The sequence below is a fragment of the Cottoperca gobio genome, chromosome 11, assembly GCF_900634415.1.
Source record: "Cottoperca gobio chromosome 11, fCotGob3.1, whole genome shotgun sequence".
Taxonomy (NCBI): Eukaryota; Metazoa; Chordata; class Actinopteri; order Perciformes; family Bovichtidae; genus Cottoperca; species Cottoperca gobio.
The window spans coordinates 9,368,371-9,429,469 of NC_041365.1; the positions used below are offsets into that span (position 1 = coordinate 9,368,371).

Sequence of the window (61,099 nt, forward strand, 5' to 3'; positions counted from 1 at the left end):
TATAAAGACTGTATATATCTCTATGTTCTGTAAATATGCTTGAGCCTTCATAAGTAGGACTCTGGATGAACACTGTATGGAACGCACCTTTAAAATCTCTTCAGAATTAAACCAACAATGACTCCTTTCATTATTTAACACTTCAAAACATGTGAGAACAATAAGGGACTTACGGCACACCAAAGAACTCTAGATGTATTATTAATACTTCCACGTATCTATTTAAACATTTTCTGCCGGTGGAAGGGTGAGCAGATTTTCTTGTGTCTGCTTCGTCAGACTCTCCTGCCAACGAGAAGAACAAATCAGAGTTATGGTATAAGAAACTCAGATCATGTCATGACAAGCTCCACACACATTATTTCTGTAGTGAAACTCAATTATAATCACATAACACACAGCTTGGCTTCTTAAAAGTTGCAGTAAATATACAGTTATACACTTCAACACTAAACCATACACTTGTACAACTTCAAAATTAGATGACAATAGGGAGGCAAACATTACATAACATTTAGTTTTGTTTCACTTTATTTTTAGATAATAATTTTCAGCATATCTAAATGCAGTGTTTTTGGCACTTAGGTAATATCTTCAAAATATCTGGTCTGATTTCATTATTAGCGCTCTACACAATTTATTTGAATGGAAAGAGGATTTAGGTGTAAATGTATTATGAGAAGATGCAGAATTTATTACCAGGGAATGTTGAGAATTGGCTATTTCCCCGTCATTACAGATTTATAATTCCATTGATTTTATCCAAAGATCTGAACAACGTCTGTCAATTTCATTTATAGTATTATTGCATGTTAGCTGATGCAAGAATTATTCATTTAAATGAGCTCCTATGAAATATTGGTCACAGAAAACAATCTCCAGGCACTCTGAGGCAGAGCAAAGACAAAAGTTAATTTAGTCAGGAATAATGGTTCAAAACTCTTTCAACATCGCAAGGTCTTCAATGGAAATAAATTAAACAAATAGTCTGCTGTGATGTGTTCAGTACTGCAGGGGTTAAGTAATACATTCTTTCATATCTATGGAGAGTTTGAGTGTAACAGGTCATCTTCCATAGGACTGCTGATGAAGTAACCAGCTGGTCTGTAGTTTCAGGGCGACTTCAACATTTTCTTTTGTTTTTCGGGGCAAAAGCATCTTTAAAGCTTTAAAGCAGCCGACTGGTTTCCCATGATGCCGTGTGGTGGTCAGACCGCTGAGAGAGGAGAGGAACATCAGAAAACTTTGATCCTGCTGAATCAGATTTCTCTCTCTCACTCAGAGTCACAGCCCCTCTCTCTTTCCATACAAGGAAACCAGAGAAGGAACCTGAAACTGCTGTGTGTGTGTGTGTGTGTGTGTGTGTGTGTGTGTGTGTGTGTGTGTGTGTGTGTGTGTGTGTGTGTGTGTGTGTGTGTCCTACCAAGCCTCATCATGTGACCGCAGGACCAGCTGATGTTAAGTGCGTGTGTGTGTGTGTGATGTACTTATGCAGAGGTATGAAGTTACAGGGCCAGAACATTAGGTTACATTACGTTAAGTGAACTGTAATGACCTGTCGCTGTAATGACTCTGGAGGATTTAAAGGGAAATACAACTTAATTTAATGACTCTTATTCCTGCAATGACGCTTTGTTTCACATCAGTGAAACTGAACAGCTCTTCTCTAATATGTTATAAATAAAAACATTTGGAGAATGAAGCCTTTCCACTTCTTAGTTTAGTTGACTACAGCTGAAGTCCATGTTGGGTAATATTGTGAATGTTGGTTGAATATTTCACTTTTTGAGGTTTTATGGAGTAGAAGACATTATCTATGTCAACGTTTTCAATTCCGTCTTGAGATAAAATATTATTATTATTTGCTATTTGGATTTTATTCTGAAAGATTAAAAAACAGCACACACAGATTTGCACAGGTCACCTTTCTTATATTTAACTGTGTAGGAGCAACAGCTACATGATCGCAAACTGTAAAATTATAAAATGATTACAAAGTATATATTTGATTTGTTACCACGTCTGTTTTATTTTCATTTACTGTTACATATTACCCAGGTGAGACACTGCTGTGGTGAGACACTGTCCTCTGGTGGAACAAATCAGACGAGCTCTGTAGATCTGATTCAAGCTGTTTTTACTTCTTTCTGTTATACACAATTATTTGTTGTAATTTTTAGCTGTTTACATCATTACATTTTTTGAGAGTTACACTGAATACAACAGAAGCAAAATATTGTGTCTCGGTGAATCCCAGCTGTTAAATCTGCAGAAAAACCTCTACTTGTGCTACAGCAGCAAATACAATTTCTTTATTTACACAGGTTTTAAAAAGAAAGATAACTTGTTAAATACATTTAACAAATCATCAAGTTGTTAAAAATTTGAAAAGTAGAAAAGTAGATGACAGTGAAGAAATTAAGAAAGTCTAAAGTTATCCTTTTAATACCCACGTACAGTGAATACTAAAGTGTGTATAGTAATTCCTTTGACTCAGTTCAATATGTTCCTAAATTAAAATAAACATGAAAATAGTAAAAGAGCACAGATCTTTTTAACAACACAAAATGTCTACGTTAAGGCCCTGTCGGTTGTTTCTTAAGGCCCTGTCACACATATCCGTATGACAGAAACGTATGCCGGCGCATACGAAAATTTGTCAGAGTCCAAATACGTCCAACTTTTCATCGAACCTATTGATAGCGCATCACTTCCTAATACAAAATGTATCAGACGAATGCCCAACGAATGCATAACGTATACAAAAATATGGCGTATACAAAATATCGGCAACATGCTGGTGTACATTGATATAAGGTAAGGTATAAGTAGTATTCGTTAAGAGCTCACTGTGTTACGCTGGGTTGCGTTGTTGAACGCTGATGTTTTGAGCATGTTCAAAATTACCGGACGTACCCGACGTGTGTTTCATAAGTTATGCAGACGTTACGTTACGTTAGACATACGTGAATACTTACCTACATAAATATAGTACGTAAATACCTACGTGACTACGTTAGAGGTACGTTAGATAAAGGCTATGTCGGCTGACGGTGAATCCTACAGCCAATTTATTGATAACGAGATAACCCTATTCCTACCCTATGTTAAGATGATGCCTGACGACGGAGTAACTTATTAAACATGTTTCTACAGTACAGCTAGCGTTCAGCATGTTAGCCGTTCTCCAGCATCAGCATGACGTAAACCAGATGGCACTTTTCCAGCTCCGTTGGCCAGGCGCTCTGATACGTTTTAAATAGGTAAGTGATACGCTATCAATGTTTGACATGCGTATAATAATTTGTTATGTATTCGTTATGTATACGTCAGCTACAACACCACTGTGGAAAAGTTGGACGTATTTGGACACATATTTAGCTACTTTTCATATACGGCGGCATGTTTCTGCCATACGGAACTGTGTATGTCTGGCGTGTTCGGCGTAACATCTGCGTCCTTCAAACGATCACAACATACCCGTAATTTATATCAACCTATTGCCGATATTTCGTATGCGCCGGCATAAGTTTCTGTCATACGGATATGTGTGACAGGGCCTTTAAGCACACATGCTGTATATTCCTGCAAATCTCACCTGAGTCTCTCCCAGATGTTTTATGAGACACACCAGTGATCACGTTCTGATGTCAGAAGAAAATAATACATTTGTTGAAACTCAATTAGTTGGTTTGTGTTTCTACTTCCCTCTTAAGTCAGTGTTTTAAACATGTACGTTTTCTGTGTGACGCTGACGACACCCCTCCATTTACACACTTGTAAAATGATAAACAAAGAGAGCTTCACTGTGTACTCGAGAGACTAACTGTTCAAAGTGTTTATACTTCTGCAGAGAGCTTTGCTTCTAACTAATGTGTTGACTCAAAGCTCCTTTTGTTTTGCTCTCTACCTCTTTCATTGCGTCATTCTGCATTTCAGTCGTTGACGTCATTTTTTCTGAATGAAAAAACGTTACATTTATGTTTAAGTTTCCTTTGCTTTGGCTCTAAACAGCAACGCTAGTCAAACTAAGGGTCAGATATGGTAAGACAGTACAGTACATAATGGGGTCTTTCTATTTAGAAGCTCATAATTTGGCCACATTACTTGTTTAACACCAAATGTTGCGATTTGTTGCGTTAGCCTTTATTGGACAATTAAGGGTGAAGATGAGAACAGAGATGAAATGTAGGTAGAGAGAGGGGAGTATAACTTGAAACAAAGGTCCCAGCTTTAATTCAAGTGAATGATCCACTTTATGTTTATTACTGAGTTTGTCTTGTACTGAACGGCATTATATTTAGTCCAGTCTTTGTAAAAGTAGAATTTACACATGAGCTGCTGTATTGGATTACATTAGATTTTAAAGGTGTGCCTAATAAAGTGGCCAAACATCAACTATATACTCTATAGTTTCATAATAATCCACTGTGTTTTAATCCTGTCTCAGGGACATTTGCTTCTGTTTTCAGCATCACAGTTTCATGCAGCGTGTGGTCATTGGTTTCACAGCTAAAGCATCCCATGTGTGGTCCAGTATTTGTTCTCACTAGTCTCAGGACAACATCCAAGTAAGGTCAGGAGGACGAAAAGACGAGTACATGCAGAGATAAAGGGATGGATGGAGGGGGGAAGCCACTGAAGTGTTGCAACACTTAGACATAGTTTGTTTTGTTCATCCTAAATAGAAATTTGCAACAATCTTTTTCATTTCTGTTTTTTTCGACATCTTTCTTTGATAATTAATTTTGTTCTTTTTTAGCCTCTGAATCTTTCTCTTTTTATCTATCACTGTTGTCAAGTCTTCCTATCAAGGTGTCTCTCTGGACTGTTCCACTCACAGGGGTCAACACCTGCCTTCAAGTGGACTGTTCCATGTTGGCAGCAGAGAGGGGCGAGCTGGTGAAGGTGAGTGTGACCACGCTGTGAGCTAATGCCAGTGCCGTACCCGGACATTTATTCACTGAATTCCCCTCCCCTTCTCCCCCACTTGTGTGCCCCGCCTCCCCGCCCCCCTCCCTCGCTCCCCTCCTCCTCGTCCCCCACACTCTTTTGAAGCTGTCCGTCACAAAGCAGTAAACAACTGGATCCAGGCAGCTGTTCAGGCTGCTCAGGGTAACTGTGATGTGATAGGCAAGTACATGCCCCGCCCCCTGCCCTAGACCCTCCCCTCCAACTTTGACCCGGAAGTAAACCAGCACCTGCCGGACGTGGAATGGCGTGAAGCAAATAGTGAAGACCACCAGGACGGTGGCCAGCAGCCTGACAGCACGTGCCCTCCTCGCCCTGCTCTGCTGGGGCATCAGGCCGTGGCTGGAGGACAGAAAACAGGCAACACGCAGAGTAAAGCCCACCACGGCCAGCAGGGGGAGCAGGAACTCCAGGATGGTGAGGTAGAAGAGGGCAGGGAGGAGCACACAGGAGGAGCTGAACTCCAACGCTGTGGTCTGTGGAGAACAGGAGAGAGAAGAGTGCTTTACAGTAGAAACAAATATTAAACATACACAAAATATAAAACAATATAGTTATATAAATAATTACAACAAAAACCATTAAGAAAAGGCCTTAAAATAAGTGAGCCATAGCATGTACATAGTAAGGATTTTTTCCTCTTGATCGTTTAATCTGAAGGCTGTGTAAAAGTCTTAAGAGGTAAAAGTATCCAGTATTTCACAAGAACATTTTTTTTTTCAACAGGCATATTTTTTCTTTCTTGTTCCTCAAATCCTATTATGACCCCCCTTTAGATTTATCTTGGGACCCTTTTTGGGGTGCCAACCCACAGGTTGGGACCCACTGCTCTCACCAATTCAAAGCTTCACAAACACATGGTGACCCATTTAGTGGGGAATGTTTGGGCCTGAAGTGGGCTTCCGAGGCTGCACCTCCTCCCAGTCAATGTACCACTGTTTCCAACAAGCTCTGCAAATGTTTTACGTCATAAATACGTCTTAGTGACAAGTTTATACTGTTAAAGCCATGGATGGACATGGCAGGGTCTGCCTATCGTATCAAATTTCCTTGAAAAACCCTCAGCTCAAGTGATGCAGTGTACATTTCCAGTGACACAAACACCGTTTCGAATGTTAGACTGAATAAATGTGAAGTTGGCATGAGCACTTATCAGTTTAGATAACAACGTAAGTGCCAAGAACAGAAGCTCAAACGTTTCTAACAGAAAATGTATAGAAGTTATATCTCATTCTGCACTCTGTGATTGACAAGTGATCACTGGATTTGAGAGATTTCCAAAAAAACGACCGTTTATACAAGTTATTTGTGTAATTTGCAAAAGAAGACGAGAAGGGTGATGGGGGAGGAGATCAGATAAGGGCATGTCTTCATCAACACAAACATGGGAGAAAGATTAAAGGGCAGCATAAGAGACTTAAACAGAAATCTTATCTTCCTTTTATCAAATTTTGTCTGGAAGAGAAAGGGGGAGATGAAAGAAGTCCACCCATTCTTTTAGCTTTATCCCTCTATTTAAGGAGACTGGATGTTACATATATTCTGTTTAATCCACGGTTTAAAGATCTATGTATGTATCTGTATGTATAGTGTTTGTAGTGCATGTGTTTTCACCTGGAAAGAATAGGTGACCACAACTGCAACGAACCAAACTGTGCCGCTGACACACCTGGCTGTTCCTGGAGTCCTGCATCGATGGAGAGTGCTGGATGCATGGACGACAGCGAGGTACCGATCTATACAGATACTGAGACGAAGGGGAGACTCAGACAAAAGGTTTTTGCTAACAGCGTCTTTTCATTTTAAATGTTGTATGAAGGAGTGACCCACCCACCTGGTCAGAAACAGAATACTACAGTACATGTTGACAAAGTAGCTGAAAGTGTGAACGTAAGAGCAGGCCACACAGCTCCCTCCACTGTGGTACAGAGCGATGCGAGCAGGTAACGACAGCGCTACCAGCAGGTCAGCTACAGCGAGGTTTATAGTGTAAACCACAGAGGCTGAGGAGTGGGTGGAGGCCCCACAGAAGACATAGAGAGCCAGACTGTTGAGGACCAAACCGACCACGAGCATCAGACCGTTAAACACCTGCAGCAGGGAGGAATGGAGGGTCAGTTCTCTAGAAAGCAACTGTGGATGTTTCATTTGGTTGAACGGCCGTACAGAGTCAGAACAGGCACGGTAGCTGTGATATATAAAACATTTTATTATTTGAGGAATTCCTTCATTTACGTATTTCTTTTTACAAAAATCTAGTTTGAAAAGTACATTTAAGTTTAAATTTAAGTTTATTTGCACACATTTAAAATACACAAACATATCCAAAATAACAAATAATATACAGTGCAAGAAGGGGCCCCTGGGCTTATTTGAAACTTTCACCTGAAATGTCACAATCTTATAGAAAAAAGTGGATTTGTCATGATCCCTTCACAGTATCTGGTCTTACCATGAGAGAGACCCACACAGCGTAAAAGTCTTGGTAGAGCTGCACATCCAGGTGGGCTAACCTGTGTAGGTATGGTGCCCCCCACCGCTGGTCCCAGGCACTGCAGTTTGTTGGGTCAGGGGTCAAGAGGGGCAGGAGGGGCTCAGTGGTGGAGGTGGAGCTGAGGTTAGTGAGAAGACTCTCCATTGGTTTAAAAGGATAAATGAATGGCAGGATGGTGTCTGAGTGGCAGGTGAAGTGAAGAAGGAGCAAGACAAAAGAACACATTGGTCTTGTGCATAACAACGCAACATTACACCTGCTATGTGTAGAATTGGAAACACAAGGCTGCATGAGGTGGCTTTTATATATGCATCATATTATATATATCTGTTAAGTAAAATACAGTGATAGTAATGATATTAGTAGCAGTAAGAGCTTTTAAGTTATTTTCAAAACGGGTAGTAAGTAACATAGTTTTTAGGTATACCTGAGTTTTGCTATCTAGTTTTAGTAAACAGGCTAAAAATGTAACATTTCTATGTCCATGTACAGTATATATTAAGCATAAAAAGTCATTCTTGACCTTTGAAATAGTAGTTAGACAAAACAATCCAAACTCAATGTGTTTGTTTTAACCATATCACACAGACTATAAGCTAAGTCTAACCTAGGTGTCTGTGAAGGTGCCAGGAGAAAACCTAATATGCTTTGGGTCTACTGAGCTCATGTTAACAGATGTGTCTCTGTACTATGCAAACTCAAACCATTGATAAAGACTGTGTGGTACAGATGTAAGCTCAAGAAAAAAAGTTTGTTTTGTCAAACCATGCATGTACTGTTCATATAATTACAAAGAAGCATATGTGCAAAACACTTTCTGATTTATTCTGAGAGGAACCTGCTATTTCTTTTACACTAAGAAACAATGAAGTTAGGGTTCTTTAAGAATACTATTACATCATCTGCATACAAAGCAATTGTGTGTTGTGTTTACTGAGTTGATCTACTTTGATGTCATTATTATCTTTTCTGGATTGGCAGATATACAAGTCGTTATGAAAGGATTTTTGCAAATGATGGGTCTTTGTTATAGTGAGAATAAACTTGATCATTCTCCCAGACTCATTTGTATATAATGTAAACAGTAAAAGCATGTTAAGTTGTTTCCAACTTGCTGTTGCTGTCTACTTTTAAACCATCTCCCAGCAGGAATTTAAACTAATGACAGGAACTCCCATAATGTTTGTAGGAGACAGACGCCTCAACCTTATACCCTGGAGTCAGTCGTAGATACTGTATTATAAATAAACTTAAACAGCTCAAGTTTAAAGTTTAAAGCAGTTTGCTCCAATGGTCTTAAAACAACTCAACATATTCCAGCTAAGTGAGCAGACACACGTACTAAAAACTAAAAGAAAGAGTAATGACTCCTACGGATGAAAAGTGGTCAACATCAGCAGAAGTTAATCCAGAGAGAGAGACTTCAGAAATCCTCATTTTATAAACAACGTCCTCTCGCACTGCAGCGATCCGAATCCATCTTCTTATGCGCTCTAAAAGGATGTGACACTTTCAACAAAGTTAAGTACGTGACCTTGCGTGTTACTTTTAACACAGTGTACAGTATTAATATGAACCATGTCAGTGTATGCTGCTATTTAACACACTGCTGACACATGCTGTGTTGAACACGAGGTTTACATCTGTATTGAAGAAGTCCTATTCATTTGATGAATGTGACACATCCTGTTTAAGGAGGGAAGTCTTTAAAATCCTCAACGAACAGATGCTGTTCACTTTATTGAGGTTTAAGGTAGATTTAACTATACATTGAGCTAAAAATAGACCAATAGTTTTAAAGAAACTCTGGTTTGGCTGCGAGAAAGTGAGAAGAGATAAAATGGTGGAAAATACGACTTGAATCTGAATTTGGAAGCTACTAATAAGGACATTCACGTTGAAATGTGTCTCTAAATTTGTTCTGTAACTTTCAAGATGTAATGCCCAAATAAGTTGTACAGTAATTTGACAAAACCTTCACAAGTCAAGAACTTTTTCTCTGGGATTTCATACTTATTACATGGTCTTCATCAGCAGGAGTTTGCTCAGTTGTCATCTGTTGACATGTCATATAAGAATCTTCTTGGCTTTCTATTCTTGTTATAGCTGCAAAACATTTCTAGCTGAAGTGTGTTCAGCTCTTACGTAAAGTATATGTAAGACAGAAATGGAGAGACACACGCAGTACACAGTACATCTACAATAAGTTTCATAGTTTCTTCTTCACATCAAACACAACTTTTCGGTCTCAGTCAAGTTGTGTTGGCATGTTTTGGATATTTAATTACAGGGAATCATTATTAGCAGCTAACCCTTCATGTCAATGATGATAAAATATGGTTGACTACCATAGTGAAATGAGTACTACTTAATCTCAAATATAAGAAATATTAATTTAAATGAAGAAAACCCTAACCCTAACCCTAACCCTAACCTGAGTGACTTGATAACTTCTTTTTACACCAAAAACAAGGAAAATCATCAAATGGATTTCCCTGTTTAAAGTGTTATATGACAGACCCACAAAATGTCTTTCCTTTCCTTATAAATACCAAAGATGGATGAGCATCTGTTAACACGTCCTGCCGAGGAAGGTCTTTACTCTCTTCATCATCATATAGACAGTCGAGTAAAATATGGCAGAGGGCCTGGATTAAATGATGTAGCTGCATTCCGCTATCTGGTTCCTGATTCGGCCATGTACAATAAAAGATTTGTGCAGATTCTTGTTACATAGCAGCCAACACATATTAAGTGCTAAGATTAGATAACATCAAGTCAAAACTCCAAATCTTTTTTAAATCTAAACCTTAAATCAGTAAATCCCCGCAGTTTTAGACAGAACCTATTATAAGCTTCTGTTTTCACATAATGTCCCATCAAAAATGAAAGAGCTGCACGTAACCTATAGGTGACAGAAGCACTGCTGTGAGAAAAGGGTGTTGTTTCCTTGAAATATTATACAGATTTTGTTTTTTAGAGAGGGACTCTTGGGTTCAAGGCATCCAGTCCCTTATAGAAAATTAGTTCAAATGCAGCATTTAAATTAAAACAAAGTTTAAATGATCACTAAACAGGTAAGAAAATATGTTTCCGAAACATACCTTGTGAAGACAAAAAAAGAGTGAAAAAATCCTTGTCCAGTAGATCCACCCACAACTTCTTAACGTTTTGATGTAACACTTCTACTTTATTCACAAGCCCTATGTAGCCAGTTCGTAGACAGAAGAGAGTGAATTGGGATGTGAACTTCTCTGGGTAGGACGATTCCTCAGGCAGCTGGACCTCCTCCTCGTCTCTTTCTCATGTCGTCCCCTTGTCCCACAGCGGTGCAATGCAGTAATAAACACAAGTTAGGGAAGAGTCTTCCCCTTCTCTAAATGAACTCTATCCTCATCTTCTTCCACCTCTCCATCTTTCTTTCTATCTCTTTCCACTCCCTTTTATCTACTCTCCCTCTGTATCCCTGTTTTATCCCAGTACCTTTTTCTTCCTCGGTCTCTTTTTGAGTATTTAAAATAGAGATATAAAACAAGATTTGGACCCAAGAGGATGATTCACAGACAAGGAAGCTTTATCAAAATCAAAGTTTATTTGTTTTTTGAGACAGGGATGGGTTGGCAAGAGGTAAAGAAGTCAAAACAAGCAACAAAGTAAATAGGCAAAAAGTCAAGTCAACGAGTAGGTGCAGGCGGGTATACAGTATATACATGTATAGAATGTGCAGTCGCTTCAGAAAGTATTTATTGTGTTTGGTGTCATTTTACATGGATAAAATTGATATTTCTTCAAATCAATCTATACTCCGTTACCCATAATGCCAAAGTGAAAATATGATTTTCAAATGTATTCAAAAATAAATTCACATTAGTGTTCATACCCTTTGCTGTGGCGCTTCAAATTGTGGTTAGGTGCATCCTGTCTGTTCAAAGTATCCTTGAAATGGGTCTAGAACATGATTGGAGTCCACCTGTGGCTAATTGAATTGATTGGACATACAGTAGTTTAGAAAGACATGCACCTGTATATAATTTCCCACAATTCACACTGCATATCAGGACAACAACTATACCATCAAGTCCTAGGAACTCTATGTAGACCACTGTGATACAATTGTGGCGAGGCTTAGATCAAGGCAAGGGTCCCATTTCTAAAGCTTTCAGTGTTCCCATGATAACAGTGGTTTCAATAATTGTGAAACGGAAGGAGTTTGGAACAATCAGAACTTTTCTTAGAGTATGTTGAGAGGATCTGCCAGGAAGAATGGAATAAACATCCCAAATCCACATGTGCAAAGCAGAGACTTACCCAAGAAGATTCAAGGATGTAATTGCTGCTAAAGGGTCTTCTACAAAGTACTGAATTAAGGGTCTGATGCTGATACTGATGCAAATGAGAGATTTTAGTTTTGGCTTTTCAATAAGTTTGCAAAAAATTCAAAAAGCATGTTTTCACTTTCTCATTATGGTTTGAGTGTACTAAGACTGTACAGTGTACATTAATGGACACAATGGCAATTGTATGCATTTCAAATGTTAACTGCTGGTGGGATTGGGGAAAATAGGATGTGCAATGACAGTAGATCAGATGACTAGTAGACAAAAAAGATAGAAAGATCGGAATGGACTATTTAATTCATGTAGGTTTTCAGAAAAGTTTATTTAAAGCTTTCGGGGTGGTCCCACACTGAAGAAACAGACAAAGAAATCTAAACTGTTTCTCTAGATGGTTTTAGAAAGCTGCCTGCCTATGAACCAGTTTAATTACATTTAATCACACACTTCTAAGGAATAGAGAACATGTAGAGAGAGGAGGTCTTTTAACAAAAGAAGTGAAGAGTGAAGCAACACCTCATAAACCGCAGCGGTATAAACAGATGGATCGGCACCACTCCAGAGTGTGTGTTTATGTGTGTTTTTTATCTATATCCAGGTGCATGTATGTGCTGCTGTGTACAGTACATGTCAAAATATCAAACAAACTGCTGTAGCACAGACCCAAGGGCGGTTTATAAGGCAATATAAAACCTGGGCACAGACATGCAAAAAGCTCTAGCAACACTACTACTGGAGAAGGACACATAGAGTTTTGCTTCTTTTTGTTGTTGTTTAGGGTCTCTATGTAGTCATTTTGTTTCTCTTTGTAGTTTTTTTTGTTGTTTTTTTGTCTGTGGTTGTTTTTTCCTCTTTCTGTAGTCGTTTGGATTCCGCTTGTGGTCATTTTGTGTCTCTTTGTAGTTGCTTTGTGTCTCTTTTTGGTTGCTTTGTGTCTCTTTGTGTGTCTCTGTGTCTCTTTATAGCAGTTTTGCTTCTTTATTTTGTCTGTTTGTAGTATTATTTGTATCTCTTTGTAGTTGTTTTATGTAGTTGAAGGCTCCTGACACTTTGGGCCCTTGGGTCTGTGCCCGGTCGGCCCATTAAATAATCCATCCATAAACAGACCTGGCCTGATTACTACTGAGTAAATTAATCTTCCCTTCATATGAAACTAATAAGGGACTTTTGATTTATGTTACCCATTGCTGGTGATGTCATTTTGCAAAGGTCCTGGTTAATGTTTGATTGAATGTTTCTTGGCTTGTTCAAATATTTGAAATCATTGTCAGATGCATCCCGGCCCGGCTTGTTTAAAGTGCTGTAGACAGAGGAAGGATGTCCCACTTGACACTTTAGTGGGATTTAGTGGGTGAAAGGAGTGCTGAAATATAGTTGTGTGTAAGAAGTCTATATCTAGAGACTGTTGCTATTATTGTATTTTTTAATTAAAGTGGCACTCCAAAAACGTCTTTGAGTTTTTAGAAAAGCGCTATACAAATCTAATGTATTATTATTATTATTATTATTATTATTATTATTATTATTATTATTATTATTATTATTATTATTATTATTATTATTATTATTATTATTATCATTATTATTACCGGTATTATTATTATTACCCAAACAATGCAAATATTCAAATGGTGATTTTTTTTTTTTATAATGCATCTTCATTTAGGAAAAATAAAGCTTATATATCTTCAAGACTTGAAAAATGAAAAGTAAATATTGGGATAAAAAAACTCAAAATAAATGTACTATATATATTATTTATTATTATTATTATTATTTATTTATTATTATTTCAAAAGGACACCTGAAAAAACTTCAAGGATATTTAGAAAATTAGATGAACATTAAAGTGCTTTTTTGACATTTTGAGTATTTTGTGTATTGTCATATCATTATACCCTAATATAAAAAACAAATGCGGAAATAGCTTATTAATAGTAATTATTGTGATTCATTTTCCATACCACCAAGCGCAAAATGAATATTTACATCGTGGGCTCATGTTAAAGATGTGAGTTTGAATCAACAATAACTTAATATAAATATAGGTTAAATATATTGAATATAGCAGACCATTAATTAATATTTACATGAGTTTCCTTAATGCTACTTTATACTTCTACTCCACTACATTTCAGAGGGAAATAATATCAATTTTTCTCCACTACAATTATCTGAGAGCTTCACAAATAAAGATTTTTGCACAAAACCATATGCAGAGTTTCACTATAAGAGCAACTTTTTTGATAATCTTAAAGTCATTCATCAGATTAATCCTTAATGAAAATAATTAGTTCAAACATGCAGTACAATAATAAAATAGTAAAATATTAGTTCCACCTCAACCAACTACAACAGTAAAATCCTGTTTTTACATTAATGTATCCAATGTAGCAATAACTTGTAATAACAAATGTAGTTTAAATATGTTGAATATATAGATATTAAACTGTCAATTCAATTAAGTCCAAAGGGGCTTTATTAGCATGAAAGAGTTTTGCCAAAGCATCAAAATACAGAGTAGATAATGTTGATATACAACATAAATTTCACATAACATTAGGATTGTTATAGGCTATATATAAATGTATATTAATATTATATATATATATGTGGTTGAATAAAGCAGACCAACAGAATGCATTGGTCAGACCTTTTGTTGCCACGGCGACCGAGTTGCGTCACCATTTAAGAACCGACGTGAACAACGCCAAGACCTTATGTTCCCTAGCAACACCAACATTATGAAGAGGTAAACTCTTCTTTATTTTTACACGTCCCAAGGAGAGACGTGTGGACACATCACAATCCACGACGAGTCTGATTTTACAAAACGTTTTAATTTTGGCAGCGGAACGGGTTATTTTGTACCGCACGGAACCAGTTGCGTTGGGGACGGAAACCAAATCTGTAAACAAACGTAAACTTGTTAGCTAGCAACAGTTTTAATTAGTGTACGTAAACACATGTGCAAAACAACTGTGTACTAAGCTCAAAGAAGATGTTTAAAAACACGTTTCAAAGTGGATTCCTGTCTATTTTATACAGCATCGGCAGTAAACCACTTCAGATATGGGATAAGAAGGTGAGTAGATATTTAGACTGAATGCTATAAACCGAGTCTAGCTACCTTAGCTAACGTTAGCCGTGCTAAAGCTAACTATCGTTAGCGTTATGTGTGTCTCAACCATTGATAATATTAAAACTCATCTCTGTTGCAGCATGAGTTTTGGATACAGTGTCAAACAACTGTTTGAGCTTGTGTTAGTTACCGTTACATTGTGTATTTGATTATTTGGGCTAATCTGCTGCAGCAAATAACTAACGTTAGGTTAAACTCCTTTATAAAGTTAGTTTACGTTATTTCTCCAGCTCTTAACAAAGCTGTCAAGTTTCTTCCCAGTTGATATTTCCGTTGTGGATATTTTGAAACTAAACACAGGTTACAGTAATGGTTCATTGTTTTGATCATTGTTCATTGGGTCTTGTGGGGCTGATAACGTATGGACATTTGTATTACATTGATGCTGTTAATTAAAACACATCTTTCAATTTAGAAACCCCCCATTTGTCACTGGTTGTTAAATGTAACTATTGCAGGATACAAGGTAGGCCGAAAGGCGCTGTTGCCAAGCAACAGTTAGGAATAATAACAGAGGAGGATATCATTTGTTTAAGACAAAGCTAATTTACAACACTTTGAAGATGTTAAAGGTCCTGACAATATTCACTGACTTCATTATCCTGACTGACTGCTCCAACTATATATACTATAGCTATAGCCCGACTAATCACAGGATTTAAGAGGCCAATACCAACGTTAATGTTTGAGAGATTAGTTAATATGACTACCTGATAGTAATTTGTAACATAATTTTGATAAAGATTTCTAAAATGTGTGTTTTAGAGTTCAAGATATATCCGTCGGAAAATAAACAAATTCTGAGGTTGACAAACTAACGTTTTGTAACTGTGACACTATTTCGAATGACCTCCTAAAAAGAAACTAAGGCAGTCAGACAAATGAAGGGGAATAAAAAGTACAATATTTGCCTCTGAAATTGAGTGAAGTATAAGTGTTAGGTAAAATAAAAGTATAGTATAAGTACCGGTAACTCAAATTTGTACTTAAGTAAATGTACTTAGTAACAATTATCTCAAACATATATTTGGCATGTCTCTACTGCTATTTCTTGTTATTTCTTGTCCGACACATCCACCAATAAACTAATATCTGTGAAGTCGAATGATGGTGACATCGCCCCTTATCCAATGAGATGCCGCTTGATTTCTCCACACACACCTAAAGAAAAGCAAAATTTATTTGTGTTCACAGGTGAGGAATGGTCACATCAAGAGAATCACAGACAATGACATCCACTCACTGGTGTTGGAGGTCGAGGGAACAAACGTCAGGTGAGTTTGTGCCTGTTTTAATGGATTCTTTAGTTCCGTTCAAATCATTGAAGCACTTGTCATCTTCATTAATCGCCCTTTTTCTTTCTTTCTTTTTCTACAGTACTACATATATAACATGTCCTGCAGACCCCAAGAAGACATTGGGCATCAAGCTTCCTTTTCTCGTTATGATCATCAAAAATCTCAAGAAGTATTTCACCTTTGAAGTCCAGGTAGGGTAGACATTCCTGCAGATACGGACCACTTCCATGTCTTTACAGTATCTTACAGTATATGGGTGTTAGGATTCATGGTCACTTATTTTCTCCCCATCTTTTACAACTTTCAGGTGTTAGATGATAAAAATGTTCGCCGGCGGTTTCGGGCCAGTAACTATCAAAGCACGACACGCGTGAAGCCGTTTATCTGCACTATGCCCATGAGGCTGGATGACGGCTGGAACCAGATTCAGTTCAACCTGTCGGACTTCACCAGGAGGGCTTATGGGACCAATTACATCGAGACGCTGCGTGTACAGGTTAGTGCACAGAAACGGACAAGCTTTATCCAGATGCTACTTGCACTAGTGTGACTGTCGAAGCTCTGCAGTGAATGTGTAAGACTTTCTTTTGCTCATGTCTAAACTATTTTCCTCTCAGATCCATGCTAACTGTCGAATAAGGAGAGTGTATTTCTCAGACAGACTGTACTCTGAGGACGAGCTCCCTGCAGAGTTTAAACTCTACCTGCCTGTCCAGAACCAGAAAGCCAAGGTGACACACACACACACACACACACACACACACACACTCACACACTCAAATAAGTGTTTTAAAATGTGGATAGATGTATTAGTTTTATCTGACACTCTTCCGTTTGTTTGTTTCTTGCAGCAGTAGAGATTCTCACCCTGCACTGTTCCCAGAGCTGATGTGGAGTTTCGCTGTAAGATTTTTCTGTTTGTAGACATGTGATGAACTTTAAAACTTTGCAATATTGTAATTTTGGAACTATGAATTGAGTGGCGTCTTGTGTTGCTCTCTGCACAATGCAGTTTTTTTTATTGACTCATCTGTCCTCAGTTTTCAATGCAGACTGTAGTGGTTTAAAGATGAAAGTATCTATAGTATATAAATTAATATAGGGACCCACATCGATTAATACTTTTTTTTCTTACAATAGACAATAGTTTAGAAAACAATACATTCTACAGCAGCTATGTGCTGGCAAATAACTAGGAAATACATAATACTCCACTGTTACCTGTTAATAAAATGAAGCCTTATTTTTATTTATTTTTTATAATACAAACAAAAACGGACGAGTCCACTCATCAAATATAAATAATCTTTATCAAATGACACACATAATTGCAAGTGAAAGGCTATGAAAATGATTTGCATTCCCAAAAACATATAATCTTTGTTTCACTTTGGATTTCTGTGTACAGTATGAACAGATCAGTAATACATTCATTTTACTACATGTTGCATTAAACAACTAAAGACAGTTAAACTTAAAGAAGCATCTTAATCATTTTCAACTCATATTCCAAGAGCGGACTCAGTGCAGTAATAATGTGAAACAGGAAGTGCTCGGTGAAAAACAATTAACATAAGAAATTGAGCTGCGAGATGCAAAACATTCTCAGAAGAATTGTGTTAGTCCCATCTCAAGCTGTGGTGATGTTACACTCAGGTCAGCATCCTGTCACTTTATAGTTCCCCCGTTTCAAGAGATCTCACAAAAACAAAACAAGGCAGAATTCAAAGTAAACAACTTGTAAACAAAACGTTTTTCACAGGAGAAAGAATTATCATTTTAACAAATAAGAAAAATATTAATTTGTCCTAAATTTCTATTCGCACTTTTGAATGTTGACAGTATTTTCCTACTGATGAGTAATTCCATTGTTTAGTGTTTTAGTATTTCCACCCAACTAAAGAGAGAATGCAATGAAACATGCATTTTGTATTTTGCCTCGACAGCAGCTCTTGGCATTGAGATTAAACAGTTGACAAAATAGTGCTCATAACATTGTTGCTACATGTGCTAGTTAACACATTTTAAACATAAGATTTTCCCTCTATATAAAGAATAAAGATTGAACAAATGTCATGCACTCACCGCTGTTCAGTTTAAAAAGTTCACACAGATTTTTAACTGGGTCACAATTGTTTGAAAAAGTGGGTCAGACTAATAGATATTAAAGATACTGTTTGTGCGCTGAAATACCAAAAACATGATTAGGTCAATCCATGAAAACGGCCCACCAAAGTAACATCTTGTTTTCTTCAAAACATAATACTACTTAAAGTGTCTTACTAGTGTTAGGTTGCATTTACAGTTATTTAAACTATGTGTGGTAAGTGTTCAGTTCCCAAATAGTTTACATTTTAATTTATATAAGTGCATCAAGTCTATTAGATACATAGAATAAGGTTAATGTTTATTTGGCCTCCGTCTTTTTGATGTTAAACAATTGGTATATTTCATTTTGAGTTTAAGCTTTCACAGCAGGCACTTAGAAATTTCAATAAGGAATGCCAACACACAGCAGTTTCGATAACTGGTATTATAAGTTAACAAGTGTTTTCCCTGAATTTTGATCAATAAGGAAAGAAAAGGGGACAAACAAAAAGGGAAAAACTTTGGCTTTGATTTATCATGATCGGTCAACTTTCACTGTGTATTTGGATTAAAACAAAGAAAATTAACAACATCTAACTATTATATGGCATTATCCACGTTGGCAACTTTTAGATCAGGTCGAACCAAGAAATACTCTTGTTGCATGAGAAAGCTCATTATTACCACTGTTTTACTTTGAAACAAACTAAGATTGAGCCACTTTTATACGACAACAAAATGTCAACAAGCAAATTACAAAACATAGAAATTATTTTAACAAAACATATTTTCCTTACACAATTGATATAACTTAAGGAATACATTTGTAGAAATCTATTGCTTTAGTCAACAGCATGCATCTCTTTAAAGTGCAAAACATTGATTGGTTGAAATCAGTAAATCAACTACTGCTTTAAATCATTGATTTAAAATAAAATGCAACAAATAATAATTTAGCACAACAAAAGTGTTGTACCAACACATACAATTATACAAAGTATAAATAAACCCTCCGACAAGTCAAAGGTAAAACAAAAGAGACACTAAAGCCAAGACATAACACACCTGTAGCATGTACTGTTACACTAAGAGCTTGCATTGATGTTGTTTGGAGTTGAGAGGCTGCCTGGACGTCCACGACCGTACAAACAAAGTCACAAAAACATCCTTTTACAGTTTCTCCTTCACTTTTTAGCTTAATCCTTCCGTTTCCTGCCTTTAATTATTCTTGTTAAACAAATCATTTTATTATAAATGTTGTAAAACTCAACAACTGCACTGCATCAAAAATAGAGGGATACAGAATTTAAAAAAGGAAAATAAAAACATTTATTTCCTAAATTGCAATAGTTTTAAGCCTTGGCTTGTAGCAACAAACCGTTTCTGGCTTCATCATTTCTCAGTTGTCTTTGGATACAAGAAAAAAAAATAAGCGACTTATATAGAAACAACATTTTCATATCCGCTCCGTGGAGGCAGGATCCTCTTCTGGCTTGTTCTCACTCTGCAGTGGTTCACATTTCTTGTGCACAAAAGTGTGCGCATTTTCCAAAACACGAGGAGTGCTCGCTTACAAGCAATGTTTCCACTTTAAATGCAGTGAAATGCTTTTAATGTTCAAGAAATTGCATCTAAAATTTGTTAGAGCTCATGAATCATCGACCGCCTTAGCACCACATATTTACTTTTGTTTAGATAAAAATCATACTTTTACCAAATTTAACAGTGAAGGATAAATTTCCAATAACAGAGATCCAAGTTTCACTTTAAAACGTCCAATGCTGGCAACAGACATCAAGAGCAAGTAGTGACTGCGAGTCCCGAGGTTTGCTAATACTGTACAGGAGGCTGACTACAAAGTGTCTGTCCTAATAAAGTGGAATACTGCTTTAAAGCAAACACTTCTCATGTTCTTAGAATAAGTTCCCGACATACTGTGGTTCATCTCTCTTTAGTGCAAAAATCAACAAGTCAAAAACTATTTTCCTGCTATCGCTGCTTCTCACCGACAGGTCTTTCTATTAAAGTCACCTTAACTTGCTCCACATTCACTCGTTGAGTTGTCCTGCAGGCTGGTGTGTGTGTATACAACTCGACTTGTACATGTTTATGCGTGTGACTGTGGGGACGTGTGTGTGTGTTTGGCGCTATGTGGTATTCCCATAATGAATGACATAGTAGTCATGAACGTACATCAACACAGCGACAGGCTGGCCAATGATGAGTGAGATCCAAACAGCGGCGTTGCCATAGTTTCCGTTCAGGAAACGACCCACAAACCAAGCCAGAGGAACCTGGAGAGATGAAGGTTCAGATGTCAAAGTGTGTTTGTCTGCAACACAGGAGAGAAAGTGATTTGTGAAAGAGATGTCTTACCTGAGTCATCATTCCCATAAAGGCCCACGGTCTGAACATCTTCAGAGGAACACTCACCAGGTACTGAAGAGAGAGAAATACAGTAACTCACACGCAGACCAAATGTGTAGGGAGGGAAAAGCTGCTCACTCAACTTACATACAATGTTTTAGCTTCAGAAATCAAATTTCAGCAGAAAACAGTGTTTCAAATCACATTACATTTTGAATTTGCATTGCATACTATAGTGTACAATAGTCCTTGTCATTACTTTCTGAACTGTCCATTTCATACACAGACTGTAAACAATTACAGTTGTTTTGAGGTTGAATAAGCAGATACAGTGCAGACTCACTTTTCACATAATGTTATAGCATTATACTAAAATCCCTTAAATACTTTTTACCCTAATCAATCTTCCCTCAATTGCCCCAAGAATTCAGAACATTTATTAAAAAGAAAACACTGAAATATCACAGTGAGTATAGATTGATAAGGTAAAATATGAATTTAAAGGATTTTAGCGTAAGGCTGCAACATAACACAATGTGAAAAAGAGGTCTGAATACTTTCTGAATGCACCGTTTGTAGTATTTAGTAGTGCTTCGTGTCCCACAGAAAGACTTGATCCTTTTAATTTACCTCGTGGAAGAAGGCAGACATCAGGAAGACGCCAGTTTGAGCCAGAAACTTGTTCACCCCCTTCCTCAACATCGGCTTATAGAAGTGTCTGTAACACACAAAGACAGACACTCGACAAATTACATTTATCTTAATCTCTTCAATCTGGCTGAAAATACCCTCAAATAGATGCCAGTCCACACCTTTTATTTTATACAATCAACAATAAGCCAAAACATCAAACAGGGTAATATTGTAAGTTTGCATGCTCACCTCAGACACCACTTGTGAACTGGTATATTCCAGTTGGCCCAGAAATATGTGACACTCTCAGAGTTCCTGCAATGAACAAAAATAGCACAGTGTGAGAAGTTGACATCAAGGCACTTGGGTGTTCTGAACAATGGCTTCATATTTTCAATAAATATGCATTTATTCCTGAGTGATGTGGACTCAGCCCACTTGTCAATTGCTGTGTTTGCCACAAGGACAAATCTACCAAATGACCATGCAGATTAAATATGACAACCTTAACATGGTCAACATGTTTAGGTGTGTGTGCATACTGTATGTATGTGCACATTTGCACTTGTAATTGTGTGTGATTGAATAATCCATCTACTTACCACCAGTCTTTGTAGAACTCTCTGTCTCCAAACTGCAACAACTCTGCCACAAAGTTCATGGAAGAGTGGAAAAACCAATAGAAGAATATTAACCATATCAGATGGTTAGGGACCTGGGAGAGGAAGAGGGGATGAGGAGAGGAAAGGAGAGGATCATGGGAGAAGTGTCTGGGTTGGTAAGGTCACACTATGGCTGCCATGTTGCTACCTACCCTCTAATACAGCCGTAATACACATGTGAGACAGATATCACAACCTCGTAGATCAATTTACAAGATTAAGTGGTAAAAGTGGTGTTTTTTATTTTTAATAAATATTTTAAGGTTATGATTAATTATAAGGTAATGACAGGGCATAGATGTGTGTCTAGTGTAACTACAGTATGTCATGATACTCACAGCTAACTTTAGGAGGCGCTCCACCATCCTGGAAAAGTCCATTTCCTGTGAAAGACACAATAAAAATGTTTCATTGTGATGCCCTTAGAAGAATCCTATTATAGTCTACGATCTCTTGATCTTCTGAGAGCCATTTATCGTCATATACAGTACAGTAGTGTGTGAGTGTGTGTGTATACACACCTGGAATGGTTTCATTGAGTTCTGTATGGTGGGAACCATCCACTGAAAGACACAAGTGAAAATTGCTTTGTATTGTTCAAGTGATGAAAACGGATCTAAACAGGTACATATTTTAGAGAATATTTTCTGAATGTTTGTCGTTGCGTGAAGTCGTGTTAATGTTCAACACACCTGCTGTATCAATCCCACCAACAGCTGCATGAAGAAAAGCTACAAGAAAGAGTCCAAATGAAAACATGTTACCCTGCATGTCTACGTCGTGCTTGTGATTCATCTTCCACCATCTCAGTTTACATTAGTGAGTGAGTGTGAGTGTGAGTGTGTGTGTGTGTGTGTGTGTGTGTTCCCTCTCACCATTTCAAAAAGTCTTCTCATCAGGAACCTTATGCGTATTCGAGGTGACCGTGGGAAGTTGAGCTGGTAGCAGAGAGTCGGTGCAAAGACAAAGTAGTACATGTCTAAAGACCAGAAAAGAAACAAAAACATTAATTAAGGATTATTTTGAAATATTTTATTTCACTTACATGATGTGCTGATTATCTCCATGGAGGCGTCATGGTTACCTCTGTGGGTGAGGTTGCCTGGGTAGGAGACATGAGTATTAACTGCTGAACCATTGGAGTGTGCCACAGACGGACCTGGAAAAACACAAAAATGGAGATTGTAATTACTTTCACTCACAAGCTCATGTCAGATTTCTGTGTGTGTTGTTGGTTTATCTCAAGTCCTACAGCGAGGAGATAAAGTCATCACGTTGCATTTAGGATTAAAATAGTTTAAAACACACAGCTATTCAAGACGCACAACTTTGATCAGTCTGTGTGCATGAGTCAGACAAAAGCTGCAGTCCATCTCGTCACCACTAGATGGTAGTATCAGCACAATAATACATTTTTAAAAACCAATATAATCCTGATAAGTGTGCACTGACGTGTGTGTGTGTGTGCTTATCTAATTTTTTAACCTTCATTCAGCCATTATTTAGCATCTCCACTGGAGCAACTTTGAGGTTCAGAGCCCTGCTCAGGAGCACTTCATACCTCTGCTCTGCGCCTCCTCACAATCCTGATAACATTTCTTTGACAGATTGGGTGTGTGTATATACTTACACGAGGATGATCGTGTTAGTCTCTTGGCTTTCGCTTGTCTGATTTGTCGACACCACCTGTTGGTGTCTTGGTAAGAGAACAGCTTGAGAAACAGCACCGTGTAGATTCCTAGGGAGAGCACACCACCCACTGACACACACCATGTATTTAAATGTTTCTGTTTCGGGCTGATCTGGAAATGAAAACTGACAAAATATCCTCGAGTTGGAGGCACGCACGCACGCACGCACGCACGCACGCACGCACGCACGCACGCACGCACGCACGCACGCACGCACGCACACACACACTATATAGGAACTAAATCAAAAACAGTTTATTGCTGTTTAGTTTTTTAATGTATGTATACTGTATATTAGTGATGATTTAAATGACATTTCTAATACAGCAGACCATTGTTATGTGCTAGCTTCAAAATACACACATTCATTGATTCAAAATACTTTATTTATGCATGATTAATATGCCATGTTAACGTGTATATATTTAGTATGTACCTGGGGTCATGGAGGTCAAAGTGAGTACAGTGGCTGAAGGGAAGATCAACATGGATGTCAGGTTAATAATGTGAAGAATCATTCCTGTCGTTTGGGAAATGGTACCCTAGGAATGATGAAAGGAAAACAGAAATGTGTCTCGTCATTATAAAACATTTGATCTGTGACTGAAACAGACAGACAGAAAACACACCTTTTTCACTGTGCAACACTATATCTAATGTGCTTTTTACAAATTAAATATTGAATTTGTCAGAAGTGTTTTAGATGATATGTAATCTAATCTGAACCAGGAGTGGTGTTCTTATCAGAGTTAAGAGCAGGTATAAAGAGGGGAGGTGCTGTGACGCTGGGAGGATGTGTAATGCACCTCTTTCAAGTAAACATCCTTGATGGGGGATCCCTGAATGATACATTAAAATAAACTCTACAGTTCATCAAACAGTGAAGAAATATTGTCCACAAAATCCCTGACCAAAGTTATGACGTAACCTTTTGGTCTTTAGGATGCAACAAAAGGTGGAGCCAATGATTTTAGCAATTTAATCAGCAAAGCTTACAAAAGCAAACTGAATTGAAGAATTAGGCAAAACGCCGTCCACAATAGTTGCAATTTGGATCACAACATGTACAATTTCTATACAAATCATTGTAAGTCCTCACCACAGCCAGACGCCTCTCTGTGTACAAGGCTGCTAAGATGAACACATTGGACCCTGAAACACAGAACAAACTCATCAGCTACAGCAACTTAGATGTGAACCATTAAAGGAGGTTGACTTTGTTTTACTACTCAGTGCAACACCATTTAACAGACAAAGAGATGGAGAAACTGATAACTGGTAGTGAATACTGATTTAGTTGAGCCACATGGTCTGCAGGCAAGTTTCAGGTACTACACTAGTCCAGTATATTCTCTACATAGCAGCATTTTATTCAGATTGATTGTTCTAATGTTACCCTGTAGGCCAGTGCCCATCCCTGTTGAGGACAACTATGTTCCTTAACCTTTGTATTGACTTGTTTTACTGCTTTGATAAAGCCAGTTGTTGTCTGAAAATAGATAATGTCAGGAGTCAACCTTCTTTAGGTGAATAATAAATAACAGCTCAGGACAGGACAATGCTTCTATACGCTATCGTTGAGCATCTAGTTCATACTAAATCTGAGATAACATGCTGTCTCAGATCAGCCATTTCAGAGGCCGTAAAACAGGTGTTGTTACAGTCAACAACACTTTGTGTTGCAGTGATAGAGACTAAGGTTTCCTGATTTAAGCACGGGACATACAGGTACCACACCTGTTTGCTAAGTTCAACTTGGACATCAATCCTGAGGTCACAGAAGGACAAATGGCTGAGAGTAATTTAACATCTGTTTAAACAACATTAAAGGCAGTAAAATAAATGCTCCATACCAATGATGAGGCAAGCTGCTGGCCAGCTATAGGGGTCCTTCAAAAAGAGAGACACTACTTGGATAGGATCCACCAAGATACCATACCTACATGAAAGAGAAGAGAAGTGAAATTATTGATCCCACCAGGCATCATTTAGAAAAGGTCTTGTTTAGATTAAAGATGTGAAATGGTCATGTTATGTTTAGTTTAAGGTTTAAGATTGGTGCAGCCAGGTAAAGATTTGGTGGGGTTAGGGTTGTGGCAAGAAACTTCACTTTGCTCATAACAACAGTGTGATCCTCGACAATGTGAGCGAGATGAGTGAAACCTATAGGATTGCCAGCTAGTAATGAAACTGTTTTATATATAATTTAATATACATTTATCATTGTTCAGACTATACCTGAACACAGCATCCTGGCACTTATGTCTCTAAACTTTAAAGACAAACAAACACAACTCCTAACTATACGTGCTGTAGCACTGAACACGCTTGTCGTTGTTGTTTTTTTAGAGGGATGCACTTTAAAAGTGATAAATGAATGTGATGTAATAAAATATGGAGTAGTGGTGAAGTGGAGATGGCAGGTTGTTAAATTGAGTGGGAGTGATCACCAGCACGTGTTTGTGTATGAACATTACAGCAATGTAAGTTTGTGTGTGTAGGTGCATACTCACTTAATAATGTTCTCTAAGAATAGGCGTGCATTACTCAGGCCCTGAAAGAGAGGAAGAGCTGCAACAGTTAGTCAACTAGTCCATTGTTCGATCCTCAACAACAATAATCATAATTCAACAATGTTAATCATCTATTATTCCTATTTTAGCCTTTCAAACACTGAGTTTTCCTGCTTTTCCCCGTTTTATAAATCACATTAAACTTAATATCTTTGAGTTTCGGACTGACAATTCAAGAACATCACCTTGGACTTTGAGAAAATGGCATGGACACGTTTCACTATTCTGCTGAAATGTTATAGACAAAACGATTAATCTGGAAAATAATCGTCAGATTAATCGATAATAAAAATAGATAATTGCACCCCTAAAGAGAGGACAACACAGGAGATAATGAGCATAGTTCATTGTTTTGCATCTGGCGATTCATTGATTGAATCCTTTGTTTAGACAAAAAAGGTTCTAGCCCTCTGATACAAATCCGTGTCATCATTTTCTTAGCCCACAGCTCTGCTCATGATATGTCGGCATATTTCAACAAGATGTTTACTTTTAAAAACAACTCTGACAAGTAAGTAGTTAAGAGACACTGCCCACAGAACACACCTGTCCTGTGTGAAAGCTGTTTTTATGCACAGCAACTTACAAAAAGAAATCGACACCAGCAATATAAAGTTCCACGGCCAGATCTATATGATCTGATTCCTATCCAAGTCTAGCAACATGTTACTGCTGCTATCACACCTTGATAACGGTCACACCTTGCTGCTTGACTTACTGTCAAGTAAAATAGGTTTATTATTATATTAGGTATTAAAGTTCAAGGATCGAGTCCTGGCTTTATCTCAGCCATCTGTTATCTGAGCTTCCAGAAATAAAACGAACCCTACACTAAACACAGAGAGACAGTGGGGGTATGACACACAATAATGTCATAGTGATTATGTGGCACATTACACCTCAGCCTGCCAAGATTCTGCAGCAATGGGGTTTGGATTGACCTATGTCTTTTGACCAAACAAGCAACCTTTGCCTTAGTAACCTTCAGCATAGACAAGAGAGGACCATCATGTAACACACAATTATTGGGACAGTGGCCTGTCCAGAGCATTTATAGAGCATTGCAAAATCACATTTAGCAAAAGTTCAACTGTACACACGTGTCTTCTTGTCCCTGTCCAGAGAGAGGTCAGTGTGCAAAGTCAGATACAGAGCAATACCCTGAGAGATGGCAGCATCTTTAGCATCTTGCTCAAAGACACTCCAGTAGTAGCCTATATCAACTGATCCCAGGCTGCCTGGTTAAAGAACCGTTTATGTCCAGCTGTAATTGCCGTTTGGAAGTTTGTCTGCAATCTATTATCTGCCTTATAGTCAGTCATATCCATTGCTTTGCTCCAACTCAGGAATGTTATCTTGCAGTATGAATAATTAAAAAATTATAATCTTTCTTTTTGATTGTTGAATCACATATTTAAGCATCCAAAGATAAGGAGATTTCTACTCTGAGTCGAACACATTTTTCTTATCTAATTCTCTTTATAATCATTTACAATTTCCTCAGTAATAAAACACTAATGATATCTTTGTAAGTAATACAACATTCACAATCTATAGACGTCACTTATATTACCTTTAAATAAACTGTAATATATTTACTTAATTATGATACTGTATGAACCAGACGATTAAGTTTTGGTAACGAACGTGTCTAATTAAACTCTATCTCAGTGTCTTGTGGATAGGAGAGACACAGTTTAAAAATAGAAAGAGCTGCGAGCTGAACTTTAGGACCCTGACACAGAAAAAGCTAACCTGAGAGAACTGGTGGCAACAAAAATTTAATCAGAAAACATTTTCCATTGGCTGAGGTCTTGTGTCAAAGGTCAGCCAAACAAACTAGCCATTCATCGTCTGATGATCGGCCTATTTGAAAAGCCTTGGTATGCTCGGAAACTAACTGAGTAATAACAAATCTGCAGCTGGCTGTTAAGTTTTAATTTTCTATGCACTTTCTTTGGGATCATTTAAGCTGTTCATATGGTCCGTTAGGCTGCACATAAGTGGAAACAATAAAGTATTGATTGTTTGCACCACATACTGGGATGATTTCTGATCGTCAAGTACCAACATTGTGGGTTATGTCAAATATCTTCACTGTCTGAATTCCTTTTCTTATATTATCTATGCCCACTGAACAAGGTGCATCTTAAAACACTTGTTTGTTGGTTCACTAAAACAGATGTTTTGAGCGCCATTCTGCATGTGTCTAGTAACTTTAAAAACGGGCAGGTTTATACCTGTAGACCAAGAACAACTAGATTCAAGAGTGCTTCCATGAACACCCTAATTAAGTCAAACCCCCTTCATGGATTCCCCAGCAATAGAAAACCTCTGTGATGCACGCAGCTTACACTTTTATTCCTCCTCCAAACAACTGGAAATAAATTCGACAAGAACGGTCTGACATGTGCACTTACTTCACAAGCACTTCAAGAGAATTAAAAGAAAAGCGTAGCTGTTCTAAAGGCAACTGGTGGATTATTATTATTTTGCCGATATTTGAGGTTTTGCATGAATTGAATTAGCAATATTTCTTAACACTTGGCTTCAACATTCGGAGGGCAACAATTAAGGAAGTATATCAAGTTACAACACATCTCTAGTTCTCGCTTATCTCTGGAAACATGTGCAGATGCAGCTGACATTTTAGGAATTTAGATGATGGTCCTGGTTATTGAGGACAAATTACACAACTAAGCTTACACACACGCACATGCACACGCACACGCACACGCACACGCACACCTCTGTGGTTCCACTTCACAGGCTTCCTAAAAACTGTCTGAACCGAGCAGTCAGCCGTCCCTGGTGACCACAAAGTAGAGGACGTGGTCGTCACAGCAATATACACTTTCAAAAAGATAGAATTAATCCTGTCAGAACTGCAAAAATAGGCTTGATTTGGACACAATCACACACAGACACACAGACACAGACAGACACAGACACAGACACAGACACACACACACACACACACACACACACACACACACACACACACACACACACACACACACACACACACACACACCTGTTTATATTATATGTCTTTTTCAATTTCATTAGGATTATGGCTAAATGGATATTTGTATCCTCCACACCTATCAAAATACTAACAGTGACTGGATGTTCAGAGGCACTGCAGGGTGCCTTTGGAGACACACACAGTTGAATTCAGCCTGTTGTCCTGAATTGACCGCAGCCCAAGGGGACATATTTAACTGCGACACGTCTGAGTTCAGTATTGCAACTTGAACAGAGAGCGTGAGATTCTGCATCCAACAAAAACATTGAATGTCAAAGGTTAGGGAGGATAATATGGTTAAAGATGTCACATAAAGTAATATGTTCATGTTTTATAATAAGTTTGAAAAGTCAAACCCAGAGTCTTTGACATAAATGCCACAGTAAATTCTCAAACTGGCACATTTCCCACTGCATCTTTAACATGGTCTACAACAGTAGCTGCACATTTGTAGTATATCCGTGTACTGTAGCATAGCTTGTTTTAACAGGAGCACCTGCCTATATATATATATATATATTTTTTCTTGTCATATAGAGTGCTTCTCTCATGTTTTTGAAACCAGCGTGTGTTGCTGCTTTCAAGTTATTCTTCTCAGTTTGTAATAGCAAGCTTAAGATTTGCAAGCATAAACTGTCATGCACACCAGGGTATTTCTTTCAGAGCTATAAATAATGATGTCCCTGCTAGAAAGATTAATCTTTTGGGATCATGTTTTTTTTTTTTTAGAACAGGATACGAGAAGATACTGTAAGAAAACATCCATTAGGCATGTAAGGGATGTTAATTATAATTTATTAAAACCAAGGATTTAAAATAAAACCATTTAATACCAATGGATCAAAGAAGACTCTAAAATTAAACCCTTAATATATTTGTATGTATTCACACATACTTCATACTTTTTCACGCTATAATCACACTCCTGCAACTGAGGGGTGACAATTCCTCCGCTGCATCATATTCATAATCATATTTGCTGTGTGCTCAACGTGTCGGTCACTTCAATCCTTATGATATTCACTAGAGGTAAACCAGAACACCCTCAACACACGGCTGACAACTTATGATGAGAGTAAAAATGTAACAAATAAAGTTAACTCACCAAGATTAAACTACTAACTAATCAACTCTCTAAATCTAAATTGTAGAAATTAGATAGTACAGGAAATGGCAAACTGGGCCATGAGGTTTGCCACCATATTATGGTGAATCTACTAGTGTGAAGAGAAATAACATATAAAAAACAAGTTATCTGACTTCTCACAAACAAGTTTTATGTGTCACAGAAAGTCACTATAAAACAGGTCCAACTCCAAATCTGAGGAGGGTATGTACATGTGCGGTCACACATTCTGCTTTTGTTAAAGCAAGGACCAAAATCATTTGTGCAGCAGCTCAAATGTGCTACGGTATACCATACGTGTTTGTGTGAGAGTGACAGTGAGAGACAAATAGAGGGATATGCAACGCTCTAATTTCTGATAATGTGTAGAACAACACGTGTCGTTGTACAAAAAGGTCACAGACAGTAATTTGAGGCAACATCAAGACATTCAATATCAACAGGGGTAATATTTAGCTATGTCAGGGTCTACATTGCTAATGGTTTGTGTGGACGTCACAGTGCAGTAAGTTTTCAGTTCTGAACGGACACATAGTTTTACTCACCAGCATGACAACACACCAGTTGAGGATTCCTCTGTAGTTGCTGTAGCCACTGGCTGAACTTAAGAGAGACTCCTGGAGGACGTGACAGCTGCATGGAAACACAAATTCAAATGTTTTATTGACAATTATTTTAGGGCTGATCAAGCTCTTTACATTCATTCCCGTCTGTTTATAGACTAGAAATGTTATTGTGAAGAGACCAAGAGGATCGACTTTGAGGATTCTATGTGTGTATTTTGATTGAAGGAGGCTGGATGAGTCAAACTGACAGCTCATAGTGACTCATGTGTTGAGCTCAGACGTGATTTAGAGTGAGAGGTGAGCATCTCGGTTAGAAACTATTTCACAAATTACACATTTTTATTAATTTGACAGTGTAGGGCCCAATATGCAGCGCAAATTCTAATTTTTGTGAAATATAGTATTTCTGTTTATTAACTGGGTTTTTTATGCATTTACTTTACTTTACACAGATGGGTCATGTGTTTATTTTGACATTGAATAAACCCCAAGTGGGGATATACATGATTTAAAACAGATATATCTTTTTTTCTTCATATTTTCTGTTGTAAAATGTTCTATTCCATATGATGTCTCGGATCCTTGCACTGTTTTTGTTGTTATGCACCAAATCACCAAGACAAATGTATGTGCAAACCTACATTTTCTGATTTTCTAGTCTAGTTTTCTGGCTACAGGCAAGAATATTTTACACAACCATACATGACCGAGAGATAACAGAGTGGAGATGAAACACAAGAGGGAGAAGAACGGGGAGGAGAAGGTAAAGAACATACAGTAAGAAGTGGGGAGAATTAGAAAAGAAAGTAAGAGGAGAAAGGCAGAATGGAGGAGAAGCAAAAGAGCAAGTTAGGGGTGGTTTGAGTGGAAGGACGGAAGGAAATAAGCGTTTAAAGAAAATTAAAGAGTAGAGGAGTTCCTCAATGACTGCCAAGACACACAAGGCAAGACCAGACCAGCAGAAGAAAAAATGTGCAGGTTCCTCAATGAGTGCTAGCATACGCCCCGCAAGACCAGAAGAAGGAACGTGCAGACAGCCAGGTAGTCAGCAAGTACAGGATTGCAAAAGCACATGCCATTGTTGATTCACAGTTACAGGAAAGTGACAATACACATGACTCTAATATGCATCAATTTATTGCAGCCTTCTGGTGTTGCCGTGTCACCTTCGTGCCTTTAGGATATCTTTAACTCCAAAAATGTGAGGAAAACACCAGCCAGACACTTACAACAACAAATAGAGGCGGCTTCACTCGTATGGAAATGCATGTTCAAAAAGGTGGAGACATATCTGGGGAGGTGGGTGTGTAACCATAAAATGTTTAGGGTAAGGGTCAGGCTATATTGTGTCTTCTCTCACTAATACCTATATATATACTATCTATATTCTTAACATGTATCTAAACTTAGAGCAAGCCCCTTCTGTCTTTCACAAAGTAAAAGTGTCACGTAAGGAAAGGCTCTACATGTAAAAAATGGACTTGTACATTTCCTTATTATTTCCCAGTGTAGCATTGACATGCAAAGCAGGTTGTACACCATCAAGGTTGAATGTGTAATTCCGAGCCACATGCTCCAATGAAATAGGAGGCAGTATTTCACCTCGAAACTGAGTCCATACAATCTCTAATGTTCATATTTTAGTTGTAGTAGTTTGGCATATGTATCGTTTTCTACTTATTTACATGTACTCCTGTGTAATGCCTGTCAGTCAGTCAGTGGGTAAGAATAACAAAATTCAACTAAACTGCTGAAACTCTAAGAGCCGGTCAAAGAACACTGCAGTCTTATAATCTTCACGTGTGGCTGATCACCTGTGTTCACTGGGGCACTAATGTTAACCGGGGGCTGTAGTCCGCGTAACGTTACGTTAGTTTGTTTATTGGACAAAATCCAAAGTGACAGAAATTATAAAACGACCCGCATATTCGTCTCATCTTCCCGGTGGCAGCACAGCCAGGAGAGCAGCAGCCTCAGTCAGACGGAGCCTCAGTCAGCGGCTGAAGAGACTTGAGCCAGAACAAACCCCGGCCCTGCAGTCACAGCGGGCTGCTGGACCTGTGTGACGGCAGCAACAGGGAGTCTGCTGTTCCCCGGTGCTGTGGCTGAACTCGAGCTAACTGCTAACTGAAGCTACGCCGTTTCCCAGTGCTGCCAACAGCTCTACACTCAGTGAAACAGCCTCCTGGCAGCTGTGAGGACGAGGCGAGGTGGTGCAGGTGGTTTTCTCTTGTCTGCCTCGTTGATTGTAATCCAATAAACAAACTATAAAACAGGCACGGAACATGGCTGTAATATTTACAAGGGAGTCAGGCACAATACATCCATGGTCCAATATGAAGTGGTATTACATACTGGACGGAGCGGAAGTGTCAGTTAGACTGCTCTTCTCAGAAGATATCTCTGCAACACAACACATAGACGTCTTTGACAAAACGTCAACACTGTTACCTCTTCACATTCTGTTCATAATGTTAGTTAATTGTTTGAATGGTATCATGTATGGGCTTAATGTCTATATGAGCTTGCTTTGTTTTGTGTTTGGAACAAATAAATACCAGCAACATCCCACTAACATGTAGGTTAGAAGGTTTTCTTTTATTCCAAAGGTGTTGGACAATGGAAGGAGTATTTCATCAAGGTAAAGTTCTCATATATTAAATCTAAGTATGCAAGGTGACAATACACAATACAGTAACTAATCCTGTATAGTGCTACAGGACATTGGCTTTGACTTTCAGTTGTTATATGAACTTCTGGAAATCCTGTTTTTGCTTTGCCTTATCTGTCAAAACACATGTGAACTGTAAACCTTTAAAACTGTTTTTAAAGGTGCTATATAAAAAACGTTATTGTATTAGGGATCGAAGGTTGATTTTCATTGTTTATATACCTGCTACTTTTTTGAATGTATTTGTTTATTGTATTGTCATGTGTTGTACTGTATAGTACTTGCCTGAAGTCTCGTATAAGAACACAAGGTAACTATTGTAATGACTTGTCCAGAGATTACAAATGAAAAAAACTCATTAGCTAACTCTGGCACATTTACAATGAGGTGGAAACTTAAATGTTGATTAATGTACAGTTTCCCTGGTAAATAAATAAAAAGAACAGCTCTGAAAAAACTGGCTAGTTAAAAAGACAATTAGCTAAAGAAAATACAAAATAAACGCAGATTTTACACCAATGAGACACATAACGTTACTTTAAAGTATAACAGAAGAATCCTTTAATGTTACAATGAAATGGTTCCTGTGACATTAGTTAACGTTACCGTTTGTATCTTGTAACGTATTAAAACAAATAAAAGAATCAACGGTTGACGTTACCTCAGTCTCACGTTAAAATCTTCCACTACACTCCTCTGTTTCCTCGGACTGTTTGTGAGCTGCTGCCCTGTCTTCTCCATCTCTCTGTCCCCCTTCCAGTTTTTACTCGCATGCACATCGGACACATCGTGTGTTTTGGCTTTATCGTCGGGATACTGTGGGGGGTTCTCCCCGGCATCGTGACACTTGCTCCCGTTGGATTGTTTCACTGCTCCACCGCCGGAGATGGTCGTCCTCCTCCGGCGGTTTACGGGCCCTCTTAACTCGGCTCTTTCGCTCATTTCAGCGGCTTCAATCTCTCATTGTTCACCTGCCTGACATTGCTGGTCAACTCGCTGTCCCCTGGTTCTCTGTTTCCTCCCGTTAGGTTGCATCAAGAGCTGAATGAATAGTCCCAAATCCTGCCAGTGGTGGTTACGTTAAGGCGTTTCATCACCACTACAGCTCAAGCTGTCATTAGGGTTGCCAGGTCTGTGTTTTCAACTGACATCCCCCTATCGAGACAACTACCAATCGATGCTCCCGATCCACTTCCGTACACAAAAACGGAAATGTACTGGGTGATATGGCCATATACATTATTGTAAAATCTTGAAATACATTGCCATAAGAAAGATATAGGAGATTAAAGATATAATCTTTTGACAGGCTAATATAGCCTACAGGAAAATATCCCTGAGCTCATGTATGTGTATGTACCTATAGTTTATCTATTATCTATTATTTGTATTATTTGTTTTATTATTCATTCATTAATTAACTAAATAACCAACAGAACACTTTAAATATGTATACAGTTTATTTAAGGTAGATTTAGTTGGTTCTGTAAATTGCCCTGAAGTCAGACTATCAGACAACTCCTAACAGTAACTCCACCAATCAATGAATGAGGAACTGATTTAGTATGAATACATAAAGTAAAGCATTAGGGGCACAAATGTGAATGGGGAGACAAGTATGGTCCTCATGTCCCATAAGAGACCCAGTCATTAGTCCTCCTATATACTTTGAAGAAACACTTTTGCAACATGTGTACCCTCAAGAATCACACCCAATCCAGTTTTGGTCTTCTTGCAATCTAGAGTATTTCTGTCTTTACATGTTTTTGAATGTGAAATGTGTTTGTTAGGGTCCAGGGCATAGCAGGGGTTTGAATTAGCTACTGTTACCTATTTGTAAGCAACCAGGAGCGACCTGAGAGACAAAACGCAGGGCAGTCAGTTCCCTTGGTGTTCTTTTTGTATGTCCTAAAAATGACCCGACATCCAGGAAACTAATTTGCAGAATCAAATTAGTTACATACAGACATATCAGCAATAGTATGGCTACTTACATAACTTTAATGTAAGTGCATGTAATGCAATACAATCATACCTTCACAATACAGATCCCACCTCTGCCATGTGCATTATTCACTTTTACACTGACTCTTTACTGATTATGATTCTGACCATTGCACTTTAATCAATACTAATGGTTTGAAGTTAATACAAAATAAACCAATTTAAAATTGAAATTGCATATACATATTGGCAGTCTATCTTTAAACTGGTATTAGGGTTTGATTTGTTCCACATGTAGGATTCAGCAAGTGCTCAATAGAGTGTTATTTTCTCATTGTTGTTATATATATTTTAATATTTTCTTCACACTCATACGAGAAAGAGAACAATAAAACGTAGTTCACACAATACTTCACACAATACATGCTATATTACTATTAATATTATTTATTGTCCATAATAATAAAAAAAAACAGAGCCCATTATTGCTCAAATATCAGAACTACAAAAGTCCAGTCGAGTCATTTTTGGGGCGCAAGTCAATGGGGAGCCAATGGCATTCGTGCACCGTGTCACGTGTTATTTCTGCCCAATTGGAGCGGAGCCGGATGATCTGCGTTAGGTTGATTCTTTGAGGGACAGCTGTTGAGAGAAACGTTTACGTATAGCTAAATACCGACAGTGGTTTTACCTGTTTAGGGACCTATAATTTGTCTATGACACGACATATACTTCTTCATTAGGTATTCAGCTTTTAAAGGGATGAAAAGGCTCAAAAGGAAGAAACAAAACGCAGGAGTTGGGGTGAATGGGAATGGATCTGTCACGAGAGGTAAACCAACCAACAGATCGTTAGCTAGGTAGTGTTTCATAAACCTGTTTAATAAAGACATACATGCAGACTAGGAGCACACAGCTAGTTCTAACATTAAAATCAGTCTGTATATTTAACTAAATCGATCTACTGTACGTGTAACCTACATACAGTAACTTGACCTGTCCTATCGATGTGGAGAAATGCCAGTGAACTTAATACTTTAACTTCAGCCAGTTTACACAAACTACAGGACACGAATCACGAGTTGTCCGCGGTTGTCCTAACCCGCATCTAACCGTCAGTTGTCCTTTTGTTTACAATTTCGTCAATGTAAACATTAGCAACTTGTTTGCCAGTGGTGCTTGCGTGGCAGCCTGTCATCCAACTTGGACAATTAGCCAGACAGAAGAACATGGACATGATTATGTCATTATTTACTGCAACACAATAAAAATAAACAGACATACAAACTGCTATCTGCTTTTTCATTCATCAACCAACACTGGATTTTGGTTCAACCCTTCAAGTCATTCAAACACTTATGCCTTATTTTGAATTTGATCTAAGCTCACTGCATTGCACTTAACTATGCTCAAATGTGTGACTCACTATGATCATTAAAATGGCATTGTTGGCATGAAAGACACTAAATGGTGTTAGTCAAAAGAATCAGCCAATAGGGTATTAATAAGGAAAGGAAACGCCTTTTTCTGTCTGCAAATTATGTTCAGCAGAAAACAACAATGTTCTACTAAAATTGCAAATATCCTTGTAAAAGGCATACCTCAAATGTTTAATAAAGCAGTGACACTTTAACGTTAATGTATTACAAAAAATCTATTAACTGTTTTTGTATGTGTGTTTTTAATGCATATGATTGCAAGCCTCTGTTTATAACTGCAACGTGATCTCTCTTCTCCCTCGATGTCTATTCTCCTTTATCTTCCACTCTCATCTTTATGTCCTTGTATCCCTCATCCTTTCCCCTCTCCTTTCTTTTCTACTATTATGTGTCTCTTTCCTTCTTTTTATCTGTTTGCCCTTTTCTTTCTCAAATATTTCTCCCTCTGTCACACCTCCCCCCATCCCTTCTTCTCTCACCCTGTATTTTCTCTCTCTCTTTTCCTCCTCATCCCTGTCTCTCTTTTACAGAACCAGATTGTGGGAGGAAACAGAAGCTGGCTGAGATCCATCAGGCTTTGATCAGGTTAAAATAATAATTATCTGAAACGGTTTGCTTGTTAAGGAAGCTTTTTCTTTATTCTTTTTCTTCCTTGAATGGCATCCAGGATGAGACATTAATTCATTTTCCCTCCCAGGAGTTTGAAACTGCTACAAATGAGCTATCTTGCTACAAATATGACCCTTGTGTCTGAGTTGCCACATATTCAAGGTTCTCACCCCACAATAGATTTTCCTTCAAATCTGCCTTGATATGCCTGTATTTCTAGAAGTCTAAAACGTTTTGAGAGTTTCCATTGTACAAACTGCCTCCATTAGCACCAGAGCAATGGGCCACATGATGTGTTATCCCAGGTGGGAATGCCCCTCCCTTTAGATGATATGCATCTATCTGTAGAGAGTGACCTTCATCACTCCCTGCTAAGCTGATTTCATGTGCCCAGTGGAATAGTGTGACGAGGATCATGAAGACATTAGTGTCAGGAGGCATGTGGGACTTGATGGGGAAATGGCACAGGAAAGCTGATGCAGAACTGAGTAGGCTGATTTCGTAAATTCAAGTTTCGCAAAACAGTTTTCTTTGTCCATTCAACTTAGACATGTGGACATACATCATGGTGTCACAGTGTCTGGCAGACGTGAAGTGAAAAAAACGATTGACAAATGAATGGAATCTGACTGTCGCTGTAATAAGAATTTTATACCGGCTATGTTTTAAGCTAGCTCTGGGCTGCATCAACATACATTAAACAAGTGATGTAGTGTCATATCCTGCTTTGTTTCTTATACATATACGCAGCATTACTAGAAACAAGAGACTGACACTTTATACATGAAGTAAGTTTGTTTGTAATGGACACAATTGATATTATTTAGAGCCAATAACTGATTATCACTTGTTTTGAGAAAATAGTTTTAGAGGACTTGGCTTGTTAACACAAAAAAAATAAATTAAAGTTTCCTGTGTGAGCAGACTTTAAAGTAATGCATCACACTAAACAATGTCCAATTCTGACTTTTGATGCACAGTGATCCAGTGGACATTGAAACCCTGAGGAGAGCAGCAGCCAGTAAAGGAGGGCTGCTCACTGATGAACTGAGGAGGAAAGTCTGGCCCAAACTGCTGAACATTAATGTGTACGATCTACCATATAAACCTGGTTAGTGATTGATTGATATTAATATTTCCTTGGTTGATGTATGCTACATAATACTGTTACTATTACTAATGGAGTGCTGCAGGGATCACATATGTTGTAGGCCAACCTGGAAGTTAGCATCGCACTGGTTCCCTCAACAAAAAGCCAATGGGATTTTTCCATTGGAGTCTGTAAACAAACTTCACCACGGTCGCATGACTTCACCACCACCACTAAGATAACTGCAGACTAGTGAGCGGATGAGTTTCCGTGTTTGGCGCGATGACGTTTAATGCCCCATCACAACTTCCGGTTATTGTTTGTCAGCAAACACCTTTTTAAAGACACGTAAAAGCTTCAATATTCACAAGTGGTGTATTTACTGACATATAAACACAGACCTTATATCATGCACTTAACCAAAAACCCATTCAAAAAACCTATTGACCTTGAGACGAGGGCACTAGAAGAAAAAGCACAAAACTAATTTCCAGGTATGCACTCATTCCTTAAGCCCTCGATACTGACAACAACAATACTAACATTTCTTCTGTTGTAGGTCGAGATGTGAGGGAGAAACACAAGGACTACAACCAAGTAGTCCTGGATGTCAGGAGGTCCATGAAGCGGTTCCCTAAAGGTGTGTGTGTGTGTGTGTGTGTCTGTGTCTGTGTGTGTGTGTATGTGTTGTGCGTGTGTGTGTTGTGCGTGTGCGTGCGTGCGTGCGGGGTGTTTTATCTCTAAAGATAGCAGCACTGCACACAGTGCCTTTTATCAAACTATACCACCGTACTTAGAGCAACATGCAGATATCTGGCAAGGCTTAATAATTAATGAACTGAGTAAAAGCTGCAACAGGGAAAATTCTTATGTCACAAGACGCCTGTGTTGTCAGCCAAAATCACAAAGTTGGGAAAACAACAGAGAAAAATGTCTTATCTAACTGGGCTGTCAGTTCAGGACAGGATGAAGCAACACATTCTTTGGAAAAACTAACTAAATAATGTTTTGGGAAGTTAAACTTGATGTTTTCTGCACATGTTCTTATTCTCAGGTCTCTCTTGGAAAATAGATTTTAATCTCAATGAGACTTTAATGAATGAAATAAATGAAAAATAAATAAAATGTTTGCCTTTTTATACCACCACTGAGCCGTGTTGTGTAAAACTGCATAACATAAGCTTTCAGACATGGTCAGATAACTTGTGTTGAACTATTCACTACAATGACAATCACAAGCATTTTCCAGGTTTTATTTTTGGGTGTGTTTTTTATTTATTCATGATCCTTGGCTCTCCCTCAGGTATGCCAGCCGCGGAGAGAGCCGTGCTTCAGGAGCAGATGACTGACATCATACTGGAGGTTTTGAAACGCACCCCTCAGCTCCATTACTACCAAGGCTACCACGATGTGGCCGTCACTCTGCTGCTGGTAGTTGGGGAGCGGATGGCCCTCGCCATGCTGGACACTCTGTCCAATCACCATCTCAGGTTGTACTTTTTAAGTAAAATTTTTGAAGATCTCCGTTTCGTTCTCTTTGGTGATAAGCGATAATTGCATTTGTGTTTTAGGATGTCACTTCACAGAGATCCAAACAGTGCGTCGCCTGTGTGACGTCGAATTAGTTTCCTTTTTTTGGGATTTGCAGTCTGTAGTCGTATCTCTTTTCTTTTTTTATTCGGCCATAGGCTCAACCACCATTGTGGTACCTCATCGGTGATAATGACTTTACAGACATTTATGTAAATGAAAATATTCTAAATTCTAACTTTAAACACAAAACTTTTTTTCCCTCTGGTTTCAATTAACTAACTATAATACAAATGAACTAGCAGTAATATTTATATAACTTCTGTCTGTTTTCTCTGTCTGTAGGGATTTCATGGATCCTACCATGGACAGCACTAAACACATTTTGAACTACCTGATGCCTATATTGGAACAGGTTGATGAAGAACTACATGACTTCATGATTAGGTAAACGCACACACACACACACACACACGCACACACACACACACACACACACACACACACACACACACACACACACACACACACACACACACACACACACACACGTACTGTTTTAAAATGTGCTGTTGCTATTATGTTTAATTTCTTAAAACATAAAGTATTCAGCACTTGTATTTGTAACTCACTTTGGACATAATGTAATGTAAGTAACAACCACTAGAGGGCATAAAAGTGTTACATTTACCTGTGAGCTTCACAGAGAAACAAAGAGTCGACTGCTTGGTTTTTTTTAATTAAAACTCAATTGAGAATGCATCAGTAGTGGTCTCATTGGGGAGTTCTCGTGTCAGATGGTCTAACAGCTGTTTCAGTAGCTTTTCTGTCCCATCAAGATTTGCACCACATTAGCTAAAAAATGATTCATGATCTTTTTGCAGTTTATTGAAAGAAGAACAACAAAGCATTTTACGATACAAGCAATTACTGTAGTTCAATGTTGGGGTGTGTATTGAGGACTGGGATACTGGGATGAATTGTCTTCAAAGGTATTTTGATATGTTAGGGTGTGTGTGTGTGTGTGTGTGTGTGTGTGTGTGTGTGTGTGTGTGTGTGTGTGTGTGTGTGCTTGCCTGTGTATGTCTACAGTACCTTTGCTGTCTTGTTGCCTGTTCATAATTGATGCTGTGTTGGCAACCTCCATATTTGCAAATGACCCTTCTGCTCACACACAATCTCACACAAACAGAAAAAGCACAAAAACAAGACATTGCACTTGCAGAAAAACAAACAACACCCGACTTCAAAGTTTGGAACACTCTTTTTTTGTGAGCACTTCCACTTCCCCTTACCTGCCTTCTTATCTCTGCCTCCTTTTTATCTTTCTACTTCATTGTGTCTCTTTTTATGTCCCTCTCATCACACATGCTCCCTGCCCTTTGCTCCCTCTCTTTACCCCTCCCCCTGTCCATCACTCCCACCTACTTCTTTTCACTTGTCACTCCTCCCTTCCCCTTGTACTCATCCTTCTTCCTCCCTGAATGTTCCTATCTAATATTTATCAACAACCTCTAAGAGTATCCAATTTACTTGAGACTCTTTCAAAAATAACTACCTATTTATGTCTGTGCACAACAAAGAAAGACAGTATGAAAGACAGTTATAAACAGTATGTGAAGGTAAATAAATTGTTTTTTTCTAAAAAAATTCATGGGGCTAATTCTTTAGAAATGTCTGTGGTCATGAGAAAAATCCTGCAAACTAATGTTTCATGACCCTCGGATTAAGTCAGCCTATTTAAATCAGTTTACGAATCAAGGGAAGCACTACTCATGCTGTATGATGTCTGCGGTGCCTCTGGAGGTGCTTAGTCAAGTCTGTGAAAATAACCAAAGTGATGTCATTAGGGTTATCTCAGGTTCAGCTTGGGGGCTATACATTTTTAAGGGAAAACCTTATTAAAGACATGTTTGAACCGTTAAAAAATGTAGCCGTTTCTTGGGAAGTTTCTCACTAAAACACTGTCGAGTATATGGGAAGTCAGTGTATCTCAGACTCTCTGCTGAGACCAGTATTTATTTTTAAAATTCTTTCTCTTGTCAGAATTTTATCCCACTGCCTAAGAATGACTGTATAGTACTGCACACCACTGGGTGCACCATTAGTTTTCAAAATGATTTTCTGCCTTTCACGCAGCTATTGGTTTTCATTCATTTCGATTACAGTATGAAAATCAAGACAGACTTGCGCTTTGTGATGGATTGTGATGTGATGAAACCACTAGCTGCCTAGAAGATAGGAAAGCAGTATAATCCGCCCATATGTTTTCATCTTATTCATACTACAAAAAGTATTTGGTGATTTTATTGATGCATTTATATTTAATTCTGCTCTTGTAAGATATTTTGTGTTTGTTACCGCCACTTATCTTGGCCAGGACCCGCTGGAGAAAGAGATTGTTAGTCTCAGTTAGGCTTACCTGGTTAATCTGTGATCTGTAATTATTACCTGTGTGTTTCCCTGTTTGCTTATGTTTACATCTCTTTATATATTCACCTTTTCTTTTAGAGCGGAGGTGGGAACCATCTTCGCACTGTCCTGGCTCATCACATGGTACGGCCACGTGCTGTCAGACTTCAAACACACCATGAGACTCTACGACTTCTTCCTGGCCTCACACCCACTGATGCCCATCTACCTCGCCGCTACGGTAAGAAGGCATGGAGGTAAACAGGAAATGAACAAGAAGCAGCGACTTTGTTTTGTCAGTAATATCCAGATTGCTCACACATATATATATATATATATATATATATATATATATATATATATATATATATATATGCTGCCACACACTCCCACTAACTCATATCCTCATGCACACAGTGAGACAGAGCACTGTGAAGTCACTGGACTAGTTAATTAGATACCTTCTAACGAACAGATGAGAGTGAGAGAGTAAAAGAGGGGTACAGAGGGAGAGATAAAAGGGGAAAGAGAGGGAACAAGACGAGGACTGCATCAGGAAACAGAATGACAAGGGGAGCTGCCGACTGATGTTTGATGAAGAAGGAAAGATAGCGAAGGAAAAGCATTTTTATATTAGTGACTTTCTTTCTCTTGTTTTGAAACGTGTTCCTCTGGGTGCTCACACCAACTGTTGTTTCACTTCTGGAACATACAGTATATGTTTGCATGTGTGTTTGTGGAAATTGTTTACTTTTCTGTGTGTGCATGCTTCCTGTTGTTAGATGTTTATTTGTGTGTGAATAGGACTTTTTGCATGTTGATTAGTTTGTACGATTATGCACATTTTGCAGTTGAGGATGTTTTGTTTTTTTGTGATTTGTGTGTCTGTGTGTGTGTGTCTGTGTGTGTGTGTGTGTGTGTAGGGGCTGGGCAGAGGAAGATTTATGTTTGAAGTGTGAAACAACAAAGCAGAATGTAGTTCATGTTTCCTCCAAGGCTGAGTACAGCGCACAGCATGGGGGGGTTAACTCTTCATCTGCTGAGCGCTCATTCTGCCTCACTAGTATCACTGAAGATACCTAGTATGTAGAATCTGATTCCAGAGTTAACCAGAGTGCACAGCTTCAGGGTTAAAAAACAAAACAACCTTTAACCCCTCCTCTCCTCTCCTCCTCAGATTGTGTTGCACAGAGAGAAGGAGGTGAAGAAGACAGAGTGCGACATGGCCATGGTCCACCACCTCCTCTCCCGCATCCCCCAGGACCTCCCATACGAACTTCTGATTGGCCAGGCCCAGGACCTGTTCGACCAGTATCCTCCATCTCTACTGGCAAAGCAGGCAGCACTGCAGTCTCGCAAGAGGTGAGGGGACAAGAATCAAAACTAAAGCTCAGCACAACATTGGTGTGCATAATCAGCATGAATAATAGTTACAGTTAGACAAAATAAATAAAAAAAGCTGTACGATATAATAATAAAAGCTTAGATGACAAAGGGGCATTACCATTACAGTATTATAAGCAAGGTACTGAAGGGGGGTGGCATAATGAGTCAATGAGAAAACTTGCTAGTGTCAGCTACTGCTGGATTGGAGACATGGAGTCCATATCTTCACCCTTTTGAAGAGTAAAAGCCTCCATTATTATTTTATGCCAGTTTACTTTAGTATGAAGGTTGTCATTTATCCATGACATTAAGATATTCTTATATGCAAGGTTATTGTACAGTCTGCCAGAAGTGTCAACAATTGCATCTTGACTTCAATGACCCAGGAGCAAAGAAAGAGGGTTCATAATGCAAAACCACTCCAAATACTTTGTCCATATCTAGCAAAATATTCATTCATTCCCTACTGAGGTTTTTAATTATGAGCAATTAATCAACCAATTAGTCCACAAAAAGTCATAACATTTAAAATAATTATCTTCAAATGACTTGATCAGAGAAAATCAGCAAAAGAATCTGCAAACTTAAACGATTATTCAATTGCCATTATTGTTATCTGTGTGTTCTGTCAATAATTTAATTAATTAGTTGACTTAGTGCACAATAATTTCATCAGAACATGTGACAAAAATACAAAAGTTTACCACATAAAAATATTTTGAGGCAGTGTATTTCAGTGTAATGTGATTCCCTCAGTAACCAAGAGGGGGTGGTGTGTGTGTGTGTGTGTGTGTGTGTGCCTGTGTGTGTGCCTGTGTGCGTGTGTGTAACCACGCATGTGAACATTTGTCCACTTCTTATTTTTTTTAAACATTACAGCAGATACACAACTACACTTTCTCTCAGTGGAATAGTCCCTCCACCAGTCTCCCTCTCTTTGTCCTTCAGTGTTACTTACAGCCATTGTTCAGGAGGAAGTGACATCACTGACACAAGGCCTTGACTGAAAGATGTCCCATAATCCATTAATCCCATAGCTTCCTATAGACCAGAGCTACTGAGTTAGCAGATCTTAAATGGTCTGTCACATTTCCCCCCACCTGTCTCTATCCATCAGTTGATCCTTCAATCAATAGCTTCCTGTCATTCCAGCTGCCCTTGCTTCACCTAAGACCTGACTCTGCTCTCCATCACCGACTAACTCTCCTTCTTTCCATTCTTCTCTTCCTCTTTTTTCTTTCTCCAGTCTGTCCATCAGCACCTTCCAGGCGTTTCAGTTTGCCACCCTCCACCAGAGGCCTGACTCTGTTCTCCAACGCCTCACCAAGGCCCAGGGCTCCACCACCTCCAGACAAGGTAAAAATAGTAACTGTAATCTCATCACTCTGAGGAAGAACTGCAGCCGCTCAGAAGAGTGAAGTAAAAGTGAACTCTTGTTGAATACTCTTTGTAGTTTAAGGAAATTTATATCGACTGTCAGAACAAAACATTTAAAACATCTAAATCGTTTGATGGATCCACAGTTCTTCACATTTTTTGGTTTCTTACAGGAACACAACTCTTCAGAACGAGGCAATAAATATGTCACCCCCCCAAACGCAGCCCCCCTTTGGGCCAATCAATAACAAATAAACAAATGATGTAGTACACCCATCAGACCAATCAAGTGCAAATTTAAATATGCCAGAACAGAACAAAGAGATGCTTTACTCCCGTCGGTTTTGTGAAAATCTGATCAGTGGCGCCTGACATATTGCCTGTGATGTACAGGCAATCAAAAATATGCTTTAACATTCCCCTCAGGCCAAACAATGTAATATTAAAATTGATGCACATCATTCCCTGCAGTTTCATCAAAATTCAATTAGCAGCATCCAAGATTAAGTGCGTAACGGACAGAAAGAGCACCTCCTGATTTCACTGTGGCAGACAATGAATGGGAGTCAGTAAGAGACGACCCGCTGTCTAAATGTTGAATGTTAGGGAAATTAAACTTAAAGTGTATAACTAATTATGCCTCTAGTGAATTAAAGTGAGAGTACTGGTTAGCAAAGATCGTGGAGCAGGAATTGTTGGTTAATACTTTTGAACCTTCTTTGTCTCTACTCCTTGTGTTTGAACCCTTGCCCCCCTTTTTGTTTTCCAACCACAAAGTGCAGCTTGATCCTCCTTATGGTTCAGCTTTCATCATTACGAATCCTCTTGACCTCTCCATGTCTCCGCTCCCCACAGTCTGACCCCTCCTCCTTGTTCTGTGCTCGTAGCCTCTCAACACTCAGGTCTGGAAGCAGCTTTGCCCCGAGACCGAGGCCAGATGTGGGGGAAGGGGAACAGGATGGTGAAGATGGCAGTGTGGGGGCTGTCTGCTACGCTCGGGGCGGCCGTGTTCGCCGTGGCTCAGACAGCTATGGACTGGGGACCTGAGGTGTTACTGCAACTGTTCTGACCTGGCCGGGGTGATTTAAACTGTTAGACACAAACTGACATATGGGGACAGCAGACACACATCTGCTCTTCAGATGGATTAACAATGAACAAAATTACATACACAAACAGAGACGATGAAGCCTTGAAGCTTCAAGCTGCGTAGAGGAAACGTTGGTAAAAGCAGGAGGAGGTCAGTTATCTTGGTGCCAAACAGGTTGTTGCTACTCAACCACAATGAACATATGTCGACCACCAGGCAGCCTCGGGATGTGTGTGCATGTGTGCGAGCGGGTGAATGTGAGTTGTATGCGTTTGAGCGGGTATCCCAGACTTTATACCGCATGTGAGCATGCATGGATAACTTAAAGAGCCTACCGGGCCCTCCGACCTCTTTGGCCCATGGGCCAGGGCCTCTGTGTGAAGTGACATTTCTTTTTGAAAAAGAGACAGAAAACGACCACAAAACAACCAAAAAGGAGATGCAAAAAACCCAAAGAGACACAGAACAATGACAATAAACACAAGATTACAGCAAAGGGTGTGAATCGAAATCAAAATGATTCAGTACAACCATAAAGAGATGCCAAAAGACTAAAAATAGACCACAAAGATATAAAAAGAGATGACTAAAAGACAAAACAACTGCACAGACTTGAAATGACCACATAAAGATGCAACACGACCGCAAAGAGACTTAAACCGACCGTAAAGAGATGTAAAATGACTACAAAGAGATGCAAAATGACTACAAAGAGATGAAAAATGACTACAAAGAGATGTAAAATGACTACCAAGAGATGTAAAATGGCTACAAAGGGATGCAAAATGGCCACTTAAAGATGCAAAACAATCACAAAGGGATGAAAAACAACTACAAAGAGACATATATCTCTCTCTCCGTTCGGGTGGGTTGCTCCTATGTTCGAGGGCTGGGGGGCTTTTACATGTTTGTGCTCATTGTCTCATTATCCATAAATGCATGTGAGACATTTAACATATCTTGTTTTTTTTAGGCTGTTGCTCACACGGTACCAGCAGTGTAACATTTTACATGTGTTTTTGTGCGTTCGCTGACTCTTTTGCTGACTCATTTTTAGACTTTCATGCTTGTTTTATTGCCTTTCTGTTGATGGTGTTTTAGTGCGCTTGTTGGATCTGCAGCCATATCTGAAAAGTGCCCATAGCTAGCACGATGACACATGAATACAAATTATTAAAGGGCGGTGTTTTCTGCTGAAAGCTTCCAGTTATGAGCAAAAAAAAAAGGAGAGCGGAAGAGAAAAGAGGCAAAGATGGAGGGAGAGTTCTTTCCTGTGAGCCACGAGTATTAATGACTTTGCTCTAGGTGTCAGCAAGTTACATTTACAGTAGAGATTGACACACAAAACGAGTTGTTGCTGCCCCAAAAATGTGAACATTACACACGTTTAGCACGCTGTACTCAATGCAAGCAGTGGGCCTACGGCAGATGCATTTTGCAGGACGTATTGAAATACATATTTTTTTAATATGTTATTTTTATATTTACTGTTGCAGTTTTCTGGCTGTTGTGTTGTGAAGGGGAAGACACAAGTACTTGTACATTCTTCAAATATTTAGCAGGTTTGCGCCAACATCCACCCTGAGCAGCCGTCAACAGAACATCACATTTCTATTTCGCTTTTTTTAAGCTACTGTGATTATTTTAACATATGCATTTAACAAGAAGAAATTGTCTTTTTATTTCTCAATTATTGGAAGAGGTTAAGTACCTGCATCACACACCCTGTAGATATTAATAAAGCAAATATTTTCTTTGAGTTTCAGTGCCTGAAAACTGAATATTAATAATAGAGGCTGTTTCAAACTGAGTTGCATACATATGTACACGGCACGGGGCTTCTCCAAACAGCAATGCATGCTCTGTGTGTCGACTTATATTCTGAAATATTTATCGGCTTTTACTAGCATGTTGCCGAGTTCCATCTGTTAACACAACTTCAGCGGAGTCACAACACTCTCATTCCTCCTCTTCCTCCTCTTCCTCCACCATCAGTTATACGTGTATGTCGGATTGGATGTAAATTTGAACCTGTTGATTTTATTTGCTCTGTAGCACATGAATTCAACTGGTGTGTGCTTTGTCGTGTACAAAATCATAGTACTAAGAGAGAAAGTCACATTTCTAGGATTACAGAGCTGAGTAGTTAACAAACCAATTAATCGATCACTCTATCAAGTAGTAATCAGGCATTTTATTAGAGGGTCAATAAACCAATTGATAAACTCAGGTAGTCGGTGGGCCTGCAAGCCAGTTAGGATTCAGACATCGAGTCCGTCAGTATGCTGTGGTGGTTGTTCGAGTAGCCTTTGCATGTTTCTCTCGTCAGTCTGACAAGCTTGCATCATGTAAAACATCATGTGTGCGTGTCCGATTTGATTAAATGCAATGTGTGTGTGTGTGTGTGTGTGTGTGTGTGTGTGTGTGTGTGTGTGTGTGTGTGAGAGAGAGAGAGAGATGGAAAACGTTAGCTTTAGTCACAGGTCAGTTTCTTTTTAAATCGCTGGGCATCTTGTGTGTTTTTTTTCTTATTATTTTGTGCTCAAGGTACCGCCACATTAACTGCCAACAGTCTTAATTATTTATTTTAAGAGCAACAATCTGATTAGCTATTTATGTAATGGTTACATTTACTTATTTATTTTATAAATGTGTATTTAAAATGAACATGTGGCCAGTAAACAGATTATTGAGGTTTGTAATCCGCAATCAATTTGAGGGTTTATATGTTTTAAAGGTGATGGTGCATGGTCCGCATTGACATGAAACAGTTTCATTATAATAGCAGTTTTTGCATGTAATATTTGCTTACAGTTGATTGGCTGCCTATGACATAAATATGCAGGGAACAATCCTTTGACCAGGGTCTGTGATGTTCAAACACAAGTCAAGATGCTACTGTGCAGTTGTATTATTAGTGCCATGCAGACCTACACACACATACAGTACACACACTCATACAGGGAGAGAGCGGTGTTGGTGCCAGATCATAATGAGGATTTAATTCCTGCCCCTGGCTCTTGGCGTGCTTAAGACACTTTCTCCTTGTCTTTTTTTTCTCCTTCTCACATTCACATTCACACTCAAACACCTACACCTACACCTGCACTGGTCTCAGTCTGACAGAGGCCTTACATGAGAAATGATTGAAGCATGTTACTTGGTTTGAATGAAACCAACCGAGATGTAAAAAAATAAAAATAAGATGGATGCTGAAGACCCAAAACAAACAAAGAGGTATAGGGCTGTAACAGTCAAAAAGTTTACATAGAAAATAGAAGATAAATAATTTAATCTGACTATAGTGCAGTGATTTACTTTTATTAGCTCTGTTGATAATATTTCACATTTAATCAATGCTTTTTAGTTTCATGTATTATCTTTGTGTCTCACTTGATATCAGCCCACATCTGCAAATATTTTGAGACTACTTTGCACTCCACCTATCCATTCTGCCAAAAAATGGAAAAACAAATTCCCATAGATGATTAATCCAATCCTTTCTATAATTTGGACAAATCTGCTCTGTTTTTAATGTTGATTATGAATCGAGTGAAGCATCTTTTGAAACACAGACATTCAAAACAAATACTAATTTTGCTGCTGTTGAATTATTCATCAAATGAATTTGAACAAACTAAAATTACATAAAATGAGAAATAAAGGAATAGGAGTTATTTCAATAAATGGATGCAGTGGATGTGATTTCACAGCTACTCTTTCAATTAAAACCAAAAACACACTTCCTGTACATCAAAATAACTTGAATTTTAGGGTAAATTATGAGTTCACTGTTGTGTGATGAACAGCCTGAATTTGAACTCTGTGAGTTTGTGTCGAGCCTCTCGTGACTGCTCTTGTCCTCCCCTCAAGTCCAGGAATATCCCAAATGACATAATCGTACCAAATGCTTTTAGAGAAAATAATGTAAGCCCTTACTTTGTGTATGTATGTATTATTTCTCTGGGCATTTTAATGCATGCTTTTCATATCATGACATTTTAGGTTCTTTGCACCTTGTACTTAAACTGCGGTTGCAAAGAGACATAACTATGACATTGACATAAAGCTGTTTTTGTATATGAGGTAAACGGTGAATAAATGATAAAGAAAACACTTCTGGTTACAATGTCAAAGTTCTTTTCTGACCTGGGAAACGATAGCAAAAAAAACCTCAACTCAATGTTCACTTTAACTGAACAAACCTGCTTAAACAGATACTTGGATGAGCCTAATGTTTCTAGTTTCAACTCTGGCTTTGATTATGAGCACACTTCGGGTTTCGGATGATTTACACACAGTTATGCATTTTAGAGCTGAAACAGAAAGTTAATTAACAGGTATTTAGATAATTAATTAATTAATTAATAAAGCAAAAACTTTCATTTATTCTCTGGTTGTATCTTCTTAAATGTGAAGATGTTTTTTCTTCTTATTCTTCTATGATTGTAAACTAAATATCTTTGGGCTTAAGACTGTTAGTCGGACAAAACAAGACATTTGAATACATCACTTTGAGCTCTGGAAAATTAGGAATATAACATTTTATGGAAAAAAAAGATGATCAAATCTGAAAATTGTTTTTAATTGAAGCCCTAATGCTTGAAAAAGTCATCCCCTGTTTTTGTCACACAAAAAACAAGGACATCCCCGTCTTCCTTTGTGTCTATTTGTACTGTACAGCTGTTGTCTTTTCATAGGTGCCGTTAAACTGGCCTCCGTGGAGAAATGAGGTCAGAACTGTGTGTGTGTGTGTGTGCGCGTGTGCATGTGCGTCTGTGGAGGACAAGGCTTCACATCTGTCTGACCTCCAGGGAGACGAGTAGAGATACAGCAAATCAGAGACATGAGGTGAGGCAGAAAGGCAAGGGTTAAAGAGGAGCGAGGGATTAGAAGAGGGAAAGAGTTATACTGTAGGAAAAGACATCTGGTGGACGTGTTTGAGGCAACTGAGAGGTAGCCGAGGTCCTCAAGAACACGTCTTTAAGCGCAGTCCCTTGAGGATTTCTAATGAGCTCTAGTGGAGGTGAGTGTGGGTCAATCAGAGTTGAGAGCAGATGTAGAGAAGGGATGGTTTGAAATTATGCACGGAGCTGTCTGGAGATGTTATAGCCCTAATTTCAACACTAAATGATGGCCGCGATCCTTCAACACACACACATTTGACACACGCTTTTCTTTGAATATCCATGTCGACACTCAACCTAAACATCACTGAAGATTTTTACATTTGTTAGTGAATTAAACCTTTGATTCAGGCTTTCTGCGAGGTTGCATAAGCCCAGCAACAATCTCTGTGCCAGCGTTTGTTTGTCTGTACTTTAGTTTAGAGCACACAATTGAAAATACAAAAGAAACAGAGTGGATTTTGGTAAAAAAAAGTACTGCATGTATGTGTGAGTATGTGCAAACAGAACAAAATACTGCATATGTGTGTGTGTGTGAAACATTGGGCACGCTGGGGACAACAGCTGCTCCAGGGGTCTGTCTGATGGTTTTGTTTTTCCCTGGTGACACGCACACATGCACACACACGGGCACTCACACAACCTCAGTGCCACCAATAACAGAAGCAGCAGCACCTCGACTTTCACTGCAGACTTTTATTTAAATTCATTCATTGGACTCCGATGTACAAACAAAATAAGCTCCATGTTGCCGGTTTTGTGTTTCTTTTTTAATTGATTGAGTTGATCTCGTCCCTGTGGTTTGGAGCCCTGGAACTTTGCCAAACCTTTAATTAATAGACTACATGGTAATGTTTAAAAAATGCATACAAGTCAATGTAGTAATTATCTTGAGAAAAGTCACATCTGGGATGATCACAGTATACACTAAAGCCAAAAACTGAATAACTTAAATTTATCACATTAATTAATATCCCTTTTGCTCCTCAAGAAATACAGGAAAGGGAGCTTCTTGGAAACTCATATCTGTGATAAAATATTTTGGTACTATGTACATAAGTTATGGTAATTACCAGTTAACAACTTGTAAACAGTCTTCACGTTAGCACCAAGCATGTAATTATCACTGGGATACTCTACTGTATCTGACTTGGTCCTTAATATTATGGAAGTGCCTGAACACCAAACAAACATGGATGCCTCACGTCAGTGGAGCTCCATCACTCAAGATAATTATACACACATTTAATTTGATACACAGATATATTGTGAATTGACAGTATTACTTAACTCTCACACGACAAACCCGTACAATTATACAACTGACTTGACTTTTCCGCTGACATGAATGTTCACAAGTCGTAAACATGGGAATCTTTCCAATCACTACAATCAATCAAATATGTACAACGATGTATTAGGGCCATTGTAGATACTTTTTTAAAATTCCAGAGCCAAGGTAGGGGGGGTAGTATATACTTGGATGTCCTCTGTGATAAAAGTGGCAAAGTTACGGAAAAAAAAACGTTTTAATCTTAGAGAATATCTATATTCTTTATTTCTCGTAACTGTACAACTTGTTTCTTGAAATATTACCCCCCTTCCCTGGCTCCGTGATTATAATTGTAATGCTATTAATATCTTCCCTAACATTTGACAAAATCTTTAGGCCACTTGGCCAAACACTGACATATTTGACATATCATAATTAGTTTTTAATTCATATGGTAAATGGCAGACAAATTATCATTAATTTGAAGTCATGCTTCTATCCACCTGATGGATTTAAGTTTGAAATTCAATCAGGGCTTTTCTTTTGCTTTCCATCAACACCTGAGGAAAAAATCTCAATAAATATGAAGTTGCATTCATCACAATTGCAACACATTTGTGAGAAACACACATGCAAACCACACACAAACTCTTTGTCTGCAGACCCTCTTGCTCTATCCCTCCCTCCCACTCAGCCCTTCACTCTGTCATGGATCAGAGAACATGTCCCAAAGTGCTTTACAGGCAACACACGTGCAGCATGTCCCTGCATGCTGATGTGACTTTACACCTTTACAGCAACCTTGTACAGTAGATGCGTGCGTGAACATCCAGCAGTGTGACAGTCCACTGTTAGATGTGTGGCCGTACATGCTATGACATTGTGTCTGAACATTTCAAATGGAGCAACCTCCCATTTTACCTTGAACACTGGTGGGAATGAGATGTACAGGTATGTGCTGTTAGATTCAGACGCTGACTGATGGGTCAAAAACAAAGTCAAATTACACATAAATCTTTTTACGTAACAAGTAATGGCTGAGCAGTCGTAGATGAAAGTGTTGGCATTACATTCTCTAAAAGTACGTCTCATTTGTGCTTTTGGCCATCAAGATAAAATTGTACTTACCAAAGGATTTGCTGAGATCTGCAGGGAAGTCATTGATCCAACTTTTTCTCCCTTGATACAGTTTCAGATTATTCGCCAATACCAGGCACTGATTCAGTACCAGTGCTCTCTTTTTCCTAAGTATCCTTTCCTCGGCTGCCTGTTATGAATTTAATGTAAGATAGTAACAGCATAGACAAAAAAAAGAAAAGTAAAGTGGAAGCGTCAATAGTTGTTGAGATATTTCAGTCCAACAGACCAACACCACCATCTCTTGAGCCACGTTGCTAGCATGGCTAAAAAGAATAGTATATATAAATATCAAAATATAAATATTAAAATACTTTAGCAGATAGTGAGTTGTGGAACTAAATCAATGGCCAAAAATGCTAAAGTAAGACCAAAGTCGTAATAAATCAGAGATAAAGGTATCAGAAGAATCCAGCAGGTGATTGTGCAAAGTGAAGCGTTTGAAGTTGAATGGGTCATAATTCACCCTGTAACAAAGCTCAGACTGCCATGTTACTGTGAATCTCTGATAACCCCGGGGCCTCATTAGCCTAAACCAGGGATGGTCCATACAGCTCTTTAAAACCTAATACTCATTACTGTATGTGCGTTTGGTGGGTGTCAGTGTGCCTTTCACACATGACCTCTCGTCCTCTCGGTCCCGGCTCCCATTGGTCCCAACCTCTGCTGACCTCGCCCCTGTTCCCAAGGACACCAGAGGAATTAGGAAGAGCCCCGTCGAGTCTTGTGTCTCTCTGAGCAGGTTGAGGTAGTTTCACTCTCTAAGTTTAAGCGCCCTGGGGTGCCTTGGTAGCCGATTTCATGACTTTTGTGTTTTTTCTGCTGCTAAAATCTATTTTGACATAAAAATGGTATGTGAGATGTCACATAACCGCAATGTCGCCGGTTCGATTCCAGCTCCTTTAGAAGTGCTGTTTGAACAGTTGTAAAGTGGTGAAAAGATCCTTTCATCAAGTCTGATGAAGTCTGATGAAAAAACAACATTTTCTCCACATTCCTCACATTTGTTGTTCTGACACTATCCTTTCTGTATCCTTTTTATTGAACTCTTCCACCAAGAATTCAACCCTTACCCTAGTTTCTCTCCTTACCTTTGAATGTAGCCAGGGCTGAGTAGCTACTATTGAGGACATAGAGGGTATTTAAAATTGATTCCAGAAATAAAACATATAAAATTAGGCCAGCGTTACTGTAAATTCAGTATTCCTCCACCAAAATGTTATTCCGAGCAATGTGAGGAAGGATTTAGATCTTGATGTTGGGAAAAAGTATAGAAAATATTTAAATGTGCTGCGTGAGGTTTTCTTGTAAACAAACAAAACATGACATTCAGTGTTTCTCACAAAAATGCATTATATGTTTATTGCATTTTCTTTCTCAAGCATTCACAAACATAAGTTTTTAAGTGTTTTAAATCCAGCATTATTTAAATCCATGTTTGCTAGTTTTGCAGTCTTCTCTTTCCAACCTCTTTGCTGGCACATTGCTGCATATCTTGGCGTGTTACCACCACCCATCAATCAGTGGAATAGTGTTTGATAGGAGTGTGTATCGCTCACCCGTGCACGCATGCATGTGCATCCTTGTGTGTGTGTGTGTGTGTGTGTGTGTGTGTGTGTGTGTGTGTGTGTGTGTGCAAGATGCACTCAAAGACAGTCAATGAGGTGTTGTCCAACATCTGAGAGAGTATATCTTCATCTTTTGGCTCAGTAATTTCCTAAAGCACCTGGGAACTTTAGTTATTAGCAAATGAGTAAATAATGCATTTGTTTTAGTTTTTTTCAGCTGCGGATTTGTGCTCTATAAACTACAGTGTGTGTTCATGTTATAATAAATGAATGTGTCAGCCAGTGCAGTGTGGCTCACTGTTTTAATAGTTGTTGGACAACAATGAAGCTCTATGACACAGAGGAACAAGATGTATCAAGTTTTGGATCAATTCATTGTTGCTTTTAGTTTTTTTTCTTGGGATTTGTTGAGAGTATCGCTTGTCTTATTGTTTAACAGCCACTCTGGGTGTCGTCCATCTCTGTGTTGCAACAATGAACATTCTACAAAGGTTTAGATTCCCCTGGGAAATATTTACACACTTCTCACTAATGTGTTAAAGAAACACTAGGTTCACAAGGGCATTTTCCAGCTCGATGGCTTGTTGTATGAACAAGTTATTTTCCGACTGGTTTCATGTTCTTCATAGCAGCTGATCTTTGCTTACTGATTTTGGCATTTGATTAAAAGTTTCTTTCCTTTTCTCCGCTGACTAATTTAAGATGTGTCATAACTAAGTCGTGATGTCTTGTTAATCTTTCAAACTAGCTCTCAGTGGTTTGGGCCTGCTCGGCCTTCATCCACTCTATCAACCTCACATAATGTAATTTACACACACACACACACACACACACACACACACACACACACACACACACACACACACACACACACACACACACACACACACACACACTACAGAGAAGAGGCTAACAAGAGACGGAGAGTAAATGTTACGCTCAAATTGGATCTGTCTGTGTCAAGTGTGTGCATGCCGCTAGAAGCACATCTTCAGAAGCTGTGAAACAAGTTTTATTGTGGGAACGGATCAATCTGTCTTAAGTCACAGGGATCTATCTCATGTCCTTCATTTGAAAATGCCTGGCAGAAAAATGTGTAGAGCTGGCAAATGTCAACAAGCGTTGAGTGTGTGTCTGCGTGGGTGTTTGTGGGTGTACTTCTACCACAGAGAGGAACAACAGGGTGACTGAGTGTACGTCTTTTTTCTGTGTATTTGAGTGCGTGTGCATCCAAGTGTGGGTGTGTAGTGAGAAATATGAATTTGTTGGTAAATGTCAAGAAGTTGGCAGTCTAATGGCTGAGCTGACAGATGATCCATAAAGCTATAAAGTGATTGGTTTAGAGATTCTCATTCATTCTAATGCAACTGTCATGGTGGAGGTGTGTGTGTGTGTGTGTGTGTGTGTGTGTGTGTGTGTGTGTGTGTGTGTGTGTGTGTGTGTGTGTGTGTGTGTGTGTGTGTGTGTGTGTGTGTGTGTGTGTGTGTGTGAAATAGTGAAGCTGTGCCGTACTGTAGTTGCAGTTTGATTACATCCAGAATGGACTTGCTTGTTGCATGTTTGTCGTTTTCAGTTCTTCACACTAATTTCTGTTCAGCCCAAGGATCACTGAAAAGATTTTAGGAGTATGTTGACAGATATCTGGAGAGATACAGGTAGTTTTGTTATGCACTTCATTAAAGATGATAAAACATTACAGGTGATGAGCGTCGTTCTAAATGTAAGTAATTGTACTGTTGCTGATAAGGTTGATGATGGTATGTCATTTACATACCAGACTTGATACATATAGGTACAATAGGAACAATTGACAAACGTTGAATTGGCTTTAATGCAAAGTTATTGCTCCCTCTTAAAGATTTTCATTGTACTTTTCTTCACTAATGATGAATGATTTTAAAGAATCAACAGGCTGTACAATAAAAAACAGCACACACAATCTAAAAGCTTCTCTTTTCTTTTTGTAGGCTCGCAGAATCCTTGTGTCATATTTTACACACAATTTACACAAAAAACTGTCATGTCCCGTCAGATTATTTAATGTTATGTCATGTATTTATGTTATAGGTTAGTTCATGTTCAGTGTCTCTCAGGTCACGTTATGTTAAGTTACCGTCACTCTTGTCTAGTGTCGTCTTGCACTTCCTGTTTTGTTTTGAAACTCACCTTTCCCTCTCGTTCCAGGTCACTTAACTTCCTTCCTTTTGTGTGTTTTCCCGCTTCTGTGATCATCTGCCCCGCCCCTGATTGTTGTCACCTGTGTCCCCTTACCTCATGTATAAATAGTCCTGTCTCCCCTTGTCTTGTGCCAGTTCGTCTTATTAAGCTAGTCAAGTGTATGGTTGTTGTTAATGGGTAAACTTTGTATTAAAAGATCTTTTTGTTTGAACGGCAGACACTTTGTTGAGTCGTGTATTTTGGGTCTTGAGTTTTTTCGTGCCGTGGTTTGTGACAAAAACAGTTTATCCCCGACCTGCTGTCGTATCTATCCATGCAGATAGTTTTGCTTTTATTTGCCCAGACTTTCAGATCTGTCTCTGAGATTTCTGTCTCTACCCAGTAAAGTTGAGGGGAATGAAATTTAGTGTTGATGCTCAGAGTATTTAAAAAAACCATTAATAAATTCCAATAACAAAATCCCATCTACTCTGGATAATCCACAGAACTCTCTGTGAACAATTTTCAGTGCCACTGCTCTCTACAGAGGAAAAAGAGCCTATAAATCTGTTTGTTTGTTATTTGTGGATTATCCAGAGAATGCTGTTTCTGGAAGGAGATGCTGCTGCACTGTGGCTGTGAGCACAACAAACTAAATTGCATTCACCTTCATTGTATTGGCATGGTGGCAAGTGAAACCCTAATTATCTGCATAGGTAGATCGCAGGTGAGTTAAGTGATGTGTACTCATACTGTGAACTTTTGCTTATTCCATGGTCAATATTTTGCACATTTCTCCACAAACTGTACAACTCTTTTATCTTAAGACAGAGATATTGTATGTATTCTTTATAGTATTTCTTCATATTTTTATTGTACTATTCCATATTTAAGTTTCTTGAATTGCTTTTATTTATTTTTTATTTTCTCTTACTATGTTTATTGTTATGCAACGAACACTAAGGCTTGTATGTGAAAAACTACTTGGCTATAAACCTGATTTGGATTCTGAATAAATACTGAGTATAGTCAATAATGGGCCAAACTCCAACAAACTTGTGTTGTCCTTTAACTGAAGTTGCAGCTGTTTGCTGAGAGTCGAGAGTGCGCACTGTCTACTTCATAATCACATAATCATAGTTGCATGCAGCTCTTATCGTCTGTTTAAGGACAGCACTGCTTGGTTAACATGGAAATAACCCTAGAAAAGGTGAACAAATTACACCTTTCCTGCCAACATGGAGATGAGAGCTTAGATCTACTTCCTAAACTTTAAAAAATGAGGTCCACGCTCCATTAGACATCTAATGGCTGACCACAGTGTGGCACTTTAGGATGGAGGACTCATAATCGCTAAATATTCATCTATTAAAAGAGGCATAGAGAGGAGTCATGTCAAGGCTAAGAGCTGAAAGTTACTCACTGCTCCTGATGAACAAGCAAAGGGTTGTAGTCTTTTAAACACAATCCAAAAACCCTTTGGGTTCTTCCTATTTCAAGAATGTCACTCCTTTTATAAACAACATTCAGCCAGACCACAAAACAAATAATGTGTTTTGTGAGAGAGTAGCTCCAAATCTAATCTCTTGGTTCAGTAGTTATGCTACATTGGCCATGTAGCTGCATTACACCATGATGCTTCGAGCCTCGTCCTTTATTCTGCTCCAGGGCAGAACAGAAACACTGCGGCAAGGACCGATTTAAAACTCCAGATGTTGGTGTCAGCTCTGTCAAGAAAACAGACAAGTGACGGCAGAGGATAAAAGGACATTGAACAACATCCAGACAGGCCTGGATAAGATCTATTGAAATTGGTCTTTTTAGAGGAAAATAATGCAAATCATTCATTCTTCCCAAGCAAAGAAGTCACTTTTGTCATTGTACTATCGTGTGTTCGTGCATGCGTGCGTGTGTGTGTCCGTCCGTGATCCAAAGCCATAAGCCGATATCCATGACCACAGATTATGTTATAAATAAGTGTGTCTGTGCGTGTGCAAGTCGATGTTTGATTACGCTGTCACAACTTCGGACGTGACATTACGTCTCAATCTCCTTCCACCGCGGATCCACTCTGAGCTGGAATTGACTATCAGCTTAAGTTTCCTTCCACCATGTATTTAAATGTTTCTGTTTACGGCTGTTCTGGAAATGAAAACTGACAAAATATCCTCGAGTTGAAGGACAGAAACTCAAGAACGAACACACACACACACACACACACACACACACACACACACAGTAATTCCCTCTCCTTCCTCCCACTATAGAAGGAGGGATCTACAGTATCTGACTATTTATATAGATTTCTCTTCTTCTCCTACATGTCTTCTCTTTTTCATCTATACACAGAATCATCAGACACAAAAAATATCATTAATCTCCATAAGTATATATTAAACCAATAGTTCAACATTTTGCCAATTATTTTCTTTGATTCCGAGTGTTAGATGAGAAGATTGATATCAATTTCCGACTGCAAGCAGCCCTGTGTTAAAACATCACAAGGGACTGCGTGGTGCCTGTGACACATTCACTATGATCCAGTCCATTTTGAGATCCACAAGTTTGAATTCTTATTTGACGCCAAACATGCAAAGGATTTTATCACAGTGGCCATTATATAGTATATTTTGGATCGTGGCGCTGAATCGAGATAAAAGTTGAGCCATGTTTCAATCTTTATGCTAAGCTAAGCTATACACACCCTGACTCCAGCTTCGTAACACAGAGACATGAAACAGGAAACAGAGTCCCATTCTGAGCATTAGCATGGATGTTCTTTATATTTCTACTTTTGAAAATGTGAGGATTTTTCAAACGCCTTGGAAGGATTTCTTTTGATGTCTTTTCTCAATTATACATATTCACTCTCCCACTCACTCACACCTCCTCTCCATCATTCCCTTTCATCTGTATCTCAGCTTTTCCTCTCTGACCCACCACTCATCCTTCTATCACCACCACATATCACTGAGTAAATCAGCAGACATTTAGTCCCACCTGTTAGCTGATTCCAACATGCCGGTTTACCAGGTAAACACCTGAAGATAGTAGTGAACCAAAAAGAAGAAGATCCTATTGCATGTGACCTCTGCTCCTCTTCAACTTCCTCTGCCGGCCGCCTCACATTCGACATTCATTCACCTGATAACATCAACCCTTACAGAGGGCCCAGGATTTGTTTGGTGTTAGTTTAGTCCGAGGAATCAGCAAACAGCACTGAGAGATCAATTCACTCGGAATGTAATGACTATTGATTCTGTAGGAGTGGAGAGACAGAGAGGGAGGTGAATGTATTTAGATAAAATAATGCTTTGCTCTCTCACGCTACGCTGAGCTTCTCTGCTCCTGTCGGGTGAACCAGCAGAGGGCTGGATGTGCATCTCAAGTACAGACACACACACACACGCACACACGCACACACACACACACACACACACACACACACACACACACACACACACACACACACGTTACATGTACATGCATGCAAAGGCAAGGGACAAAAAACGTAATGTGCACACAGAGAGTCACAC

The 61,099-nt window shown here is 38.7% G+C and overlaps 5 protein-coding genes across 8 annotated transcripts in view; 3 read left to right on the forward strand and 2 right to left on the reverse strand.

Moving 5' to 3' along the window:
• slc45a4a (solute carrier family 45 member 4a) overlaps positions 1-115 on the forward strand; it is a 50,055-nt gene extending 49,940 nt beyond the window's left edge. The window contains exon 16 of the mRNA XM_029442710.1: positions 1-115. This exon is cut by the window's left edge and continues 4,521 nt beyond it. The gene's annotated coding sequence lies outside the window, so the exon portion shown is untranslated.
• Positions 116-4,859: 4,744 nt separating this feature from the next.
• On the reverse strand, positions 4,860-7,609 carry LOC115016039 (G-protein coupled receptor 20). The gene is made up of 4 exons (XM_029443706.1): positions 7,424-7,609; positions 6,806-7,062; positions 6,586-6,718; positions 4,860-5,447 (listed from the first exon to the last, which is right to left on the reverse strand). Exons 1-4 carry the CDS (start codon positions 7,607-7,609, stop codon positions 4,860-4,862), a joined length of 1,164 nt encoding a protein of 387 aa, XP_029299566.1.
• A 6,919-nt stretch (positions 7,610-14,528) lies between these two features.
• cfap20 (cilia and flagella associated protein 20) lies at positions 14,529-17,214 on the forward strand. Its single transcript, XM_029443789.1, has 6 exons — positions 14,529-14,884; positions 16,136-16,215; positions 16,319-16,430; positions 16,547-16,735; positions 16,857-16,970; positions 17,091-17,214. Exons 1-6 carry the CDS (start codon positions 14,801-14,803, stop codon positions 17,094-17,096), a joined length of 585 nt encoding a protein of 194 aa, XP_029299649.1. The 5' UTR covers positions 14,529-14,800; the 3' UTR covers positions 17,097-17,214.
• Positions 17,215-17,530: 316 nt separating this feature from the next.
• dgat1a (diacylglycerol O-acyltransferase 1a) lies at positions 17,531-34,807 on the reverse strand. Of its 2 annotated transcripts, none has more exons than XM_029443785.1 (17): positions 34,306-34,807; positions 30,953-31,040; positions 26,194-26,234; positions 25,534-25,619; positions 24,780-24,832; positions 24,117-24,222; positions 23,620-23,727; positions 23,074-23,148; positions 22,865-22,968; positions 22,682-22,720; positions 22,511-22,552; positions 22,328-22,372; positions 21,930-22,042; positions 21,577-21,642; positions 21,325-21,412; positions 20,704-20,766; positions 17,531-20,621 (listed from the first exon to the last, which is right to left on the reverse strand). In XM_029443785.1, exons 1-17 carry the CDS (start codon positions 34,584-34,586, stop codon positions 20,475-20,477), a joined length of 1,545 nt encoding a protein of 514 aa, XP_029299645.1. In that variant the 5' UTR covers positions 34,587-34,807; the 3' UTR covers positions 17,531-20,474. The 2 variants fall into 2 exon arrangements, with proteins under 2 accessions (XP_029299645.1, XP_029299644.1); XM_029443784.1 differs by having other exon boundaries at positions 23,620-23,748; positions 34,306-34,804.
• Positions 34,808-36,207: 1,400 nt separating this feature from the next.
• LOC115016119 (TBC1 domain family member 20) lies at positions 36,208-57,515 on the forward strand. Of its 3 annotated transcripts, none has more exons than XM_029443787.1 (10): positions 36,208-36,420; positions 37,558-37,612; positions 38,617-38,747; positions 39,286-39,366; positions 40,030-40,216; positions 40,602-40,703; positions 42,768-42,909; positions 43,846-44,030; positions 45,301-45,410; positions 57,374-57,515. In XM_029443787.1, the coding sequence occupies exons 1-10, from the start codon at positions 36,351-36,353 to the stop codon at positions 57,445-57,447; spliced, it is 1,137 nt and encodes a 378-aa protein (XP_029299647.1). In that variant the 5' UTR covers positions 36,208-36,350; the 3' UTR covers positions 57,448-57,515. The 3 variants fall into 3 exon arrangements, with proteins under 3 accessions (XP_029299647.1, XP_029299646.1, XP_029299648.1); XM_029443786.1 differs by lacking the exon at positions 57,374-57,515 and adding an exon at positions 46,319-50,637; XM_029443788.1 differs by lacking the exon at positions 57,374-57,515 and adding an exon at positions 46,214-46,291.
• Positions 57,516-61,099: the final 3,584 nt, after the last annotated feature.

What these genes read in the sequence shown, in the direction of transcription:
- LOC115016039 (XM_029443706.1), bottom strand. Translation starts at nt 7,609, where the DNA reads ATGGAGAGTCTTCTCACTAACCTCAGCTCCACCTCCACCACTGAGCCC. An exon ending in CTGTGTGGGTCTCTCTCATG is followed by an intron (nt 7,063 to 7,423) that starts GTAAGACCAGAT and finishes TCCCTGCTGCAG; the next exon opens with GTGTTTAACGGTCTGATGCT. An exon ending in TGGTCACCTATTCTTTCCAG is followed by an intron (nt 5,448 to 6,585) that starts GTGAAAACACAT and finishes TGTTCTCCACAG; the next exon opens with ACCACAGCGTTGGAGTTCAG.
- cfap20 (XM_029443789.1), top strand. Translation starts at nt 14,801, where the DNA reads ATGTTTAAAAACACGTTTCAAAGTGGATTCCTGTCTATTTTATACAGC. An exon ending in GTCGAGGGAACAAACGTCAG is followed by an intron (nt 16,216 to 16,318) that starts GTGAGTTTGTGC and finishes CTTTTTCTACAG; the next exon opens with TACTACATATATAACATGTC. An exon ending in TCGAGACGCTGCGTGTACAG is followed by an intron (nt 16,736 to 16,856) that starts GTTAGTGCACAG and finishes TTTTCCTCTCAG; the next exon opens with ATCCATGCTAACTGTCGAAT.
- dgat1a (XM_029443784.1), bottom strand. Translation starts at nt 34,586, where the DNA reads ATGAGCGAAAGAGCCGAGTTAAGAGGGCCCGTAAACCGCCGGAGGAGG. An exon ending in ACTGGTGTGTTGTCATGCTG is followed by an intron (nt 26,235 to 30,952) that starts GTGAGTAAAACT and finishes CCTCTCTTTCAG; the next exon opens with GGCCTGAGTAATGCACGCCT. An exon ending in AGGCAACCTCACCCACAGAG is followed by an intron (nt 22,969 to 23,073) that starts GTAACCATGACG and finishes TCTGGTCTTTAG; the next exon opens with ACATGTACTACTTTGTCTTT.
- LOC115016119 (XM_029443786.1), top strand. Translation starts at nt 36,351, where the DNA reads ATGAAAAGGCTCAAAAGGAAGAAACAAAACGCAGGAGTTGGGGTGAAT. An exon ending in CGATCTACCATATAAACCTG is followed by an intron (nt 38,748 to 39,285) that starts GTTAGTGATTGA and finishes CTTCTGTTGTAG; the next exon opens with GTCGAGATGTGAGGGAGAAA. An exon ending in CTCCACCACCTCCAGACAAG is followed by an intron (nt 45,411 to 46,318) that starts GTAAAAATAGTA and finishes CTGTGCTCGTAG; the next exon opens with CCTCTCAACACTCAGGTCTG.